We start from the raw sequence: 71716 nt of genomic DNA on the forward strand, positions 1-71716 counted from the left end.
TCAAAACCACTTTTAGGGTAATTAACCTGTTATGGCTAGGGGGCAGTATTTTCACGGCTGGATAAAAAACGTACCCGATTTAATCTGGTTACCACTCCTACCCAGTAACTAGAATATGCATATACTTATTACATATGGATAGAAAACACCCTAAAGTTTCTAAAACTGTTTGAATGGTGTCTGTGAGTATAACAGAACTCATTTGGCAGGCAAAAACCTGACAAGGTTTCAGGCAGGAAGTGGCCTGTCTGACAAGGTGTCGTTCTTCTTGTCTCTGTTTACTGAAGAGTGAGGATCTTAGCTGTCCCGTGACACTTCCTACGGCTGCCATAGGGTCTCAGAAGGCGGTAAAAAGCTGAATCGTGGCTTTGCAGGCTCTGGCTGAAAAAAAGTAGCGCGTTTGGGTAGTGGCTGGTTACAGTACTGTGAGACTCAGGCTCGTGCCCGCGTCGACCGAAAGCTTTGTTTACTTTCCTCTATTTAGCTAAAAGGAGATTCCCGGTCGGAATATTATCGCTTTTTTACGAGAAAAATGGCATAAAAATGGATTTTAAACAGCGGTTGACATGCTTCGAAGTACGGTAATGGAATATTTAGATTTGTTTTGTCATGAATTGCACCATGCGCGCGACCCTGATTTACCATTTCAGATAGTGTCTGGGACGCACGAACAAAACGCCGCTATTCGGATATAACGATGGATTATTTTGGACCAAACCAACATTTGTTATTGAAGTAGCAGTCCTGGGAGTGCATTCTGACGAAGACAACAAAAGGTAATCAAACTTTTATAATAGTAAACCTGATATTGGTGAGTGCTAAACTTGCCGTGATGCCTGGGCTATGTACTTAGAATATTGCAAAATGTGCTTTCACCAAAAAGCTATTTTAAAATCGGACATATCGAGTGCATAGAGGAGTTCTGTATCTATAATTCTTAAAATAATTGTTATCCTTTTTGTGAAGTTTATCGTGAGTAATTTAGTAAATTCTTAGTGAATTCGCCGGAAGTTTGCGGGGGGTATGCTAGTTCTGAACGTCACATGCTAATGTAAAAAGCTGGTTTTTGATATAAATATGAACTTGATTGAACAAAACATGCATGTATTGTATAACATAATGTCCTAGGGTTGTCATTTGATGAAGATCATCAAAGGTTAGTGCTGCATTTAGCTGTCTTCTGGGTTTTTGTGACATTATATGCTAGCTTGAAAAATGGGTGTCTGATTATTTCTGGCTTGGTACTCTGCTGACATAATCTAATGTTTTGCTTTCGTTGTAAAGCCTTTTTGAAATCGGACAGTGTGGTTAGATAAAGGAGAGTCTTATCTTTAAAATGCTGTGAAATAGTCATATGTTTGAAAAATTGAAGTTTTTGTATTTTTGAGGAATTTGTAATTCGCGCCACGCCTATCATTGGATGTTGGAGCAGGTGTTCCGCTAGCGGAACGTCTAGATGTAAGAGGTTTTAACCTCTTGCGGGTCTTTGGGACGCTAGTTTCCCAACTGGCCAACATCCGGTGAAATTGCAGAGCGTGAAATTCAAAATACAAAATTCGTAACATTAAACATTCATGAAAATATAAGTGTTATACATCAGTTAACCTCTTACATCTAATTATATGCATATTCTAGTTTCTGGGCAGGAGTAATAATCAGATTAATTGGGTACGTTTTTTATCCGGCTGTGAAAATACTGCCCCCTAGCCATAACAGGTTAAAAGCTTAACCTCTACTCAACAGCCAGTGGAATCCCGTGGCGCGATATTCAAATACCTTAGAAATGCTATTACTTCATATTCTCAAACATATGACTATTTTACACCATTTTAAAGACAAGACTCTTGTTAATCTAACCACACTGTCCGATTTCAAAAAGGCTTTACAACGAAAGCAAAACATTAGATTATGTCAGCAGAGTACCCAGCCAGAAATAATCAGACACCCATTTTTCAAGCTAGCATATAATGTTACAAAAACCCAAACCACAGCTAAATGCAGCACTAACCTTTGATGATCTTCATCAGATAACACACCTAGGACATTCCGTTATACAATACATGCATGTTTTGTTCAATCAAGTTCATATTTATATCAAAAACCAGCTTTTTACATTAGCATGTGACGTTCAGAACTAGCATACCCCCCGCAAACTTCAAGGGGAATTTACTAAAAATGTACTAAATTACTCACGATAAACGTTCACAAAAAGCATAACAATTATTTTAAGAATTATAGATACAGAACTCCTCTATGCACTCGATATGTCCGATTTTAAAATAGCTTTTCGGTGAAAGCACATTTTGCAATATTCTCAGTAGATAGCCTGGCATCACAGGGCTAGCTATTTAGACACCCAGCAAGTTTAGCACTCACCAAAGTCAGATTTACTATAAGAAAAATGTTGAAATGTTCTTCGTCAGAATGCACTCCCAGGACTTCTACTTCAATAACAAATGTTGGTTTGGTCCCAAATAATCCATAGTTATATCCAAATAGCGGCGTTTTGTTCGTGCGTTCAAGACACTATCCAAATGGTAAAGAAGGGTGACGAGCACGACGCATTTCGTGACAAAACATTTCTAAATTTTCCATTACCGTACTTCGAAGCATGTCAACCGCTGTTTAAAATCAATTTTTATGCCATTTTTCTCGTAAAAAAGCGATAATATTCCGACCGGGAATCTGTGTTTAGGTTCAAAGACGATAGAAAATAAAAACATGGGGTCGACTCGTGCACGCGCCTCAGCCCATTGTCCTCTGATAGAGCACTTGCCAAAAGCGCTAATGTGTTTCAGCCTGGGGCTGGAATTACATCATTCAGCTTTTTCCCGCCTTCTGAGAGCCTATGGGAGCCGTAGGAAGTGTCACGTTACAGCAAAGATCCTCAGTCTTCAATAAACAGAGTCAAGAAGCTCAAGGAATGGTCAGACAGGCCACTTCCTGTAAGGAATCTTCTCAGGTTTTTGCCTGCCATATGAGTTCTGTTATACTCACAGACACAATTCAAACAGTTTTAGAAACTTTAGGGTGTTTTCTATCCAAAGCCAATAATTACATGCATATTCTAGTTACTGGGCAGGAGTAATAACCAGATTAAATCGGGTCCGTTTTTTATCTGGCCGTGAAAATACTGCCCCCTATCCTAAACCGGTTAAATGATGTTTATTTTGTCTGTAATTATTTTTATTTTGTCTGTGAACATAAGACGTGTGGGGTTGTGAAGGGGAGATGCTTCACTTGCACAAGAAAGTTGTAGTTTTGTGTGTGTTCAATCAGTAACACACATAATCCAAATGTCTCGTGTGTGTGTGTGTGCCTTTGTGGTTTTTGTGGTGTGTAACTAAGACAATCTTTGTACCCTGGTGGTATACAGCTATCATGGAAATATGAACAAAGGCGATGTTTCACTTTTTCAAATGTTGGGGTCACCCTAGGAAAAGTAATACAATTTCAAGTTGAAATGGTTTTCTCTGCTGTTAAACATAGTGGCGGGTAATTTTTGACCCTTAAATAGGGGGCAGCAATTGGGAAGTTTGGATGAAAAGCGTGCCCAGAGAAAACTGCCTGTTACTCAGGCCCAGACGCTAGAATATGCATATAATTAGTAGATTTGGATAGAAAACACTCTAACGTTTCCAAAGCTGTTAAAATAATGTCTGTGAGTATAACATAACTCATATGGCAGGCGAAAACCTGAGATAAATCCAACCAGGAAGTGGGAATTCGGAGGTTTGTAGTTTTCAAATGAATGCCTATCGAATATCCAGTGTCTGTGGGGTCAGATTGCACTTCCCAATGCTTCCACTAGATGTCAACAGTCTTTAGAAAGTTGTTTCAGGCTTCTATTGTGAAAGGGGAGCGAATAAGACTACTCAAAGCAGGTTGCTCAGCTGAAAGCCTTCAGTTTAGTCTCGTGCGTGGCCTTGAGCACGAGCTCCGTTCCCTTTCCTTTCTAATGAAAACAGTATTGTCCGGTTGGAATATTATTGAAGATTTATGATAAAAACACCCTAAAGATTGATTAGAAACTCTAATGGAACTTTTTTGACTTTTCGTCTAGACTTTGTGCCCGCGCTTTGTGCATTTGGATTACTGGACTAAACGCGCGAACAAAACAAAGGTATTTTGACATAAAGATGAACTTTATCGACCAAAACGAACATTTATTGTCTAACATGGAGACCTGGGAGTGCCATCAAATGAAGATCATCAAAGGTAAGTGATTCATTTTAACACTATTTCTGACTTTTGTGACACCTCTCCTTGGCTGGAAAATGGCTGTATGGTTTTCTGTGGCTAGACGCTGACCTAACATAATTGCATGTTGTGCTTTCGCCGTAAAGCCTTTTTGAAATCGGACACAGCGGCTGGATTAACAAGAAGTGTATCTTTAATCGTATGTGTAAGACTTGTATCTTTCATCAATGTTTATGATGGGTATTTCTGTAATTTGATGTGGCTCTGCATTTTCACCGGATGTTTGTTTGAGACAATGCATTTCTGAACATAACGCGCCAATTTCAAATGAGGTTTTTGGACATAAAGATTAACTTTATCGAGCAAAACAAACATTTCTTGTTTAACATGGAGTCCTGGGAGTGCCACCAGATGGAGATCATCAAAGGTTAGTGATTCATTTTAACGCTATTTCTGACTTTTGTGACACCTCTCCTTTTTTTGTGGCTAGGCACTGTCCTAACATAATCGCATTTGTGCTTTCGCCGTAAAGACTTTTTGAAATCAGACACTGTGGTTGGATTAACATGAAGTGGATCTTTAAAATGGTGTATAATACTTGTATGTTTGAGGAATGTTAATTATGAGATTTCTGTTGTTTGAATTTGGCGCCCTGCAATTTCACTGGCTGTAGGCCAGGTGTTCCGCTAGGTGTTCCCTTCCCAGAAAGGTTAAGACAACACAAGGGCTAGATGTTAAACTGGGGTAGAGGAGAACTCAGCCAAATCAATGGTGGTACACTCTTAAAAAAAAGGTGCTAAGTAGAACCACAGGGAGCCCTATTTGATGCTGGGTAGAACCCTTTGCAGAGGGTTCTATCTAGAACCCTCTACATAGGGTTCTTCAAATAACCCCCTGTATATGGTTCTACCTAAAAGCCTCTATGAAGGGTTCTGCCTAGAACCCTCTATGAAGGGTTACATCAAGAACCATTTTATCATCTAAAGGTTCTTCCTAGAATGGTCTATGAAGGGATCTAAGAATAACCCTTTAATCTTTGGAGGGTTCCTAGAACTGTCTTTTTACAGTTCCACCAACCTTTGTAACCTTTAAAAATGTGTGATTTATGACACTAGATTACCTATATAAGGCCTTTCTTTGGGGGCCTAGTTATACCCTAACACATGGGTGTTACAAATCTCCTGGTTAACAGGCCACATCAGGCCTGCAAGTCACATTATGCTGGCTTGCAAAGTGATTTGTAATTCCTATTGGAATGCAGCCAGAGTTCGGATATCCAACAAGTGGACTTGATAATCACCTGCAACCTGCATTCAGAATGACTGCCAGGGTAGGGAAGATTGAATACGGACACTATCTCCATCTGCTAAACTGGAACAACCATCTCAGTAATGAGTGCAATGAATCCAATTACTAACAGATTGGATAAGTTCAGACATAGAAAATGAGTTAAGTTCAGGACTAAGGTACAGGGTGGGGTGGGCGGCCGGGGCCTGGGGGGTCATGTTGATGTTCACAGGGTTTTTCTCTACGCATGTTAGCCCTAAAGTTAACCCCTAACGCTACACCCATCCCCCTAACCCTGACCTTAACCCCTAACCTTAGTCCTTAACTCATTTTCTATGTCTTATCATCTGCCTGGATCTGCCTGGTGGAATATGCACTTCCTAAACTAATGCCAGGGTTGTGGGTTAGATTCCCACGGGGGACAAATACGAAAAATGGATGCACTCACTACGGTAATCTGTCTGGATAAGAGTGTCTGCTAAATGATGAAAATGTTAACCATATCTGTTTTTTTGTTGCGTTATTTACGGCCACGTTCACATGATTAGGAAGTCTTCTGTCCCTAGCTTCTGCATAGATGCTGTCACTCAAGCCTTGTTTACCTTTGGCAGTTTGAAGTGACTCAAATCCAATTTTACGGGGTAGATCAGCTTTAATATTGCGGAAAGATTGTCGTTTCCATCAATGTAATTGTCTGCATAACTTACAATCCCCCATATATTTTTTTGCAAATATATATATATATATATATATATATATATATATATATATATATATATATATATATATATATATATATATATATATCTGTACATATAGAGGATAAGTGCAGCTTCTAGGCCTTGACTCATTACGGTGCCATTGTTGTAGGTGTTAATGGTGAAGAGTCGATTATCAAGCTCCTGTTTTTCAAATACCAGGATCTGTCGACCATTACCAAGCAGCTGTATGCTCTGTAAAGAAGAGCAGGTCAGAGATTGGATTCTTGTCTCCAATTACGGGTATAATCAGAAAGCAATGTCTCTGGATTGTCCCTCAGCAGTGGACCCTAAATGGAATAAGCTGTCCAGGGTCCAGGGTTGTAAAACAGGGGAAGGCTGTCCATCCACATATCCCACAAAGACTCCATTGCAGCTAGCTTGTCTCTCTGCCAACGAGCTGGTCTGTTGGATGACCAGCTCGGTTATCGAAGCGGATAATCCTGGAAATAATGTGAAAGTTTTGCAGAGACATTGTTGCACAGAAAGGTTCTTTGACAGTTTCTGCATCCCACAGGAATTATTTGAATTCCCCATTGGATCTGAAAACAACAGCAAGGATAATAACCCCAAAGTATGCATGTAAATGAGTTTGTTCCATCTCCTTCCATCTCTCTCCAAAAACACGTCTTCCCTACAAATTAGTGCAGTCCAGAATTATTTTCTGGATAGTGTTTGGGATGAATATTTCAAAAGAAGACTTTATGTCCTGCACACGAGTAACCGCCATCCGCGTCGGCCCTGGTTGCATCCTTATCACATTGACAGCCATGCGGAGTGGCTCATTCCTTGGGCAAGAAGACCATTCAATTTTTTGACATCCATATTTATCCTCCTGCAGGCTGCTGATGAGCTGGTTGCTGACGTGCTGGTCCTCGGGCTGACTGAGTGTCAATCTCATCCTTTTCTTCCAACTCACTGTCAGACTCCGAATTGACAGAAACATGATCTTCATATTCTGAAAATTCTTCGTCTTCCAAAGTGAGAGACGCTCCTCCACACTAGCTTCTCTTTCTGCAAAAAGTATTTTTAAGGCCCTCTGAGCAGAGATTATTTTTGCCATACTGATTGATTGTGGTAAGGAGCCACACATGCAAAGCTATTTATTTGTTGGGTCCCTCTCCCAATTTACACCAGGCTCGGGTAGTGTGGGAAAATACTCGATTTTTTACAATGTATCAAAATAATGTATCGAAATAATGCATTGTAATAACATTGTGCAGGTTCCTGCAAGACATTGTGTAGTTTCGCACCCTACAAAGGGTAAATAGTGTGAGAAAAGTGAGAGACAGGCAGAGAGACAGACAGGTTCTTGGTGCTATGTTGAAACAGCAGGCCCAGGGAGGAGGAAGACAGAGTTAAGGCACACAGCAAACCTTTTTGTTTAATTTTGACTTGTTTTCACCTAAACACATACTTTTCCACACTTTTAATACACTCGTGTCCATTAGACCAGAACACCACATATGTAATATAAATGTGTAGGACGGTGCACAGTGTGCACTCAATGAAAATTTGTTATTTTACATGTTCTTCGCCGAAAAGGACAATGGGTCTCAGGTTGAAAAAATTATTAATTGTAGAATTTTTATTTTAGTAAACATTGAAAATGGGTCCCACAGACCCAAACACCACACAAGGGTTAAATTGTCTTCATACTTCAGAGAAGGAAAAGGGGACATTTTCTTTCACCAATAAACAATGTCAGTGATATAAATTCACAATAGGAGATTGTCATTACGTTGGCCTCTCCCTTTTGCACACAATCCACCCTGTGTGTAAAGGGTAGAAAAAACTCTAAAATTCCAGTAGAGTCTCTGGCCACATGGCCCATAGAGAGACAAAGGAAATTCTTCCAACTCATAGAATTGAAGAATCCAGCTACGAACTGATCCGCTGGTACCATTTTGTGATACTCAGAAGAGACAATATAGCCATATTACCATAAAACTGTTTATATAATAGACTCAGTTTAAGACTTGCCTCATATGGGTGTATGGAATGTATTAATAAGGATAAAGCTTTTGTAAGACATTGAGATGCTATGTACTGATGTAATGTGATAGAATTGTATTTCTGTAACCAAATCTAACTCAGTCATAGGCACGCCCCAGGGACATATACAGGACCAGGCGTCATTTGACCAGCCTGTTTGATGGGCACTATAAAACACTCCCTGATTTACATTTCCTCAGACCAGGCCTACACTCATGGCTAATAGGTTTTACCTTCCAATTCCTCTACTGAAAGTGAACCATACCACGTGGTTAACTTTTAGACTATCGATACTGACAGAATAAGAACAAGTTTTTGATATTAATTATTAGTCTGCAGCTAAGTAAATTATATCATTGAACGCGAAGACCAACGAAGCAACCATTCGATGACGACATTAATGAATGTCGCTTTGAAAGATCCATTCTAACCGAGAGAGAGACTCTCCATCAGAACTACTCTCCAACAAGAATCAGAACGACACACTGAGCGTAAATATATATTGATTGCAATTGTTCCCGAATGAGTGAGCCTTCAATTGTCAATTGTTAATATTAATGAACTCTGTGTAACTTCTCAGCTGACCGTTTATGACCCATTGTCTAACAGACCAGCCATGCTTGTTAGCCAGATAAATACACCATTTAAACTAGGAGATAATCGGCCTATACTATAATAGAATAGAATATTATAGTATAGGAAAGTTATATTAGGAAAATTATAGCTTTGTAATCTGAATATTCTCCTTGGTGCCCCGACCTCCTAGTTAATTACAATTAAACGATTAATCAGTTTAATCGCGTGATAATAATTACAGGGGGCTAATTGATAAACATATCTTCAGTTTAATGGTACCCCCAAAGACACGACAAGATCATGGAAAAGACTTCTCACTTGCTATCTCTCTCCATCTTCATCCCTGATCCATCCATGACTTCTGAACTTTATTGATTAGCTAACTGCTTACCTTTCTTGATTTATTTAGTTTTCTTAGATTTCCTGATGTAAACATATTCAGCACTTAGCTGCCATGCATTCTGAAACTAAACTAAACTAATATTTTGTTCTCTCCAGTCCTACCTCTGAAGATATTAATACCCAAGTGGAAATGCTTCCCCCTATTCCTCAGGATACTGCTGCGATTTCCGTGCCAGTAACCTTCCCGTCTATGTATCCATCAGCATGGTCTACTTTGTGCTCGGAGTACCCATCTTCGCATACGTCATGGGGCTGACCGCTACTGGCAACTCCTTGTTCCTGAGATCTTCATATTAAACATGGCCGCTGCCGAGCTCATCTTCTTCCTGTGAGTTCTGGTTGTAACCACTGTCCACTTCTCATCTCGAACCTTCTACACTAGGTGGAAACCATCGTCTTCCATTATGCCGTCGTCTACTGTAGCCGCCCCCTGTTCTACTGTTTATATGTTTTTAGAGCTTCCTGGCGGTTGTCCACCCTGTTGTCTTCCAGAAGTTCAAATCCATGAGGTACACGGTGGGGTCGGTGACAATGGTCCAAAGAGATGTAGCAGCGTTCACCTGTTTTTTTACGCTTACCTCCAGAAACAGTTTCCAAGAGGATACAACATCCTCTTGGTGATAGTTGATCTGTTCTGCAGCCTTTCCATCCTCCCCATCTTGAAGCGCCCTTCAGTCGGGGCAGGGAGAGATGGAGAGAAGACGAGGCAGAATGGGAGGAGGAGAGTGGACTCAGTGGAAGAATGTGCCAGCTCCCATTCATCATCATGTACTTCCTGTTTGGAAACGTGAAGGATTATGTGTACTCTGTCATTGACAGTGTTACCATGTTCTTCACTTGTGCCTATGGGTTGGTGCAGCCCCTCCTCTACCCTCACAGGCCTGGGAAACTGCCCTGTATCATAGGTCTCTGAGGAAAAGGTGACACCAGACCTCCTGTTCATTATAAACTTAGATCAGGAAAATGTTGTTAATCTGTCAAATACTGTTTTAAATGATCTCAAATATTTTGTCTTTCCTGGCAAGTGGTACTAGTAGAAAAGTTCCAAAACTACTAACCCTGCCCATCTGGCACCCCAGGGCTCCGGGGTGACGTTTCCATCTCGCACTACGTGAAGTTTCCTCTAGGTACAGATCTAGGATCAGCTTCCACTCCCCCAATCATAGCCTTAACCGTTATTGGGGATCTGCCACCCCAGTCTAGATCAGAGCTGTTCAATGTCTGTCCTGGAAGGACTAAACACTTCTGGATTTCATCCTCTCCTTCTAATAAGGGACTATTTGAGACCTGGGACACCAGTTGAGTGCAATTAACTTTCAGTCTTCCAGGACCAGAATTGAACAGCCCTGGTCTAGAGCAAAGTACAAAGCATTTAAAATAGTTCAAATAGTATTTGAAACCAGGTCTGTTGAGATGCTGTGTCTAATCTCTCATCGGGGACTCTTCTAGAGCAGATAGAAACTGAAGATGTTCATCTTTAATCTTTGATTGTAAATAATTTCTGATCTGATTTTTATCATCTTGTTTTGTCCTCCTTATAAGAAAACAACCCCAATTTTTAATTTTGTTTCACAGTAGTTTGTTACCCAAAGTATTTCCCCTGATTACTCATCTATAAACAATACTTTTCTAACTGTTAATTTGTTAATTGGAGTGAAATGTGTTTTTAGCTTATAATTATTTGTAGGTTTTTAAGAGGGTCTTGGCTGAGTAAGTTGTCATATCACTGCTTTAAACCAAGAGTGAATCTTATTTGCCTACAAACTGACACTCCTCTTGTTGGTGCTCTGGTCGACGTCTGAAATGACACCTTATACCCTATATAGTGCACTTCTTTTGACCAGGGCCCATAGTGAATAGGGTGACATTTTGGATGCACTGTGGTCTAAATCACCACGTTCACGTGTCTCTCAGGTGTGGCAGAGCAGGACAGGGTTGGCAGAGATTTGTATATGCAGTATTAGCACCACAGACACAACCACACCACACACCAGGAGAGAGGGATGCTGCGGCAAAACAGGTTAGCAAAACCTTTGTTTTTTTATCAGTTTATGTAGCTTATGGCCAAATACATTAGATGTGAAACAAATATATATTTTTATTTCAATATTGGCAATTTATGCAGATTTATTGACACATTTTGATATTTCGTCAAGTTTACAAAGTGATCATCTCTATTGCATATATAACCTACAAAGGATTGTAAGAGAGTATCTTTCTTAATTAAGCTCCATCAGGTTTTTAGCTGCCTATGGTACTCAGCATTTTATATTTATTTTTCAACCAGCAGAGTGACTTAACACCCTATTGGTCTAAAAAGCTTCTGAACAGCTTCTACCCCCAAGCCATAAGACTGCTAATCAAATGGCTACCCAGACTCACTGCAGTTATTTTATTGTTGCTCTTTAATTATTTGGTTTTTTTTCTATTTTCTTCATTTTTTTTATATATTTAGTAAATACTTTTTTAGCACTTATTCTTTCTTAAAACTGCATTGTTGGTTATTAATGACTAGTAAGGCTTGCTTTCTTGTAAGTAAGCATTTCAATGTAAGCTCTACACCTGTTGTATTCGGCGCTTGTGATAAATATCATTTGATTTGATTATATACTGCAATGGTTATAGAATGATTATATGTGCATATAAAAGATGAATAAAGACTGATATTATAGTGAAAATAAATACTTTGCATGATACTGTTTCTTGAACCTGTTGCTTCTCTCTCTCCCCCTCTCTCTCTCTCTCTCTCTCTCTCCCTGTTTCTGTCTCAGTCTCTCTCTCTCTCTGTCTCACTCTCTCTCTCTCTCTCTCTTTGGCTCTTTCCCTTACACATCCCAAGAATTTTCACACATTACAGTTACATGCATCATTGAGATGAATGTATCTGAAGTCAATGACACGTCCAACCCTCCTCCGATCGCCCTCATTGATCCGGGTGTACAGGGTGTTAATGTGGCACATTATATCCACATGTTAACAGCTTCCTATGCAATCAACATCATCCTGGGTCTCCCCACCAATGTCTACATCCTGTGGCTGATACTGACTGGAGCTGGAGTCACAACAGCCTCAGAGTTCTTCTTTCTCAACCTGACCGTGTCTAGATCCTCTTCTGCTTCTTTAATGCCATCAGCATGGCTGGTCTCTACATCCAGTCTGGTTTGGTCCGCAAAGCTTCTCATTTTTCTTTTGGGTTCGTTTTCTCTGGTCGTCCCCTGTTCCAGTGCTGTATCTGTTTAGAGCGCTACCTGGCGTGGTCCACCCTGTGGTCTTCCTGAAGTACACACCCCTGAGATACAGGGTGGGGTGTTGTAGTGTTGTCTGGCTGATGGTTCTTGGGTCCTGCTGTCTATGTTTGTTTGAGTTGTTTTCACCACCTTTTGTTTACTGTCTTTTGTCCAGACAATGACCTACTTTTTGCTTATGTCATTCTGCTGCCTCTCAGTTCTCTGGGCTCTGAAACGTCCAGGGCCAGGGGATAGGGACAGGGAGGGGACAAACAGCATTAAGATGAAGGCCTTTAAAATAATTTTGATTATCCTGGTGTATGCTGTGGTGTCTCAACTTCCAGTGGCATTGATGGCTCAGGCTCAAAGTTACATTCCACGTATGGACTTTTCTTCAGGCTTGTCCATTTGTTTCTGCCTCCATGTCATCTCTGGGTTTGTGCAGCCCCTCTACCTCCACAGGGTTGGAAAGCTGCCCTGTATCAGAGGACTCTAAGATAAAAAGTTAAATCTCTTCACCCCATTAGTGCCTTAAAAAATGTATGATGTCATTATATTTATGTTTTATGTTTTTCCACAATCAATTGTGAATTGAAATGTATGATTTTTTCCTAAATGGATTTTGTTGTTTTCCAATGCCTGATGTTTGAACGCATTCCCAATGTAATCAGTGGCCTAAAAAGCAGGGGCTGGAACAAGTTCATAGAACAGAACAGAAAAATTATAAATTTTTCGAGGAACAGAGTCCAAACCGGGAACGAAACTGATCTATATTGTTCTAGAACAGAAACGTTATTTTAAAAAGCATGACAACTGATTAGCAACGCTCTTTTACATTCCGGGATTCTTTTTTTATGTCTGCAAAAACGCTCTCAAAGCGCTTTTACAAAGCCCTCACTTTGTCACTCAGAAACATATTACAGTGTTTACCTGACTTCAATCTGAAAATACTTGCCAGTGAGTGTGTAGGCAAGCTGCCCTTCCCCTTCTGAAGCATAGTTTAGTAGCTTCCTGAAGATACAAACGTGATTTGGAAATTAGGAAGAGAGATTTTAAATTAGAGAAGAAATGGATTAACATTTTCAATGCTAGTTAAGAATACTGTAGTTATCACGTTTCACATTGGATTCATTAACTACCAAAAGGTATGTAGTGTTTTATAATCAATTCGGTTGCTGCTTTGCACCCACAAGTTTGTTAGCTAGCTGGTCCAACGTTAATCTAACTCTCGGAAGTTCAAAGACATTCACAGTTCTTTCATAGAAGCCTCTCCTCCCTAGGTATAATTCTGTGAGCCTATTTCAGATAATGCATGTCTTAACAAAAAGAAGCACAGGGCTTCAAGCCAAGCTTCCTCCTGCTCACCCTTTCTCGCTCTCTCCACACCTGCAAAATTTCAGACGCATCTCGCGCCTTGCACACACCTTTGTCCAATGCATGAAAAAGTTTTCCCGCTCCATAGCAAGCTGCTCTATCCTCACTGATTGGTTAAGTAATTTAATGTCGATCTAAAAAAATAAATACAAATCAGAGGTTTTGAAAAAATAAATAACTTTTTTTTTATTTCAACCGGTTCAGAACTTTATTTTGTTGGTCGGAACAGTGGAACAGGAACAAAAACAATGTATGATTCTATTCAGAACGAAACAATTGGAAAATGATTTTGGTACCAACCCCTGCTAGAAAATGATGGTTGGATTCCTCCCGCTGTAGATTTTGTTTGGAAAATATTGGGTCCGCAGTTTATGTATTCACACAGTGTAAACCAGTCCATAATTAGATATATAGGCCGAGTTTCAAACCGATTTGGCAGGTAGACAAAGCTGCTTTTAAAGGCAACGGAAGAGCGTTCACGGAGATGGTATTCAAGGTAAACACTGCACATGTCGGCTCAATTGGAAATTACCTTTAAATGTTAATAGCGCTACAGCATAGTTTCACATTCAGCTGGCGAATGCAGAAACAGACTTGCACCAAACATTTACATGTGTTTTCTTGAAATGATGGATAATGATTGTGCTTGAAAGTTAAAAATGTAGGTATTGTTGGGTTGATGGGATTACATACATTATTAATATGGATCTCCCTGTCTCTGTGTCTTCTTTAAAAAAGGAAAAATAAAGGATATGTATGTATATTTATAATAAATCATTACAATAACAAATAAAATAATAATATTTCAACATACTTACTCTTAAAGTCAATGATCAGGTCCCACTATTATGGTATCAGAAAATTGCATTACATAACGTTGAATACTTCTGCATTGACTGCCATATTGTGTAACTAGGGACTGGAGTTTTTCATGAACTTTTACCCTGCCCTGGTTTGGGAAAACTCAGGCCCCTATCCATCCATAACACATTCTACACAGCACAACATATTATCTACAACCATACTAAACATCACTTAGTGATGTCATAACCAGTGGAAAACATTTGCATGTCAGGTGTGATCCAATAGATGATAGGCAGCATTAGTTTACAGACGGGAGAAATACTGATGTCTTGGTGGGGGTGTAAACCTGATCCTAAGCTTGATCTTAAGACTGATACACCTAAAGTCAACATCTCCTCTGCCGGCTCTACGACAACAACTGGTGGCAAGGACAGACTGTGGTAACTACAATCTCCGGTTGACAGGACTCACTGTCTCAGTCAGTATTAAAGGTGGAGACAGGGACAGGGGTTGATACTAAACAGGAGGACACATTGTCTCAGTCAGTATTAAAGGTGGAGACAGGGACAGGGGTCGATACAAAACAGGAGGACACACTGTCTCAGTCAGTATTAAAGGTGGAGACAGGGACAGGGGTCGATACTAAACAGGATGACTTACTGTCTCAGTCAGTATTAAGGGTGGAGACAGGGACAGGGGTTGATACTAAACAGGATGACTTACTGTCTCAGTCAGTATTAAAGGTGGAGACAGGGACAGGGGTCGATACTAAACAGGAGGACTCAGTGTGTCAGTCAGTATTAAAGGTGGAGACAGGGACAGGGGTCGATACTAAACAGGAGGACACACTGTCTCAGTCAGTATTAAAGATGGAGACAGGGACAGGGGTCGATACTAAACAGGAGAGGACACTGTCTGTCAGTATTAAAGGTGGAGACAGGGACAGGGGTCGATACTAAACAGGAGGACACATTGTCTCAGTCAGTATTAAAGGTGGAGACAGGGACAGGGGTTGATACTAAACAGGAGAGGACACATTGTCTCAGTCAGTATTAAAGGTGGAGACAGGGACAGGGGTTGATACTAAACAGGAGAGGACACATTGTCTCAGTCAGTATTAAAGGTGGAGACAGGGACAGGGGTTGATACTAAACAGGAGAGGACACTGTCTGTCAGTATTAAAGGTGGAGACAGGGACAGGGGTCGATACTAAACAGGATGACTTACTGTCTCAGTCAGTATTAAAGGTGGAGACAGGGACAGGGGTCGATACTAAACAGGATGACTTACTGTCTCAGTCAGTATTAAAGGTGGAGACAGGGACAGGGGTCGATACTAAATAGGAGGACACACTGTCTCAGTCAGTATTAAAGGTGGAGACAGGGACAGGGGTTGATACTAAACAGGAGGACTCAGTGTGTCAGTCAGTATTAAAGGTGGAGACAGGGACAGGGGTCGATACTAAACAGGATGACTTACTGTCTCAGTCAGTATTAAAGGTGGAGACAGGGACAGGGGTTGATACTAAACAGGATGACTTACTGTCTCAGTCAGTATTAAAGGTGGAGACAGGGACAGGGGTCGATACTAAACAGGATGACTTACTGTCTCAGTCAGTATTAAAGGTGGAGACAGGGACAGGGGTTGATACTAAACAGGATGACTTACTGTCTCAGTCAGTATTAAAGGTGGAGACAGGGACAGGGGTTGATACTAAACAGGAGGACTCAGTGTGTCAGTCAGTATTAAAGGTGGAGACAGGGACAGGGGTCGATACTAAACAGGAGAGGACACATTGTCTCAGTCAGTATTAAAGGTGGAGACAGGGACAGGGGTTGATACTAAATAGGAGGACTCACTGTCTCAGGCAGGATTGTTACTTATAGGACCAGGTAGTCCCTCCCTTATTCAGTCAATTCACTTCCAATTGGTGCCTATTGAACATGACCCTGATCTGCCCTTTATTCTGAGGTAACTTGCCCATGCCTTGCCAGAGAAGTAAAAAGACAACAGGCAAGCCAGCTCTTAGGTAGAATAGTGCTTGAGATATGGTAGCCATGTAGTGGTTGATAAGTGGTCAATGATTGGTAACCTGGTTTACATAGATTAGTGGTTGTGGTCATTGAAGGTGAGTGGTTGTGGTGAGGTTAGATAACCAATTCTATCTAGATAAGTTGTAGATATGGTAAAAACTATATGACTAGATGTTAAACTGTGGTAGGTATGGTAACCACTAAATGGCTAGATGTTAAACTGTGGTAGAGGAGAACTCAGACAAATCAAATGGTGGTACATTCTTAGAAAAAAAAGGTAGAACCTTGAATCTCCGCGAACGTAGAAAAATAGGGGAACCCTTTTTGGTGCTGGGTAGAACCCTTTGCAGAGGGTTCTATCTAGAATCCTCTATGTAGGGTTCTTCAAATAACCCCCCTTCAAAAAACAGGTTTTGATTTGTCATTATTTTATGTAGATTGATGAGAAGAAGAAAAAAATCATGATTTTTAGAATAACGTAACAAAATGTAGAAAAAGTGAATGGGTCTGAATACTTTCCGAATGCACTGTATAAGAAAGATCAGGAAAGTATTTTTATCATAGTGTAAGAAAAATGTTTCAACCCCCTTGAGTCGATTTCCGCGGCCCCATGAAAATCTAATAAGCATAATACTTTTAAAAATCCCTTTCAAAATGTTAAACTAGAGTGGTTCTTTTTTTGACTATCTGTTGAATTGCTTTAAGAAGGCCATACCAAGGATCATTTAGCTATTTGATTTGGAATTTTAAGAAGTATCCAAAAAAATCTAAACAATAATTTGATGAAACATTGAATTTGGCCTTACTGCCATTAACTGGCACAGAGGGACCTTCAGAGGAGTCTAATGAGGCTTGTGGGTGTCCTAGAGCAAAACAACCGACATGTACATGTTCTTGAGAGACTTACCTTTCCACATATTAGTGTGTAGCCCAAACTGTTCGGACGCTACAGACAGATATTGGCAGATCGGATGTACCGACTTCAGACGAGTCCCGCTTGTGTGGGGGTCGTAAAGCAAAACAGAGAACAACATTGTGTTCATGAGAGTCCCATCTTTTCATAGAGGGGTCAATATTTTTTAGGCCAAACCGCTCTGACGCTATAGATTCTATTTTCTCATGGTCCGACAAACACAGCTCTAGCTCTACCACCTTTCAGCGCAGATGCAGAAGTACGACATCGATGGATTGAGAGCCAACAACAAAAAAACAGATTTCTCTATTTTAAACTGATGGATTGTGTTGGGGATTGTTTTATTATGCTAATTCGATTTCCACGGGCCACAGGGAATTGACTCTAGGGGGTAAAATCTTGCACTATGATTTTTTACATTCAAAGCAACTGGGAAAAATACATGGCAGGCATTAATGTCACCTTAGCTTGCAACATAACTTCTGAGTGATAGGAAGCACAAGCACCAGTCAGCCTACACCCATCATCACTATGACAACTAGAGTAGACATGTCAACACATGATTGCTGTCTGACCGCACACAAATCTGATTTGGTCACTAGTAACTTGCTGTTTGGACAGTCATTATTCCAAAACTGATTTGAAAATCAAAACTGATTTGAGAATTAAGGCCTGAAGTGTGAAAAGGATTCACAAAACCTCCTCAATCAATCATAGACTGTTTATGGCCATTAGGTCATGTCAAACACAAACATTTGCATAGGTGTAATGACCTGCTGCACCTGTTGTGACTCACAGGTGTTCAAGCTGGGACTAATAGACTTGACTTGTGTTCAGGACACACCACATGGAAAAAGGATTAAAAAACTAACATGATCATTGTTATTGGATAAGGATAGGAAGTACCTCCTCCATTTTCATTTGTTTTGTCCCTGTTATGTTGTGCCTGTCGTGTATGAACCAGCATTCAGTTCTTGATGGACACAGACCTTCCAGGAGAGAGAAGAGCTCTATCAGTTAAAGTTTGAAATTGTTCTTTTTCCTCTTCAAAATCAGAATTGTTTCTGAAGAAGAAGTATTCAGTTCACTTCTGATGTGTTCCCTTTAGTTTTCAGTACAAGTTCTGGAATTAAAAAATGTTTCATAGCAGAAAAAAAGAATGTATGGCATAATTTATCAATTTTTGTTATGAAAATCTTACAGGAATTTGTATTTTCAGTTTGTATTGAGGAAACACCTTAAAATGCTATTTAAATGTGTTGTATATTGTATGATCTGGTGTTGATAGTTAATTTAATGCATTGATCCCTCTCTCTCTCTCTCTCTCTCTCTCTCTCTGCCTGTCTGTCTGTCTGTCTTTCTGTCTGTCTGTCTGTCTGTCTGTCTGTCTGTCTGTCTGTCTGTCTGTCTGTCTGTCTGTCTGTCTGTCTGTCTGTCTGTCTGTCTGTCTGTCTGTCTGTCTGTCTGTCTGTCTGTCTGTCTGTCTGTCTGTCTGTCTGTCTCTCTCTCTTTCTCTCTCTCTCTCTCTCTCTCTTTCTCTCTGTCTCTCTCTCTCTCTCTCTCTCTCATTCTCTCTCTTTCTTCCTTCCACAGTGATCCTTGGGACATCAAAGCTGGTACTTACAAACTGAGCTTGGTAAAAATAAAAAGAAGAACTCTTCCAACCATTCCTCTGTCCTCTATGTGGCTGTGTGGAGTACGTTTCCTCTATCAGCACTACTATGCAGTCAACCTCATCCTCAATCTTCCCACGTCCTGTGGCTGAAGCGAGTGGACGATGGCCTAAGAGATCTTCTCTCTCAACCTGGCTGTATCTGAGAACATCTACTGCCTGTGTTCTGTCTTCTTCTTTGTCTACATACACCTCCCTATTCCCCCTCTCCTAGTCTCTCCTCTGGTTGGACCCTGTTCCAGTGCTGTATATGTTTTGAACACTACCTGGCGGTGGTCCACCCTGTGGTCTTCCTGAAGTACAAACTCCTCAGATACAAGGTGGCTTGTTCTGGGTTAGTCTGGTTGGTTCTGGGTTAGTCTGGTTGGTTGTAATCAGGTTCTGTCAAAGAGCCTAAATGGTATATATTATGCGCCTGTGGGTGAAATTCTGGTCTTATTTTAATTTATGTTATTCTGCTGCCTCTGTTTTCAGGGCCGCCCATGGCACAACAAATCAGGTGAGAAGCACTTTCTTTTAGAACAGTTCAATGCACAATGAACCATTGGACACGAGGAGGAGAAGAGACAACAGAGAATTGTACAACACCAGACACAAACAACAAGTAAAATAGTCAGCCATTCCCAAAAACCATCTTGAACCATCAGAAGTCTCCCTCCTGAATCGTGGTCTGTCTTTTGTTCCTATTAATGACTTTAAGAAACGTTTCAGAAATATCAGATTACGGGAGTGATGGTTTGACTTCCCCTCCTGTAGATTTTGTTTTGTTCATTTTTATTAACTTTTATTTAACCAGGGAAAACACATTGAGACCTAGGTCTCATTTGCAAATGTGCCCTGGGAATAATACAGAAATTTAAACACAAAACAAATATTATATAAACAATCAAATAAAACAAACACATGTATCAATATAAAAATCCCTTGACTTTCTCCTAAACTGACCCAGAGACAACAACACATTGGAGATTATTCCACATGACACGGGCCTGGTAGGAAAAGGCAGATTTACACAACTCTGTGGGTACACGTGGAGTCTCCATCATTAACCAACCCTGTCATTGTTGTAATCAGAGTTTCTATATTTCAACAATGATGTTGTCACGCCCTGACCGTAGAGAGCCCTTTTATTTCTCTATTTTGGTTAGGTCAGGGTGTGATTTGGGTGGGCATTCTAGATTATGTATTTCTATGATTTTGTATTTCTATGTTGGCCTGATATGGTTCCCAATCAGAGGCAGCTGTCTTTCGTTGTCTCTGATTGGGGATCATATTTAGGCAGCCTTTTCCCACTGGGGTTTTGTGGGATCTTGTTTTTGTATAGCTGTTAGAAGCCTGCAATACTTTAAATATGATGAACCCAACACACGCTGCGCCTTGGTCTACCCTTAACAACGAACGTTACAGATGTTAAGTAAATTGGTAGTTTAATGAGTAAGGCTTTATAAACAAAAACAGAATAATGAAGTGACCTACAGTTGAAGTCGGAAGTTTACATACACCTTAGCCAAATACATTTAAACTCAGTTTTTCACAATTCCTGACATTTAATCCTAGTCCTAAAAATGCCCTGTCTTAGGTCAGTTAGTATCACCACTTTATTTTAAGAATGTGAAATGTCAGAATAATAGTAGAAAGAATGAATTATTTCAGCTTTTATTTCTTTCATCACATTCCCAGTGGGTCAGAAGTTTACATACACTCAATTACTATTTGGTAGCATTGCCTTTAAATTGTTTAACTTGGGTCAAACGTTTCGGGTAGCCTTCCACAAGCTTCCCACAATAAGTTGGGTGAATTTGGCCCATTCCTCCTGACAGAGCTGGTGTAAATGAGTCAGGTTTGTAGTCTTCTTCACAAGGTCCTTTGCTGTTGTTCTGGGATTGATTTGTACTTTTCGCACCAAAGTACGTTCATCTCTAGGAGACAGAATGAGTCTGTCGGTATGACGGCTGCGTGGTCCCATGGTGTTTATACTTGCGTACTATTGTTTGTACAGATGAACGTGGTACCTTCAGGCATTTGTAAATTGCTCCTAAGAATGAACCACACTTGTGGAGGTGTACTTTTTTTTCTGATGTCTTGGCTGATTTCTTTTGATTTTTCCATGATGTCAAGCAAAGAGGCACTGAGTTTGAAGGTAGGCCTTGAAATACAGCCACAGATACACCTCCAATTGACTCAAAGTGTGTCAATTAGCCTATCAGAAGCTTCTAAAGCCATGACATAATTTTCTGGAATTTTCCAAGCTATTTAAAGGCACAGTCAACTTAGTGTATGTAAACTTCTGACCCACTGGAATTGTGTTACAGTGAATTATAAGTGAAATAATCTGTCTGTAAACAATTGTTGGGAAATTTACTTGTGTCATGCACAAAGTACATGTCCTAAACGACTTGCCAAAACTATAGTTTGTTAACAAGAAATTTGTGGAGTGGTTGAAAAATGAGTTTTAATGACTTCAACCTAAGAGTATGTAAACTTCCGACTTCAACCGTATGTGTTTATAGCGAGGTCCAACCAACTTTATGATAAAGGATGCAGTGGTGAGTGTCTGTCAGATGTTATACAATGAAGTGCACTATCATAAATTGTGTCCAAGGGCTTCATAACACTGTTAGCTGCATTCATGTTTATAATATCACCATCATCTATAACAGGAATGAATGTAGACTGAATGATCTGTTTTCTACTATTTAATGAAAGGCAAGCCCTATTCCTACAGAAGAAGCCCAACTTAATTCATAATTTCTTGACTAACTCGTCAACATGCTTTTTAAAAGATACCTTTTCATTAATCCAGATGACCAGATATTTATAGGCGGGGACACGATCAATAAGGGCACCATCTGACGTACTTATGCACAAATCATCAGTTACATTATTACGTGATTAGGAAAACAACATGTACTTGGATTTACCAGCATTTAGTACCAACTTCAGGTCAACTAAGGCTTTCTGCAAGGTAGTAAAAGCAGACTGAAGAGTCAGAGCCTGAGCTGCCGTAGGGGCAGTAGCATATACAACAGTGTCAACAGTGTTAATATTGGGTCTGCAGTTTATGTACACACATAGAGTGTAAACCAGCCAAATAGCTTCTCAAATTGTCCATATTTTGCAAGAAACTTGTGATATAGGCCGGGACTCAAACCAGTCGCGCTTCTAGACAATGCAGCTTTTAAAGGTAATGGTACCACGTTCGCGGAGATGGTATTCAAGGTAAATGCTGCACATGTCAGCGCAATTGGAAATTACCTTTAAATGTCAAGCGTGGTAAAGCATATAATGTATTGGATCCCGGCCATAATGTACTTGTTTGTAAATAGACCTAGTGTCATTCTGTTTAAACTTTAGCGTGATATTTTATTGGCAGAGAGACCGACAATTTAGCTGGTTAATGAAGAAACGTTTGCATGTGTTTCTCTTGAAATTATTATTTTGCTTGAAAGTTACTATTAAGATATCGTTGGGTTGATGAGATTAAATACATACTTAATAATGATCTTCCTGTCTCTCTGTCTTCTTTAAAGAGGATAATTAAAGGATATGTCTGTATATTTGTAATAAATAATAACAATAATTATAATAACAAATACAAGTATGTATATATTATATTTTCCCATGAAATCAATGGTCAGTTCCAGCTATAATGGTGTCATGAAATTTACATTGAATACTTTTGCACTGACCACCATGTTGTGTAACTAGGGCCTGGAGTTTATCCTGACTTTTTGACCTGACCTGGTTTGGACAAACTCAGGGCCTATCCATCCATAACACATTCTTTACAGCACTGCATATTCTCTTCAACCGTATTAAACATCCCTTAGTGTTGTCATAACCAATGGAAAACATTAGCATATCAGGTGTGGTCCATTAAGTGGGGTGATGTGCAGCATCAGTGTACAGACGGGAGCAACATAAGTGACTTGGTGGGGGTGGCTGAGGGTGTGGTTGTAGGGGAGGGAGGGAGGGAGGGAGGGAGAGAGAGAGAGAAGGAGAGAGAGAGGGAGGGAGGGAGGTAGGAAGGAAGGGTCGGACATGTGTCCTCTCTGTTGGGCCAAAAACATGACCTTACTGGATGCAAGATTTTCACCTTTACCTCCATGTTTTTATCATCCACAGAGTCAGTCATTCCAATCCAGTACTCATCATCATAGCTGCAAACTAGAACACATTAAATCTGCCAGGAACCAGCAGCTTCCATCACTTTGTTACACTCTTCAAAAGCCTCATAGGTGCAAAGAGAGTTTGCAGTGGCACAGATTATGCCATTAAGTTTGACATGGTCCTTGGGAAACCCATCTGATTTTCTAGTTTGCCGCTATGATGATGAGTGCTGGATTGGAATTGCCGATGCTGTGGATTATATTAAACATGGACGTAAAGTTGAAATTCATTCTTCCCAATTTATCCAGCAAGATCCTATTTTTGGTCAAAAAGATTGACACATGTTGTGTACCAAAAACAAGCATCATCTGCACCATCAAGGAACCAACCACTGCAACTGGTCGCCAATATGATTCGGGATGTAGCGACATCACCACAACAGAAGATGCAATGAAGAAAGAAAGTGAAAGAATGAAATGAAGAATGAGTAGCCCTCAAAGCAGTTTTTAGTTTTCTTTGGGCAAATACATTGTTCTAATTTTAACTATTCACTCTGCATTTATAATTATTATCATTTGAAGGTTCAGCCTTGAATTAACATTGAGTGGGGGTTCTTCACACTTTTTTCAACTAATAGTAGGAACAGCACCAGAACATGGTAATATTAGGTTGTATGATGGTACATAAACTTAGAAACTTCAATCACTGATTTCTCTGAATCAGGGGAAAATAACCATCACCAAATTCACAGAGGATGCATAAAATAGTATGAAGAAACAATACTACTAGCCACAGCTTTGTACTACTTGTCAGACATAAAGAATGAATCAGGTATACTGGCCATTGGGGTGGGCTTGGTGTGGGGTTTGGGGGTTTCCGTGGGTGGATTTTTACCATTAATTTGGATTCCTCACATTTTAATCATTGTTAAGAAGAGGTTTGGTCCAAATCTGATGTAGGGTACTATGTTTATTGCATATTATAGGAATCCTATAAATTGAAATGGCCAATTTGGGTGCAATCAATCCACTTCATTTGTCTTTCAACAAAACAATGTTGCAGGAATGCTTAGCTTATCTGTTTATAACTACAGCAACTACAGTGCTGTGAAAAACTATTTGCCACCTTTCTGATTTCTTTTTTTTTTCTCACATTTGTCACACTTAAATGTTTCAGATCATCAAACACATTTTTATATTACACAAAGATAACCCAAGTAAACACAAAATGCAGTTTTTAAGTGGTAATTTTATTTATTAAGGGAAAAAAGCTATCTGAACCTTCATGGCCCTATGTGACAAAGTAATTGCTCCCCCCCTTGTTAAATCATGAATTTACTGTGGTTAATCAAAATTTTTTGGGAAAACTGAGTTCAATTACACTAGCCACACCCAGGCCTGATTACTGCCAGACCTGTTGAATCAAGAAATCACTTAAATAGAACCTGTCTGACAAAGTGAAGTAGGCCAAAAGATCTCAAAAAGCAAGACATAATGCCGCGATCCAAAGAAATTCAGGAACAGATGAGAAACAAAGTAATTGACATCTATCAGTCTGGAACGGGTTACAAAGACATTTCTAAATCTTTGGGACTCCAGCGAACCACGGTGAGAACCATTATCCTAAATGAGAAAATTTTGAACAGTGGTGAACCTTCCCAGGAGTGGCCAGCCTACCAAAATTACCCCGAGCGCAGCGACGACTCATCCAAGAGGTCACAAAAGAACCCACAACAACATCTAAAGAACTGCAGGCCTCACTTGCCTCAGTTAAGGTCAGTGTTCATGACTCAACCATAAGAAAGAGACTGGGCAAAAATGGCATCCATGGCAGGGTTTCAAGGCGAAAACCACTGCTGACCAAAAAGAACATAAAGGCTCGTCTCACTTTTGGCAAAAAACATCTTGATGATCCCCAAGACTTTTGGGGAAGTATCCTGTGGACTGACGAGACAAAAGTTGAACTTTTTGCAAGGTGTGCGTCCCGTTACATCTGGCGTGAAAGTAACACAGCATTTCAGAAAAAGAACATCATACCAACAGTCAAATATGGTGGTGGTAGTGTGATGGTCTGGGGCTGCTTTGCTGCTTCAGGACCTGGATGACTTGCTGTGATTGCTTGAACCATGAATTCTGCTCTCTACCAAAAAATCCTGAAGGAGAATGTCCGGCTATCAGCTTGTGACATCAAGCTGAAGCGCACTTGGGTTCTGCAGCAGGACAATGACCCAAAACACACCACCAAGTCCACCTCTGAATGGCTTAAAAAAACAAAATGAAGGTTTTGGAGTGGCATAGTCAAAGTCCGGACTTGAATCCAATTGAGATGCTGTGGCGTGACCTTAAAAAGGCAGTTCATGCTGAAAAACCCTTGAATGTGGCTGAATGAAAACAATTCTGCTTAGAAGAGTGGGCCACAATTCCTCCACAGCAACGTGAAAGACTCATTGCCAGTTATCGCAAACACTTGATTGCAGATGTTGCTGCTAAGGGTGGCACAACCAGTTATTAGGTTTAGGGGGTAATTACTTTTTCACATAGGGCCATGAAGGTTCAAGATAGCTTTTTTTCCTTTAATGAATAAAATTATCACTTAACGGCATTTTGTGTTTACTTGGGTTATCTTTCTGTAATATTTACATTTGTTTGATGATCTGAAACATTTAAGTGTGACAAATGTGCAAAAAAATAAGAAATCAGGAAGGGGTCAAATACTTTTTCACAGCACTATATTTCTTTCTTGTGCTTTTTGAGGTGGAACCCCCTCTATAGGGCAGAAGGTAGCCCAGCGGTTAAGAGCGCTAGGCCAATAACTAAAAGGTTGCTGGTTTGAATCCCCAAGCTGAATAAGTAAAACATTTGTTGTGCCCTTGAGCAAGGCACTTAACCATAGTTGCTTCTTTTTGTCAACTAAAATGTTGTAATTGTTAAAGTATTGGGCTAATCCAGATGATTAGTCTAATTACACTGATAAACAGGCAGCTCAGTTTGTAAGTGGCAGATGACAAAGAACCTTTGCCATGAACCATTGCATGTTTGCGCTAACAGCACCTGTTTTGCATTTCCATAGCCTTGTCAATAGACCGGGTGAGGTGACACTTGAAGAGCCAGGGACAGAGAGGGGACGCAGTAGGCAAATGCAGGTAGTTGCAAATGCTCAGCGGCAGGTAACCATCGGTTGGAAGACGGACAGCAATCAGAGGCTCATTGGTTCAAATCCCAATCTATTCCTGCTGTTATGCCCGGGAAAAAGGCAATTAATGCCTAAATTGCTTCAGTGTGTGTCACAGCCAGGTCTGTGTGTTTGTCAGGGGGCTGGGTTAAAAGAAAAATACATTCCTGTGACCTTAAAAGAAAATACACATGATGTGAATCTTTGTCAATGTTTTCCTAGATTTCTGAAAATTATACATACAGTGTATGAAGTAACCACAATCTCCAACCTTTTTAACCCGTCTCTCCTTTCTGGGGAGGATCCCATTGCTTGGAAGGCAGCCACAGCTCATCCATTATTTAAAGGGGGAGATCAAGCTGATACTAACCGTTATAGGCCTATTTCTATTTTGCCCTATTTATCAAAAGTGTTGGAAAAACTTGTCAATATCAACTGACTGGCTTTTTTGATGTCTATAGTATTCTCTTGGGTATGTAATCTGGTTTCTGCTCAGGTTATGGATATGTCACTGCAACCTTAATTAAAGGTCCTCAATGATGTCACCATTGCCCTTGATTCTAAGCAATATTGTGCTGCTATTTTTATTGACTTGGCCAAAGCTTTTGATATAGTAGACCATTCAATTCTTGTGGGCCAGCTAAGGAGTATTGGTGTCTCTGAGGGGTCTTTGGCTTGGTTTGCTAACTACCTCTCTCAAAGAGTGCAGTGTATAAAGACAGAAAATCTGCTGTCTCAGCCACTGCCTGTCACCAAGGGAGTACCCCAAGGCTCAATCCTAGGGCCCACGCTCTTCTCAATTTACATCAACAACATAGCGCAGGCAGTAGGAAGCTCTCTCGTCCATTTAAATGCAGATGATACAGTCTTATACTCAGCTGGCCCCTCCCCCGATTTTGTGTTAAATGCTCTACAACAACGCTTTCTTAGTGTCCAACAAGGTTTCTCTACCCTTAACCTTGTTCTGAACACCTTCAAATCAAAGGTCATGTGGATTCGTAAGAAGAATGCCCCTCTTCCCACAGGTGTTATTACTACCTCTGAGGGTTTAGAGCTTGGGAGTATGGCTAGATGGTGTCCTTCTCTCAGCACATATCAAAGCTGCAGGCTAAAGTTAAATCTAGACTTGATTTCCTCTACCGTAATCACTCCTCTTTCACCCCAGCTGCCAAACTAACCCTGATTCAGATGACCATCCTACCCATGTGTAACAGATGTGAAATGGCTAGCTAGTTAGCGGGGTGCACGCTAATAGCGTTTCAATCGGTGACGTCACTCGCTCTGAGACCTTGAAGTAGTTGTTCCCCTTGCTCTGCAAGGGCCGCGGCTTTTGTGGAGCGATGGGTAACGATGCTTCGTGGGAGGCAGTTGTAGATGTGTGCAGAGGGTCCCTGGTTCGGGGCGAGGAGAGGGATGGAAGCTATACTGTTACACATGCTAGATTACGGAGACATAATTTATAGATCAGCAGGTAAGGGTGCTCTTGAGCGGCTAGATGTTCTTTACCATTCGGCTATCAGATTTGCCACCAATGCTCTTAAGGCTAGGCGTCCCACCTGTTGACATCTTCCGGTGAAATTGGAGGACGCGCAATTCAAATAAATAATCCGAAAAATGATGGATATTAAACATTTATGAACATACAAGTATCTTATATCGGTTAAAAGCTTAAATTATTGTTAATCTAACTGCATTGTCCGATTTACAATAGGCTTTACAGCGAAAGCATACCATGCGATTGTTTGAGGATGGCGCCCCATATCAACATAATTTTCAACCAGCACAGGCTTCATAAAATCACAAATAGCGATTAAATAATCACTTACTTTTTGAAAATCTTGCGTTTTGTTAGATAAAATCCTTCTTTATATCCCAAAAAAGTCTGTTTAGTTGGCGCCATCAATTTGAGTAATCCACTCGTTCAACATGCAAAGGAATCCAAAAAACTACTGCTAAACTTTGTTAAAACAAGTCAAACTACATTTCTCTTAAATCCTCAGGTACCCAAAAAATGTAATTAAACTATAATATTTAATACGGAAAGATGTATGTTCAATAGAAAAGTAGAATTAGCAAGTGCGCGTCCTCTTCCTCACGCGCCCATAGACTGATTTCCAACTGTGACTCCCAGTACCAAAACTCAAAATTCTTCCTCGTTTGGGAAGAAACAAGCCTGAAACCTTGAACAAAGCCTGTTAACTTCTCTAGGGCCAGTGGGACGAAATCGTCCCACCTACGTAACAGCCAGTGGAATCCTGTGGCGCGTTATTCAAATACCTTAGAAATGCTATTACTTCAATTTCTCAAACATATGACTATTTTACAGCATTTTAAAGACAAGACTCTCGTTAATCTAACCACACTGTCCGATTTCAAAAAGGCTTTACAACGAAAGCAAAACATTAGATTATGTCAGCAGAGTACCCAGCCAGAAATAATCAGACACCCATTTTTCAAGTTAGCATATAATGTCACAAAAACCCAGAAGACAGCTAAATGCAGCATTAACCTTTGATGATCATCAGATGACACACCTAGGACATTATGTTATACAATCCATGCATGTTTTGTTCAATCAAGTTCATATTTATATCAAAAACCAGCTTTTTACATTAGCATGTGACGTTCAGAACTAGCAAACTTCCGGTGAATTTACTAAAAATTTACTAAATTACTCACGATAAACGTTCACAAAAAGCATAACAATTATTTTAAGAATTATAGATACAGAACTCCTCTATGCACTCGATATGTCGGATTTTAAAATAGCTTTTCGGCGAAACAACATTTTGCAATATTCTAAGTAGATAGCCCGGCATCACAGGGCTAGCTATTTAGACACCCAGCAAGTTTAGCACTCACCAAAGTCAGATTTACTATAAGAAAAATGTTATTACCTTTGGTGTTCTTCGTCAGAATGCACTCCCAGGACTTCTACTTCAATAACAAATGTTGGTTTGGTCCCAAATAATCCATTGTTATATCCAAACAGCGGCGTTTTGTTCGTGCGTTCAAGACACTATCCGAAAGGGTAAAGAAGGGTGACGAGCATGGCGCATTTCGTGACAAAAGATTTCTAAATATTCCATTACCGTACTTCGAAGCATGTCAACCGCTGTTTAAAATAAATTTTTATGCCATTTTTCTCGTAAAAAAGCGATAATATTCCGACCGGGAATCTGCGTTTAGGTAAAAAGAGGAAAGAAAATAAAGCACGGGGTCGACTCGTGCACGCGCCTAAGCCCATTGTCCTCTGATCGGCCACTTGCCAAAAGCGTAAATGTGTTTCAGCCTGGGGCTGCCTCGATATCATTCAGCTTTTTCCCGGGCTCTGAGAGCCTATGGGAGCCATAGGAAGTGTCACGTTACAGCAAAGATCCTCAGTCTTCAATAAACAGAGACAAGAACAAGATCTTGTCAGAGAGGGCACTTCCTGTAAGGAATCTTCTCAGGTTTTTGCCTGCCATATGAGTTCTGTTATACTCACAGACACCATTCAAACAGTTTTAGAAACTTTAGGGTGTTTTCTATCCAAAGCCAATAATTATATGCATATTCTAGTTACTGGGCAGGAGATTAAATCAGGTACGTTTTTTATCCGGCCGTGTCAATACTGCCCCCTACCCCCAACAGGTTAACATCTAGTGGAAGCCATAGGAATTGCAATCTGGGAGCTGGAAGTTGGAAGAGCGCGGGATCTCAAAAACAAAAAGTATTTGGTTGGTTTTTCTCCAACCTTATCAATTATGTTGTAGTATCATACATTATTTTAACATTTCTACAAACTGCACAGTGTTTTCTATCCAATGGTACCTATTATATGCATATCCTGGCTTCTGGGCCTGAGTAACAGGCAGTTTACTTTGGGCATGTCAGTCAGGCGGAAATTCAGAAAAAAAGACCCTAGCCTTAAGAGCTAGCTAGCTAGCGGGACACCTGTCGACATCTTTCTGTGAAGTTGGAGATCTATAGGACACATCACTGCACTCTATACTCCTCTGTAAACTGGTCATCTCTGTATACCCGTCACAAGACCTACTGGTTGATACTTATTTATAAAACTCTCTTATGCCTCACTCCCCCCTATCTGAGATATCTACTGCATCCTTCATCTTCCACATACAACACCTGTTCTGCATGTCACATTCTGTTAAAGATCCCCAAAGCACACACATCCCTGGGTTGCTCCTCTTTTCAGTTCGCTGCAGCTAGCGACTGAAACGAGCTGCAACAAACACTCAAACTGGACAGTTTAATCTCAATCTCTTCATTCAAAGACTCAATCATGGACACTCTTACTGACAGTTGTGGCTGCTTTGTGTGATGTATTGTTGTCTCCACCTGCTTGACCTTTGTGCTGTTGACTGTGCCCAATAATGTTTGTACCATGTTTTGTGCTACCATGTTGTGTTGCTACCATTTTGTTGTTATGTTGTGTTGCTACCATGTTGTGTCATGTGTTGCTGCCTTATATGTTGTTTTAGGTCTCTGTTTGTGTAGTGTTGTCTCTCTTGTTGTGATGTGTGGTTTGACCTATATTAATATTGTATTTATTATTATAATTTTTTAATCCCAGGCCCCGTCCCCGCAGGGGCCTTTTGTTAGGCCGTCATTGTAAATAAGAATTTGTTCTTAACTGACTTGCCTAGTTAAATAAAGGTTAAAGAAGAAGAAAAAAATCGCATGCCCATGACATCAACCTCTCAGTTGATGCGCTGAGGTAGGTATATGCCGTCTGATATAGCGGGCTGGGGGAACTCAACGACGAAACGGAAGTCCCCCGTGAGCGTCTTGATGGAATGTAGTGAGTTGGCTAGCTTGATAGCAAATTAGCTGTAAAGTCGACGAATTGCCCTGTCAAACATTGAAGATATATCGGGTGGTCTTTAAATATTTATCCAACGATGCCAGGTAGCTACGTTTTTGTTGCGCTACTGGCTGCTGTGCATTCCAGATACAATTTGACCTGAATCGTGTGTGCATGTCACGCAGTTAGCCTTCGAGCTAAGTTTGGTTTAGCTTGTTTCTACCACTACCAACCTGCTAACAGTTTCATAGCTAGCTATAAAGACAATCCAAGGTAGTAAGAAGGCTTTGCGAGTTACAGATGACGTAACATTCACTCTGTACATCAAAAACACCTTGCTAGTCAAGTTTTTCCATGTGTGATCTAATATGCGTGTTTTTATGTATTTCAAGTTAGCAAGCTCGCTAGCCAAGTACCTTTCTTGCTCGCTAGTAGTATGCCAAAGCCTTTTTCGTAGGGTGATTGCATGATGTTAGTTATCTAGTGAATGCTAACTTAGATAACTCGTTTAATCAGTGACTTGATGGCTACAGTAAATTTACACGAACCTACAACCCTTTTTATCACAAATTATTTTCAGGCTGCTTAAGTTGGCTATCTAGTTAGCTAGTCCGTGCTAGTTTTCTGAGTTCGCTAGCTATCACACTAGCTAGCTACGTAGTTAGCTAACGTTGTCTACTAACTAGCAAACTAACGTTGTTTACCAACTAGTACGCTAGCTACTGTAACTAGCTCACTAGCAAACTGACAATACTCAGAATAGGATTTGTGCTGCGATGAACAGTAATGTTAGCTGTAACTAACGTTACTCCAGTTAGCTAATTGTCTGGCTGGCTTGTTGCAGCTGTGACACGCAGGTAGGCCTCGCTCCATGTGGGGTTTGTCATCACTTTTTTTTTATCATGACATGTGCGTCCTTCAATGCTGACGATACAGGTAACGCGTTAACTAGGTATTGTTGAGTTCTGCCGTTATAACGGTATCAACTGGCTAGTTAGTAGTTGTAGCCACGTCAGCTGTAAGCGCAGCCACTGACTCGCTACTCTTGGTCTATAACTAGTTTGATACTAGTAAATATTATGATAACTAGCCTAGCACTTTCATCTACTAGCTAAGTAGTAAGTCAAATAATGACATCTGCACTTTATTTGCGTTTTGGCAATATCTACTTTTTCATGTGTGGGTAGATAACGGTTTAACGTTCTACTCTTATGTTTTAGGTACGTTTTGTGACATTAATGTTTATTAAACACGTCATTTATTCAGTTTACCCAAACTGAGCTTTACTGTCAATTTGAAAACCATTTGCTTCATTTTAAAGTGGGTTGCCATTTATGTGTGTGTGAAACCGTTAACCCTACAGAGCCTGCGGAGATGAACAGTCCTGAGATGGCGAAAACACCAGGCGGCAGCAGTGCCCCCGGGAAAGAGAATGTGGCCAATGGGCACAAGGAGGGAGAGGTGGGCAACAACAACCCCTTCGCTGACTACATGTGGATGGAGAACGAGGAGGATTACAACAGACAGGTCTGTGATTTAGGACCACTCTTTATGTACATACACACAGAGACACATGGACACAGTGATAAACAGATGGACACCCACACAGATGTACAGACCACACACACACTAAAAGGTGAGGAATGTTGCCCTGGATAGATATTTCCTGGACTTGTACACAGATCTAGAATCAGGTTACCCTACTGTCAGGATCAAGGGGCATGTTCATTCTTCGTTGCAGATTTTTCTCAAGCTCTGTTAAATTAGATGGGGAGTGACAGTCGTGCTTTAAAGCAAAGAAAATAGAACCCATATTACATTGGAGCATTGTGGTTCGCATGGTCCAGCATCCCTGTGGAACGCTTTGGCCACCTTGTAGAGTCCATGCTCTGATGAATTGAGGCTATTCTGAGGGCAAAAGGAGGGGTGCACCTCGATATTAGAAAGGTGTTCGTAATGTTTTGTACACTCCCCTCGAACCTGGGCTGCCCTCCAGTGCTCTTTGAGAAGGAGGCGAGGATCGAGGGATGAGGAAAGGCATATTAAGAAATAATCACCATCTACTGCTGATTGTAATCCAGCCCTATTCTTCTCCTATTGTGTGGTCATCCCAGGTGGAGGAGGAGCTTCTGGAACAGGAGTTCTTAGAACGCTGTTTCCAGGAAATGCTGGAAGAGGAGGATCAGGATTGGTTCATCCCCGCCAGAGACCTCGCCCCGGGGGTGGGGCAGATTCAGCAACAGCTCAACGGGCTATCTGTCTCCAACGGCAACGCAGATGAACTCGCGGTAAGTCCTGTCAGAATGTTTGTCCGTTAGAATGTGTCACAGTCTGTTTACTCTCTACACGAGCAGCATGTCTGATGAGCGTCGTCGACCAAAACGTCACTATATTTATTGGGCCAGTTTCCCAGACACAAATTAAGTCGAATCCTGGACTAAAAAGCATGTTCAATGGAGATTCTTTATTCAGTCCAGGACAAGGATTCATATTTTGTCCTGGAAACCGGCCCTTAGAGTTCACCTGAGAGTTAAAAGGCTGAAAAGTTCAGTATTTGCTGTGGAGTGTCATCCACATTCAGTACCTAGATGCCTTAGGTAGCCCATCTTCTCCAGTTGTTTGATCAGACACCATAACTCTTCTACTCTTAGGGACGGTCTCTCTTCTCCAGTTTTTTGAGCACAGACACGATACCACTCCAACTCTTGGGCCCGGTTTCCTGGAAAAAGATTAAGCCTAGTCCTAGACTGAAGACCATGCTGAAAGGAAATTCTCCATTGAAATAGGTTTTTAGTCTAGGGTTAGGCTTAATCTGTCAGGGAACCGACCATCAGCTGGAGACACTATCCTGTGGTGCGTGTTACAATCCGAACCATCTGTTCGGTGTCTGCTCTTGTCAGTTTTTAATGTTGAGGCCCTGTTATTTTTACCTGTTCTTTCAGGTCTGGGTCCTTTTTATTTGCTCCTATACTAAATCTCTCCTCTCTTTTTACAGCGCAAGAGCAGCTTGAACCCAGAGGCGAAGGAGTTTGTTCCGGGAATGAAATACTAGGGTCCTCCCGCCAGTAGGGGGAACCCTCATAAAGACTCTTTGTGACTGCTGGCTTCCCAGCAGACACCCTTGCACTCGCCTGCTTTTGGGCTGTGTGGGGTACATGGGGTGGGGTTGGAGGGTGGGCTGGGGTATACTCTTCAATAAGCTTTTGGTCGCATTCCCCTGCTCAGACGTTGCATGCATCAACCTATGGTTACGTGCCAAGTCATCTACTGTGCCGTCGGGCACCAGATTGCTATGACGTGGTTAGCTGATAAATAAAATGTCTATCCAGGAGTTGTAAGATCTGGAATGCGTCAGCACCGTCTTAGTAGGGGAACGCAGCCTTTTATTTCCGTTTTGTTCCTATGTGGTTAACTAGGCAAGGGGCAGTGATGGGAGAAGGGTGGGCAGGGGCCATATCAGTATAAAATAATCCTATTGGACAGAAAGGGGGGGGCCATCAGTATAAGATTTTCTTATTGGACAGACGGCAGAACTGGAGGTCAGATCTGCATAGAAAGTTTGGTGTTTATTTTTGTTCTTTCTCCTCGATCTCAAGTGCAGCCGTGTGAGTCTGTCGTTGTGGTGATCGTGGCTGGAGATTTGTCTCTCCCCTGATCATTGTTGCAGTTTCTTTTTTTCCTTTTTTTCTCTTTTCTAGATGTTTTTCTTTTCCTCAGAGGCTGGTTTTAGGGTAGGTAGTGTGTAGGGGCGAAGTAGGCTTGGCGAAAGATGGACAGACTGCAGTGTACAGAAGGATTGGATGGAATCTGGCTGTGGGGGTGGAGCTGACTGAAGGCAACTTGAAACCTGCGAGGGATTTCCGTGGCAACAATTTCGTTTTTTTGTTTGGTTGATATGTAAAAACTTGAGTTGAAATCCTGTCACAGTGTGCGACTTGCATTAACAAATGAGGACAAAGTATGATGGAATAAAGATCAGGTACCCTCTGGGACTTTGGTGTCTTGTTTATTGTTTTATATACAGGTTTGATTCTGTTATTACATGTTCAGTAACCTGTTATTACCTTAGCTAAAAGTCCACTCAAAAGACTACGCTGTGGGTTTTGATAAAAAATGTTCACACAAACAAGTACCTCTGAATTGTCAAAATACCTTTTTTTCTATATTAACCTTTGTCAGGTTGAACATCGAATAGAGACCATGCAGGTCTAATCCTGCAAGATGGTTCAGGTCAGTTGTCTCTGTTCTGTCTGTACGCAGGGCTGGTCTTGGGTCTGGACCGGCCAGGAAAGTTCTGCAGCAAAATCAGAGGAATAACAATGAATTGTATTGTCTTTCCTCCTTTTGCTCAACTGTCTCTTAAATTATTGAAGTTGTAAATTGTTTGGCTGGGTTTATACTGCAAGTGTAACCTGATCCCAGACCTGTTCTCTTGTCAACACCATTGCTGTCATTGTGAACCCAAGCATGGTATGACAGTGAGGTTGCATGATGGTACAAGAAAACTCGCACTACACCAAACCCCTATTCACATCGACGGGAACGCAGTGGAGAAGCTGAAAAGCTTAAAGTTCACTGACAATCTGAAATGGTCCAACCAGTGTGGTGAAGGCGCAACAGTGCCTCTTCAAACTCAGGAGGCTGAAGAAATTTGGCTTGGCCCCTAAGACCATCACAAACTTTTGCAGATGCACAATTGAGAGCATCCTGTTGGGCTGTATCACCGTCTGGTACAGCAACTGCATCGCCCACAACCGCAGGGCTCTCCAGAGGGGGGGTGGTCTGCCCAACGCATCACCGGCGTACACTGCCTGCCCTCCAGGACACCTACAGCACCCAATGTCACAGGAAGGCCAAAAAAATCAAGGACATCAACCACCTGAGCCACAGCTGGGTGAACGGGTAGATAACCTAGCTATCAGTACAGGTGCATCAAAGCTGGGACCGAGAGACTGAAAAACAACTTCTATCTCAAGGCCGTCAGACTGTTAAACAGCCATCACTAACTGGCTACACCCCGGTTACTCAACCCTGCACCTGCTGCCCTATAGACATGGAATTACTGGTCACTTTAACAATGTTTACATACTGTTTTACTCATTTCATATGCATATAATGTATTTTAGTCAATGCCACTCCAACATTGCTCATCCTAATATTTCTTAGTTTCATTATTTTACTTTAAGATGTGTGTGTATTGTGAATTGCAAGATACTACTGCGCTGTTTGAGCTATGAATGCAAGCGTTTCACTACACCCGCGATAACGCCTGCTAAATATGTGTATGTGACCAATATGATTTGAAATGTAAACGTTAATGGGGTAGGGTCGTCCCTTGGATTCCGGATAGCAAGGGCCTATGTAAATGTACAACCTATAGCATGTAAATCTCAATCTCTGCAGAGCCCTCTGTGCACCACGAGGTGAAAGTCACAGCCTCTACAGAGTGTCTAGTGTAGTGGTGTGTAAGTGCAGCCATATGTTTACTCTAATAGGGAGCCTTAACTGGGTCTTCGTCCCCAAATAATTTTCAAAGTGCACCATAAGGCTCTGGTCAAAACTAGTGCACTATGAAGAGAAAATGGTTCCGTTTGGGATATTACCTTCTTGGTGAAGTGGCTCTGATACTCTGAGTGGATCTGTCCTCGGGTCTGGTCTGCGGTGTGGGCACCAGGCTGGTACTCAGCGGTGCAGGGCTCCTTCTCCAGGCCACTAGGGGGCTTCCTCTGCCCAGGGACATAGCGATCAGGGCCCTGGTACTCTGACACCCAGGCCCTCCTGGATGGATGGAGAGGATAGGATGGTGAAGCATATTAAAGTCTGTCATAATTCGGTCCTTCCCCTTGTCCCTAACCTAGCTATGTTGTTTTAGAATTTTTTTAAGGGGGTAGATAATTTAGCTATGTTTTTTATATTTTCTTTAGGGGGTAGACAACCTAGCTATGTTTTTTTTGTTTTTTTTAGGGGGTAGATAACCTAGCTATGTTTTTTATATTTTTTTAAGGGGGTAGATAACATAGCTATGTTTTTATATTTTTTTTAGGGAGTAGATAACCTAGCTATGTTTGCAGATCTGAAGGTCTGGAGGACAGGTATAAGCAGTAGCGGTGGAGCTGCTAAAATTCCACAAAACTCCCCAACTGGGTATATTGTGACATCTCTTTTACCTCTGGCTATAACAGACGCCAGACTATATGATGGACATAACCTCTGCAGCACCACTTGACTGTTAATGGGTTGCTGGGTGAAGGGGATTGCTATGAATCACTGTATGTGTGAATCACTATGTAATCTGCTCTGTTGTAGTCTGCACTTATCTTTTGCAGTGAACAGATTGCAGGAGCTTGAGACAGATGCAAAGAAAACTGGCATGGGGTGGAACGAGCTGGAGGAGACTGTCCAGAACAGAGTGCGAATGAGAGGAGCCGCCCATGGCCTGTGCACCATGGCGTTAGGTAAGTAATTATGAACAGAATCCTCCTTTCAATCCGTGTCAGTATGTGAATGTGATCTACTGTACCAGTTGAGTGTGGCTTCAGGCAGGATGCGCTGCGGGCCTCTCAGTGTGGAGGGGTTGTCCCAGTGTGTGTAACTCTGGCTGTAGGTGGTCACACTGTCAAACGGCAGCCCTACACACACACGTGGATGAGAGTTATCATGAATAATCCCATATACAGCTTCATACTGCACCTACGTCACAAGTTTAACATGTTATTGCCAATGAGGTTTGGCCAGCAGGCTCTCAACAATGTAGGTGGCTCGGCCCGTATTAAAGCGTCTCAGAGTAGGGAGTGCTGATCTAGGATCAGGGTGGATGGTGGTGGCTCGGCCCGTATTAAAGCCTCTCAGAGTAGGGAGTGCTGATCTAGGATCAGAGTGGATGGTGGTGGCTCGGCCCGTATTAAAGTGTCTCAGAGTAGGGAGTGCTGATCTAAGATCATGGTGGACGGTGTTGAGTACTATGTTCCTCCCTACTGGGTGGCTATGGGACCTACCAGGGTACATGAAGGTTGTACATCCCAAATGGCACCCTATTCGCAATATAGTGCACTACTTTTGACCAAAGCCCTATTCCCTATATAGTGCCTATACGGTTCTGGTAAAAAGTAGTGCACTATATATATATATATATATACACACACACTAGTGTCCTATTTGGGACATAAGGCTGGTGGTAGAAAGCCTACCTAGGTGCATGAGGTTAGACTGGGTGGCTATGGGTATAGAACAGTGTTTAAGATATTGTTATGTCTCTATAGGACCTACCTAGGTGCATGAGGTTAGACTGGGTGGCTATGGGTATAGAACAGTGTTTAATATATTGTTTTGTCTCTATAGGACCTACCTAGGTGCATGAGGTTAGACTGGGTGGCTATGGGTATAGAACAGTGTTTAATATATTGTTTTGTCTCTATAGGACCTACCTAGGTGCATGAGGTTAGACTGGGTGGCTATGGGTATAGAACAGTGTTTAATATATTGTTTTGTCTCTATAGGACCTACCTAGGTGCATGAGGTTAGACTGGGTGGCTATGGGTGTAGAACAGTGTTTAATATATTGTTTTGTCTCTATAGGACCTACCTAGGTGCATGAGGTTAGACTGGGTGGCTATGGGTGTAGAACAGTGTTTAATATATTGTTTTGTCTCTATAGGACCTACCTAGGTGCATGAGGTTAGACTGGGTGGCTATGGGTATAGAACAGTGTTTAATATATTGTTTTGTCTCTATAGGACCTACCTAGGTGCATGAGGTTAGACTGGGTGGCTATGGGTGTAGAACAGTGTTTAATATATTGTTTTGTCTCTATAGGACCTACCTAGGTGCATGAGGTTAGACTGGGTGGCTATGCGCTGGTTGATCTGGCCTTCCAGCCTAGATGAGTGGGTCATGTCCCGACGGAACTGCTCCTCCCTTAACCGCTCCACCTGCAGCGGGTGCTCCCCATCACTTCCTGTGACAACAGGAACAGGTAGTACACACACATATGTTATTGGTGCTAGTCTATCATCTTGCACAAAAGGAAACAAAAGCGGATAAAATGTGGAGTTATAAGGCCATTAAAAGCCTCAAATAAAAACATGTTGTCAATACAAAATTAACAGGGTATTCCCTCTCTCACCTTCTCCACTGCCGATGTGAGGCAGCTCCACCATGTCCTTGGGTGTCGTTGTGACCCCTGTTGGGTCCCCTGTTGCCTGCGTCCATGCCTCTTTCCGGGCAGGGCGGGACGGGACGGAGTTACGGACTGAGGTCGAGGGGAGAGACTGACCTTCGTTCCCCAGAGTCGGAGCTCAAACGCTGTGGTGGTATCTGGCTCTGCCCCTTCTCTGGAGGAGCTGTCCTTTCCACTTGGATCATACTGAAATTCTCACTCTCCAATGTAGCTGCCCTCACTGTTCTCCCCTTCTGTAGAGAGACACAGAGAGACAGAGAGAGAGGGAAGAGAGACAGAGAGAGGGTGAGAGGTGGAGAGAGGAGGGGAGAGAGAGGTGGAGAGAAAGAGAGGGGAGAGAGAGAGAGAGGTTTGAGACTGACTAAGATGAGATAATATCAATGCATCTACCATGAAATGCCCCTAAGGTATGCCAGTCAAGGGACAGGTAAGACAAGTAAGTTAGTTCTTGTGGCTGAGGGACTCACCTGAGTGAAGGCAAAGGCGGGGTTCTGTGGGCCGTTGGTAATGGTCTGGAAACACTGTTTGTAGCACTGAGCCCACATATCCGCCAACACGCAGGCAGAAAGACAGACAGACAGACAGATAGGAAGACAGATAGGAAGACAGATAGACAGATAGACAGACAGGTAGGCCAAATCAGGGCAGTGTGAATGTGTACACTGTGTACACTCTAAAAATTAAGAGTTCAACAAAGGTTCTTCTACGATCCTCAAAGTTCTTCGAAGAACCGTAGGGTTCTTGGCACTGAAAATTGCCCCCAAAAGGTTCTTAGAAGAACCCCATAGCAGGTGGGGTTCATCGAGGAACCACCTTAGTTCTTTGGGGTTCTTGCAGGAACCTAACTGCCCAACTGAAAAATTAGGATTTGAATTTGAAAGGACAGCAGGTGCAGGCACTTAACTGAAAAATGTAAAGATCTCCTCAATTTAAGTAAGGTTTGTCCCTTGTATCATCTAAATGTATATTATTTTATGATGATACCATCTATCTTTTCATATTTGTGCAAATCTTTCTAAAACAGAAAATTGACAATTTAATGGATATAAAACCAACAAAGAGGTAAGAGTATGTAGGCTATAAGAATATGTTGAAGGCTAGATGTATTGGGTGCAGATGACTGAACTGATCACCTTTGTGTCTGTCTTCAGGTATACAGAGGAGGAGGCATACAAAGGTATGTCAATTAGTATTGGTATGTTATGCAGATCACATTTACCATCCTCCTTCCTAACCTCTTAAATGAATATCCCATAGGCCTCTACATTATGGACAAGGTATGTGTATGAAAACCATTATCAAAACATTTTTTTTTCATTCACATTCACCACAAAAACCAAGGTATGAATACTGTTGTGTGCATGTTTTGTTAATCATCTGTATAATTACTATTTTTTGGATTCACAGACTTCACCCTCCCTACACCTCTGATGAATGTAACAGGAAACCTGTTCGATCACCATGCACTGCAAAATAACTCTGGCTGTGGATACGGAGAACCTTAACACAGTAATTTAACATCAACAGGCCAGAGGATATACCCATGTGACTTGGAGCTCTGCTGGGAGGTTACCTCATATTGAGGTGAGTTAATTCTGCTTTGCCACTAAAATTATAATAAACACTGACAAGTAAAATATTGTGTTATTGTTATGCTGATTGTTTTTTTTTTGTTTTTTTCTTCTTTAGGGGTGTTATGCTGATTGTTAATAATACATTTAAAAAAAGAGGGGGGGTTATTTTAAAAGGTGTTATTTGAGGATACTTTAAAAGGTGTTATTTGAAGAACCCTTAAAGGTTTCTTCAAAGAACTTGGGTTCCCCCACAGTTTCAGTTTGAAGAATCCCTAAAGGATACTCCAGGAACCTTTTCCTTTTAGAGTGTATGGCATTAGTATACAAGTGGAAAAGTGTTGGTGTGTGTGTGAGAGGGAGAGACAGAGCGAGTTAGTTGTACCTTCTGGTGTGTGGTGCAAGATGGCTCTGCATGGAGGCTGAACAGACTGAGGTGCCGATCACTGGGGGGCTTGTAGTCAGCCCCATAGGTGCTTTGCTGCCCCTCTCTGGCCTGAGGGCCCCGAGACTGGAGGAGAGAAGAGTGGAGAGAGATGGATGAACCCTCACATTTAACCAACCAAGAGCATCAGTGAAAAGTCTTAATTCTCGGTAGCATTATTGTCACGTCCTGACCAGTAATAGGGGTTATTTGTTATTTTAGTTTGGTCAGGACGTGGCAGGGGGTATTTGTTTTATGTGGTTCAGGTTGTGTTTGTGTATGTGTTCATGTAGAGGGGGTATTTGGTTTATATGGTTCGGGGTGGTTGTTTATGTAGAGGGGTATTTGATTTAAGTATTCCGGGGTTTTTGGGTTATCGTTCTATGTTATTTTATTTCTATGTTCTGTCTAGGTGTTTGTATTTCTATGTTTTGGTAATGGGGATTGCGGCCTTCAATTGGAGGCAGCTGTCTATTGTTGCCTGTGATTGAAGGTCCTATATTTAGGAGTGTGTTTTGTCATGGGATTTGTGCCTTACCGGCCTGTTCTTTGTCGTCGTGTTTTTTGTATACGTGTTTGTTTTGGTTTTCCTTCTTTGTCCTTAAATAAAAGAAGATGAGTATACATTTTCCCGCTGTGTTTTGGTCTAAACCCTACGACACCCGTGACAATTATGAGACAATCTCATTGATTACCTATTCTTACAAGTTGAATAGCCTAGTGTTTATGTTATGAAAGTGATCAAATATGGCAATGATAAACCCGTACTAGACATACCTGATTTTGCCTTAAAGAGTGCATTAAATTGCTCTTGTTCCCTGATATTTAAGATGGTCATTCGTCAAGGATAAATCGGGGTCAACGCTAGCGAAACTAAAACAGGCTACATGAGACAGTGGTTAAATGTGTGTTGGAAAACCCATAATAGTCTATGTTCCATAGAACGTTGGAACGTTTGAGTCAAAATAATATACTTTTTATCGATTCCTTTGTTACGCAGCGATATCATGTATGTATATATATATATATATAAATAGGGTGATGTCACAGCATTCCAAAATAATCTGAGTCTTCGTAGCCGTTCTAAAAACAATGGTCATAAATGAAAGAAAAGTGAACAATACAAATATTGTAATAAAATCAACCATGAGTGGGCGGTTTCACTTCCTTCATTCTTCACAATACATGTCTTATTCACTGTATGGTTCTCTGTGTAGGCTATTACTCATTGTATGACATCACAAGGGTTGGTCTTTGTAGGTTCAGGTAGTAAGAGGAATGTGCATTAACGCCCTGGACCAAACGTAGTAGCCTGGGGGCGTGAGAAAGGTGTGGACCAGTCATAATTTCACAGTAGTATTTGCCCCTGACGTAACGAAAGAAAAGCACACCTACATTTGTTAGGGGGAGAGTTTTGCCGTACAAAAATCACAAGTGTAGGATTAGGACACCGTAAACTAACATATATCAAAGTCAAATCCAAGTTATTGGTTAAAGTTCAGTTGTATGCCGAGAGTCTCTTTGAACATAATGGACACTCATGTGAAAGCAGGACAAGTATACCTTCAACACCGAAATGTAGAAAAGGTAAGCACGTAACTATTTAGCTCACTTAATTGTACACATCCTGGTACCTTATCTATCTTGTTTTTGTGGAATGACAATAATAGTCAATAGGAAAATATTGTATTTATTTAGATTTTCAATGCAGCTTTATAACAGTCTTGTAATGTAAGTTTTTATTTTGTTAATTTCGAGTGTTTTGATATTGGCTATTGCTGTTATCATGTAAACTGCCATCCCCTTGTTTATTACATGTACTGTGTATGACAGCAATCTAACCCCTATACCATTCCACTTTACATTTGAATGTATATGATTTCAGTATACGAGGACATTTACTGTAGCCTACATGTTGAAGTCTTACTTGCAGAGACAGGCTAAATTGGTAATGGTGCGTGTGTAAAGGTATGAGGGGAGAACGGATCCTCATATGCGTGCCCAGACACAGTACTGCTCCCAGTTTCCTCATGGCACATTCCAACAAACATGTGTCCCAAATGGCACCCTATTCCCTTTTCAGTGCACTACTTTTGACCAGGACTCACAGGATCTCTGGTCAAAACTAGTGTACTATGTAGGGGATAGGATGCCATTTGGGATGTAAACTGAAACACTGCCAGGCACAAGTAAAACAGAGGGAGGGGCCAAGGCACCTACTGTACCTGAGCACACATACCTCATCTACCACTGCACCTTTATTTAAAAATAGGCAGATGTGCTGGAGAAGGGGGGAAGGGGGGGGGGGGGTGATATTCTGAGTCTGTCATATGACTAATGTGTTGTCAGGGAAATGGGAAAACTAGATACTCACTTTTTTTTCATTCTCTTTCTCCCCACTAATTTTCCTCCCCTTCTCTTGGCCTTTCTCTTTTTCTCCCCATTATTTCTGTCTTCCCTGTCTTCCCTCTCTGCCCTCATCCCCTTTCTTCCCTCCCTCCGCCCTCCCTCCAGAAGTGGAAGCAGCATTGGCTGGCTCTCTACCCCTCCAGCCGCTGCGGTGTAGCCAGGCTAGAGCGAAAGGAGGTGGGGGGAGGAGAGCGGGCCGGTCCCTCTGGGGTCTGGAAGCACCAGGACAAAGTTAAGGAGAAGAGGGTGATCCGCCTGTCAGAGGTAAATCTTACTGCTGTACTTGTCTTTTTTACTAGCACTGACTTTGCTTATAGCTGCTTTATTGAGGATTTTTTTTTTACTGGCACTGACGGTGATACAGTATGTGGTTGTCTTACCTAACTTAGTTGAATGCACTATGATTGGCTCTGGATATGGATAAGGCTAAGGCCCTCCGATAGACTAGCGTCCTGTCTAGAGGACGTACTTGTACATCAAACTGGCTCATGCTACAGAAACAGGAGATAGGCCCCTGCTCCTATGAGCTGTTTGAGCTTGCACAAGCCTTACCCCCAATCTATCTCCTTAATGCTGAGTGCCAAGCAGAGACGCACCAAGTCACATTTTTTACAGTCTCTGGATAAGAGTATCTGCTAATGGAGTAAAATGTAGGTGATCAGGGTCCTGAGGCTGCCCCCGCACGCTGAGGCCTGCCCCAAAGACAACATGGCCGCCTTCTGTGTGGAGACAGACGGCAGGAGGTACGTCTTCGCGGCGGACAAGGACGACTGCGTGGAGTGGGTGGAGAGGATGTGTGACATCGCCTTCCAGGTGAGAAGAGCGGCTTCAGTTACAGATAGAAGTAGAATCAGACTTTATTAGCGTTCAACAGCGCTGATAGGAATTTGTCTCGGTGTTGGTACAAGGCTAACAGCAAACGCCATTGTTCACTGGTCTCTCTATCATTAAACTATTTTCCTCACCAAACAGTTATTATATAGAGGATGTGCACACTCTTAGAAAATAGGTTGTAAAAGGGTTCTTCTGCTGACCCCATAGGAGAACCTTTTTTTGTTCCCTGTATAAACCTCTGTAGAAAGGGTTCTACATGGAAGCCAAAAGGGGTTCTCCTATGGGGACAGCCGAAGAACCCTTTTAAGGTTCTAGATAGCACCTTTTTTTCTAAGAGTGTAGGTATCTGTGAGGATAGTTCTCACGGTCTAATCTAAATACATGTCTTCTCTCCCAGGGAGGCTCCACTGGTCAGCAGCCCCAGATTCAGATGGAGGACAACCAGATCTACGTCTCCAGGGAGGAAGGTGAGAAGCACATCAGATATCCTAGTGGCCACACAAACTATAATGAACAACCATTCTTCTGTCTGTTTATGTCTAATGGGCGTATGATTACTGCTGTCTTGGAACAGGTTCTTCTTTTCAAAGATATTACTACGAATAAAGGAAAGATATACACAAAATAGAAAACTAAAAATAGAAATGAACACCATCCATAGTGCTTCGGTCATGACCACCACTCTCCCTCCTCTCTCCCCTCAGTGAGTGAGTTCAGGGTGGGTGTGAAGCAGACGCATGTAGCAATGCGCTGCGGCCTCCAGGGGGAGTACTATTGGCTGCAAGTGGCCCAGGAGGGGCTGGTCCTTAAGGAGGCGGAGACCAGGAAGAGTTTGCAGGACTGGCCCTATCGGCTGATACGACGCTATGGCAGAGACAAGGTCAGTAGAACCATGGAATTTAGAATCTCATTAAGCCATAGAATTAGATTCCTAATCTGTTATTAGTTTTAATCTAATGCTATTCTCTAGTGTCTAATTTCAAGGCCATCACAGTACGGTACTATGCTGCGCTACAAAGGCAAAACGCAGTAACTACGTAATTTTTTTTACTGCAAATTCTGACTTCAAAGTATTTTTCTGTCTAGACAGACAGCAATTTCTGGTACTTCATGGTATGTTCTAATCAACTGGCTTGTTCTTGTGTCTGGAAACAAATTCCCACATTAATCAGATAATATACCTGGTCATTACAACAGATCAAAGTTACTGTTTTGCCTTTTTAGGGCAGTATGGGTCCAAAACAGGATGTCGAAGGATCATTGTAGGGTCATCAGTGTCCATTCAAGAAGGTTGCAGGTTATAATACGTATGGTGCCCACATTAAATTATGCAATTTTCCAGTGAACACCTGTGGGAATTTTCACAAATCATTGTGTCCTCTTGGTTCTCCCACAGTTGACATTCTCCATCGAGGCGGGCCGGCGCTGTGACTCTGGACCCGGAACCTTCACCTTTGAGACGTGCCAAGCTGACGACATCTTCAGCCTCATCGAGACCGCCATACAGGAACAGAAGGCCGTCGCCGGGGACGAATTTGAGGGCGACACTGTGGTTGCTAACCGTAGCCCTAATATGCCTCGTGCTCGTTCACCACTGCCCAAACTACCAGATAGCGCAGCCATTTTGGAGGGCAGCTACAGTTTTAAGCCAGTATTTTCAAATGCTATTGGCTCAGAGCAGTGTGTGTACTCACAGCCGCCTAATTTGATTAGCTCTGAGGAGTGTCCGTACTCTGAGCCAGCAGACAGCATTAAACCCAAAGCCCCTGGCCTCAACTCCTATCTGACACCCCCAACGGCCACCACCCTCACCCCCTCTATCCCTCTATACCCCCGCAATCACCATGGCAACCGAACGGAACCAGTGTACGCCGACCCAGCAGACATCCTCTCACTCACACCCCCGAGATCTACACCACCACCACCACCGCCCACTTCCTCTTCCTGCTCTTGTCACCACGGCAACAAGCCAGAGCCGCTCTACTCCGAGGTGTACGACCGTGCGAGTCCTCTACCTGACAAGACTCAACAACAGAACCAGGACCAGCGGGGGCAGGAACCTGGCAAAGAGGAACCCATCTATAGTGAGCCTTGTGTGGGGACCTCAGCCAAGGGCCCCAACACTGACCCGTTCGCCCACCTTTACAGCCAGGTCTGCAAGCCAGGCTCTTCATCACCATCCTCATCATCATCATCCCCCTCTTCCTCACTGGCCTCCTCTTCCTCCTCATCATCATCGTTGACCATTACCAGGACCTTGGCCACCAGGAGGCCCACTGCTGGACGCCAGTCACCAGAGGTCATCTATGAAAACATGGGGTTCATTTAGGATACTCTGCTGTGTCTGAAATGGCACCCTATTGCCCTTTAAGGTGCACTACTACTGATCAGTGCCCATAGGGATATATTGAGACTTCCTACTCATTTCACAATGTTATTGTATACTTACTTTATTTATTGAACTTGTTTTCACATACAGAATCATAGTTTTTTCTTATGATGTAATAACTTTTGTATAACCTGTTATGAATATCAATATTGCACACCAGTGTAATGAACATGAGAGAGGGAGAGGGAGAAAAGAGCGACAGAGATCTTCCAGAAGTCTGCCAGTGTTCGATGAAAATATTACAAACAGTGTTAGCCTCCTCCTCTCCCCAACAGAAACAAATGACTTCCGCTCAGTCTCACATCCTTTTTCTAATTTACTTTGTTTTACTGATGTGATTCAATAAAACAATAATGGGTGTGTATACAGTAACTCTCCTTCCACTATTTGTTTTGTGCATTGATTGTTTAAAAAAAATATTGTGCCCCTCAATAAATTAGACTACTGTTCAGTCCAATGCTGTTTACATGGGAATATGTGAATGTTAATAGGCCTACTACTGTATATTTCAGGTTCCTCTGTGGTTGTGGGCGTGTATTGACGTTTGATTTAGTGAGATTTGAACGCTTCCTGGATTATAGTTCTATCACATACTGTACTGTACCTGACCTGTAGGCTAAGTGCCTATTATACCGTGTTAGAAATAGCACCACATCGGACACCGAATAGGTAGGTGAGAATAAAAAATACGCCGTATTTTGATACACTTGAACCGTACTTTTTAGTTTTCTTGGTTTCTGTAAACGTTTCGTTCCCCCCTGTGCATCCTGTATTGACAGAACGCCCCGAGCGCACTTTTAATGATGAGTAACTGACGCTCGGTCATCAACGGACATTCTTCCTGATGTCACTTCTCAACATGCCGACCACCTGTTTTATGGCCGTGATTTTGTGGCTCACAACTGGTTCAACTCGTTGTCAAACTGCAATTCCCAATGTTCACGGAGGTGAGTACAGTACAGTTGGACAAACGGTCTCTCACTACATACAAATGGTATCGCAATTTTAAAATGTATCGCAATTCCTAATGGATACGGTAACGTTAGGTAGGCTACAATCTAATTAGTCATAGCAATGCAAATGATGTTGCCTAGCAAACAAGTACATTTGTAAGAAGTCTATTATCAGCAACCAGTGTGGTTTTGGTAGGCTAATTTATTCATCTGGAAATGGAGATGGTTAATTACTTAATCCAACATTTAACCAGATGGAAAGGACAGAGGCATGGTGGAGAAATGCCCATTAAACAACACTTTTAAAATGACTGAAGACAGGTGTGTCATTTCACTGCTGTTTTCACGAAGAACCCGGAATATAGCAGAGTGAGTATAGACTGGGGTTACAGTGTTATCCTAATTTTGCCTGCTTTCATGGATAGATAGGCCTAGGCTATAGGCTATAGGTCTTAGATTGTAATACAGAGAATGTGGAGGTTTGAGATGCCCCACTCTTTATGGTGTGTGTGTGTTAACACACAAATGCAACAAGGAGCAGTTTACTGGACACATATTAAGCCTATGTCACGGACTAAATAGCAAACGCAAAGGAGAGTTTAGCCCCAAAATTGTCTACCTAAATCAGCATTGAGTAACTGGTGAGTAGGGGTTTATTTATTAGCTGATTCTGTTGCAAAACATTTCTTAAACGGAATGGGGAGGGACCTAACTGAATTTGTCCAATAGAAACCATTTTTTGTTGTTTGGACTAATTATTGCACCCCAGTTACAGCCGACCACAAGAATGTTTCTCAGTAGAGGAAGTGACACAATTACTGATAGAAATGACTTAGAAATGGTTCCGTAAAAGTCCCTGTAAGTCAGTCTCATCCTTCATACATTCATTCAAAGGTCAAAGGCAAATAAATGGGGCAGAGAAGGGGAGTCTATATATTACGGAGCCCTGGTCCAAGGTAGTGCACTGTAGGAAATAGCCATTTGGGGCACAACCCTAATGTTATGTCCTGTTCTCCTCAGGGGTAGGTGCAGTTCTGGGGGTGTCCAACGCCAGCGTCCTCCTGCAAGACCCCAGCTCTGAGACACTCTACGTGGGAGCCAGAGGCTCCATCCTGGCCCTGCACACCTCCAACCTCACCTGGAAACACCCATCAGTGAGAGAGAAAGGGAGGGAGAGACAGAGATAGGGGGGAGGGAGAGACAGAGATAGGGGGGGAGAGAGAGAGAGGGAGGGGGAGGGACAGGGACATAAGAGGACGGAGGGAGGGACAGGGAGATAAGAGGGCGGAGGGAGGGAGGGACAAGGAGATAAGAGGGCGAAGGGATGGACAGGGAGATAAGAGGGCGGAGGGAGGGAGGGACAAGGAGATAAGAGGGCGAAGGGAGGGACAGGGAGATAAGAGAGCGGAGGGAGGGAGGGACGGGAAGATAAGAGGGCGGAGGGAGGGACAGGGAGATAGGAGGGGGAGGGACAGGGAAATGGGAGGGAGGGAAGGAGGGACAGAGAGATAAGAGGGCGGAGGGAGGGACAGGGAGTTAAGAGGGGGGAGGGAGGGACAGGGAGATAAGAGGGGGATGGACAGAGAGATGGGAGGGACAGAGAGATGGGAGGGGGGAGACTTCTTCACTTGACTGTCTGTGTGTGCACGCTTATCTGTGAAACGAGTGTGTATTTGTTTCGGTGTTTTCATGATGGGTGTATTCATGAACACAAAACCATAGAAAAACCTACGTCTTACCTGGGACAAACACACTATGCCAGACATAGGTTAAACCTAGTCCTGGACAACTTTCTCAATAGAGATTCTCCACTGACACTGCTTTTTAGTCCAATACTCGGCTTAACCTGATGTTTAACTGTGTGATGTAACTGTATGCGTTTGTGTGTTCTCTCTTTGACTTCCGTCTCTGTCTCTGCAGATTAAGTGGGAGGCAACAGAAAAGGAGAGGAAGTCCTGTATGGGTAAAGGCAAGAGGGAGGTGAGCAACGTGTGGTGCTCATTGTAATGGCTGGAATGGAATGGATGGAACGGAGTCAAACATGGGATTTCCATATGTTTGATACCTCTCATTAATTCCATTCCAGCCATTACAATGAGCCTGTCCTCCTATAGCTCCTCCCACCGTCCTCCGCTGCTCTGTAGTGTATGTATGTGGTTAAAGGTGTCGGTGAGATGCTATGTTTCACACCCAAAATGTAACACCATGTCATGATGTATGATACTGTTACCATAACAGCTGCTTTACTGACTCTTCAGCTTCCTGTCAACAACACATCACATCCTGTATGTTTGGCTTTCAGATGACTTTTCACTTTTATCTCGTCATCTTCAAAGACTGATAAACAGGCATGACCTACCTTAAATAGTCAGGGAGTTAGAGTTATTGTTATCGCTACCGTTTATTCAATGGGAGTAATATGAAAACCTAGGCCTGTTCACATTGGGTTCCTGGCACCTGAGTTGAGAAACCCTGCATTATACTACTGATTCTAACCATATTTTATTGATCTGTGTAGAGCTAGGTTCTCCTGATCTAGGATCATGTTATCTACCCCAAATCCTAACCTTAGCCATTATGGTGAGGAATGTAAACTGACCTGAGATCTGTCTAGAGGCAACTTTATCCTGCTCTGTTATGGCCCTGTGCTAAGAAGGAGTTGCCAAACGCGCTTCAGCCTAGCTTAAATTAAAAGGCATTCAGGGACTTGAAAATCCCCCAAATATTCCATATCCCAGGGCACTTGAACTGTTTCCGCATAGATCGTAAAGATGTATTTACGAGATACAAACAGGCTTACGTTTTCCCCCTCTGCTAATCTCGAATGGCACCCTAGTCCCCTATTCAGTGCACCACTTTTGACCAGGGCCTACAGGGGAGAATAGGATGCTGTTTGAGACATGGCTCTTTGTCTCCCTCTACAGGATGACTGTTATAACTACATCTGTCTGCTGGAGGTTCTGAAGGATGGAAGGATCTACGTCTGTGGCTCCTACGCCTACGATCCCCAGTGTGCTTTCATAGTCAGTCACGTTCTCTCTCCTCTGTCTCTTCTCATACTCTACACCTATATTATCATTATTATTATTATTGTTATTATACTCTACACCTGTAATATTATTATTATTATTATTATACTCTACACCTACAATATTATTATTATAATTATTATTATTATACTCTACACCTATATTATTATTATTATTATACTCTACTCCTATATTATTATTATTATACTCTACTCTTATATTATTATAATTATTATACTCAACACCTATATTATTATTATTATACTTTACTCCTATATTATTATTATTATACTCTACTCCTATATTATTATTATACGCTCCACCTATATTATTATTATTATACTCTACACCTATATTATTATTATTATACTCTACTCCTATATTATTATTATACTCTACACCTATATTATTATTATTATTATTATACTCTACTCCTATATTATTATAATAATAATTATTATTATACTCTACACCTATATTATTATTATTATACTTTACTCCTATATTATTATTATACGCTACACCTATATTATTATTATTATTATACTCTACACCTATATTATTAATATTATACTCTACTCCTATATTATTATTATTAATATACTCTACTCTTATATTATTATTATTGTTATTATTATACTCTACACCTATATTATTATTATTATTATACTCTACTCCTATATTATTATTATTATTGTACTCTACACCTATATTATTGTTATTATTATTATTATACTCTACTCCTATATTATTATAACAATAATAATTATTATACTCTACACCTATATTATTATTATTATTATTATACTTTACTCCTATATTATTATTATTATACGCTACACCTATATTATTATTATTATTATTATACTCTACACCTATATTATTAATATTATACTCTACTCCTATATTATTATTATTAATATACTCTACTCTTATATTATTATTATTGTTATTATTATACTCTACACCTATATTATTATTATTATTATACTCTACTCCTATATTATTATTATTATTGTACTCTACACCTATATTATTGTTATTATTATTATACTCTACTCCTATATTATTATTATTTTACTCTCCACCTATATTATTATTATTATACTCTACTCCTATATTATTATTATTATACTCTACACCATTATTATTGTTATTATTATACTCTACTCCTATATTCTTCTTCTTCTTATTATTATACTCTACTCCTATATTATTATTATTATACTCTACACCTATATTATTATTATTAATTGTATTATTATTACACTCTACACCTATATTATTAATATTATTTTGAATACTTAACTCTACTCCTATATTCTTCTTCTTATTATTATAGTCTACTTCTATATTATTATTATTATACTCTACACTTATATTATTATTATTAATTTTATTATTATACTCTACACCTATATTATTATTATACTCTACACCTATAATATTATTATTATTTTTATTATTATACTCTACACCTATATTATTATTATTAATTGTATTATTATTATACTCTACACCTATATTATTATTATTATACTCTACACCTATATTATTATTATTATTATGATACACCTGCTAGATGCTCTTTTACTGTTGTGGTCAAATACATGTTATTCTTTCAATTAATGTATTTAGTTGATAGGCTTACACACATGATGTTCACGTCACAGGAGGTGGGACCTTAATTGGGGAGAACAGGCTCATGGTAATGGCTGGAGCGGAATCAGTGGAACCATATCAAATACGTCAAACTTATGGTTTCCATGTGTTTGATGCCGTTCCATTCGCGCCGTTCCAGCCATTATTATGAGCCATCCTACTGGGGCGGCAGGCAGCCTAGTGGTTTGAGTGTTGGGTCAGTAACCGAAATCCCCGAGCTGACAAGGTAAAACTCTGTTGTTCTGCCCATGAACAAGGCACCACTGTTCCCCGGTAGGCCGTCATTGTAAATAAGAATTTGTTCTTAACTGACTTGCCTGGTTAAATGCAAATATATATATTACATTTAAAATACCCTCAACAGCCTCCACTGGTTCACATACTAAATATAGACTGTGTGTGTGTTCAGGACCCAGTGACGTTTGCCCTAGTGAAGGAAGAAGGTGACGAAGTGAAGATGGAGAATGGGAAGGGGAAATGTCCTTATGATCCCAGACAACCTCACACTGCTGTTACTGCAGGTTAGACACACACACATGCTCACACTCTCTCACACTCACACACACACACACACACACACACACACACACACACACACACACACACACACACACACACACACACACACACACACACACACACACACACACACACACTCTATCACATCCTGTCTATATGTGTACTGTAGATGGAGTGCTGTACACCGCCTCCCCTTCTATCTTCCTGGGCACGGAGTTTGACATCACCAGGGCAACAGGTCAACAGGTGCGCGTGCATCAGTCCATCAACTGGCTCAGTGGTGAGACCCATCTGTCAATCACATACACTCCCAATGCATGATGGGAAAGATTATAAAATACTTCTACTGTCCAAACTTCTGTAACACCAAACAACAACAGAATGTGTCCAATGAAGAGTTTAACTCAGGATGTGGTTTAGCAGTGTTGTGTTACTTACCTAATGAGTTTGTTCTTTGATGATGGTCTATATCTATAACCATCCACATGTTTTATGCCAGTAAAGTTATACTGTATAAAATAAAAATCACGACAGCTCTGATGGAAACAGGATGTTTTGGTACAATTTTATAAATGCCAACAGATAACGTGTCCGTTCGACATGGTGGGATCTTTTTGTGGCGGTAGAATGAATTATGTGAGAAGTGGCAATGGAAACGTCTTTATGTGTTAGTATTAATATGGAAGTAAACTTGGAGTCATGTGATGGCATGTTGTGTGGTCCTCCCACTATGACTCGGGAAATCATGCAGTTTATTAGGCTACAGATGAAATAACTGAAAGTGCAAGGTGATTTTGACGCTCTTTTCCAATGAATATCGAGGGTCTTATTCTGGTGACATGATGATCGATGCTTGACTGCAGTTTGACAAATACAAATATTCTTGCTCTTATCCATAGTAATCTCATCATGTAGACTAGCCTTCCCACACTGTATCTGTGAGCTGTTGGCTAGAGCGCTCGTGCCAAGACCAGAATATGCACATTTGCTATTTAACCTAACAGTTTTTAGGACATAACTATCGGTACAGTTGAAAATGGAAAAACAATGAATTTTACATTTTTATTCGGTACATGAAAACTTAAGCGAAAAATGTTTTGTGTGTCTACGTCATCACACATTGATTTTTATCCACAAAAAGACAGTTTAGTGGAAACACCACTGATGAGAAAATGTGCAAGTTTGTCTGGGGCTACAACGAAAATGTGAACCGTCGGGGGTGTTGAGGACTGGAGATGGGAAGCACTACATACAATATGTCATTCATATGTAATTCTCTGATGAGTCCAGATCCAGAGTTTGTGAGTTCGGCCCTGGTCAGGGAGAGTCCTGGAGACGATGATAAAATCTACTTCTTCTTCACGGAGAACGCCATAGAGTACAACCTTTATACCAAGGTCAGGGTCACACGGGTGGCCAGAGTCTGCAAGGTGAGATACATCTCTCTCTCTCTTTTTTCTCTCTCTCTCCCTCTATTTTGCTCATGTGTGCTTTGTCTTGTGCTCTCTCTCTATACTTCTCATCCCCCTCTCCCCCATCCCTCTCTCCCTATCTGCCAGGGAGACGTGGGTGGCTCTAAGACCCTGCAGAAGCGCTGGACCAGTTTCCTGAAGGCTCAGCTGGTGTGTCGGGACCGGGACAGTGGCCAGCACTACACCGTCCTGACCCATGTCTACCCCCTGGAACACCGCCTGGGAGACCCCAGCAGCACACACTTCTACACGCTCTTCACCTCCCAGTGGTATGGGGGTGGAGGGGGGGACAGGGGAAGAGAGAGAGGGGGGGATAGAGATGGGGAGAGGGAGGTAGAGGAGGAGTAGAGATGGGGAATGGGGTGGAGAGAGAATGAGAGAGAGGACAGATTGCGAGGGAAAGAGAGAGGAGAATCACTAAATATGATTATCATGTTACAATGACTCATACAGACGGCATTACTGTAATGAACATGGTAATGTGTGTGTGTGTGTGTGTGTGTGTGTGTGTGTGTGTGTGTGTGTGTGTGTGTGTGTGTGTGTGTGTGTGTGTGTGTGTGTGTGTGTGTGTGTGTGTGTGTTTAGGAAAGGAGAGCGTGTGTCAGCAGTGTGTGTGTACAGCCTGGCTGACATCACCAAGGTGTTTGCGACGGGAGGCTTCAGAGATATGAAGAGGAACTGTGTGAACAGTGGGAGCTCTGAGTCTGTACCCGACCCCCGTCCTGGACAGGTATTCACCAGACTCACCTGGGTTGTATTTATTAGGGCATGCAATGGAAAGCATTTTAAAAACGTTTTGCAGCGGATAGCGAAAGTTAGTGCTTCTTTCGAAAATGAGTGTTTCTTTGTTATTGGACGAATCCAGGTAGTCATTTTCCATTTAAGGGTTATTATCATATAGTGTCCTAGTATGTCCATCATCGTCATAACATGCTGAATTGTTCTCTGTCCCCCTCAGTGTATCAACGATGACCTGAGAGCCCAGGGTTATAACTCCTCCTTCGATATGCCCGACCGCGTGCTGCAGTTTGCCAAGGAACATCCTCTGTTGACGGACACTGTGGACGCAGCGCCCCTTCTGGTGAGGAGGGGAACCACATACACCAGGATCACAGCCACCAACATCTCCAACAGTGATGCTGCCCTACTACATCTGGGAACAGGTGAGAGAGAGAAACATCAAGTAATCAATAGACCAGGCAGTTAATTGACTATGCTGAACATATCAGAAAATATTCTCATTTTGTGGTTGATTATGTTCTGTGGTGTGAATTGATGTGTGTTTTCACACAGATCAGGGGGAGTTACACAGTGTGTGTATCGTTGGTCGTACTGCTACTCTGCTGCAGGAGATCCCTCTGACAACCTCAGTAGAGCCCGTCAACAACATCCTCATACACCAGGTATCAGACACGCACTCACACACACACACACGCACGCACGCACGTACACACGCACGCACGCACGCATGTACACACACACACACACACACACACACACACACACACACACACACACACACACACACACACACACACACACACACACACAATACACAGACAGACACACTCAGACAGACACACAGACATCTTTAACCCTTTGCTCCCTCCCAGGGCCATGTGGTGGTAGGCTCCCCCTCCTCTCTGTCCCGTGTGCCAGTAGAGGAGTGCAGGGTGTACTCCAGCTGTCAGGTGTGTGCCCGGGCAGCAGGACTAGGTTGTGTGTGGGACGTCAACAAGAGAGCCTGTGTTGCGGAGTGAGTCTACATAGCATTCTCTTTGTGAGGGTTTGAGTCCCTCTCTTTCTCTCTCTCTCTCTCTGAATTCAATTCAAGGGCTTTATTGGCATGGGAAACATATGTTAAGGCCCTCCTTGGTAGACCTCTCTCTCGGTCTCTATTTCTGTCTCTGTCGCTGACTCTCTATGTCTGTCTCTGTCTCCCACTCTCTGTCTCTGTCAATTCAATTTCAATTTAAGGGGCTTTATTGGCATGGGAAACATATGTTTACATGGCCAAAGGAAGTCAAATAGATAATAAACAAAAGTGAAATAAACAATAAAAAGTTTACATTTAACAGTACACTCCAAAAGAAAAAAGACATTTTAAGTGTCATATTATGTCTAAATATACAGTGTTGTAATGATATGCATAAAGGAAAATAAATCAACATAAATATTGGTTGTATCTCTCTCTGTCTCTCTCTTTCTCCTGCTGTCCAAAACATTGCTTTATCTTCCTTCCTTTCAAACTAGTTGTTTCACTCTCACCATCTCTCTTTCTTCTCTCTCTGTTCTCAGCTCTCCAGTGCAGAGGGAGTCAGAGGACCCTTTGAAGGTGTGTGGCACTGGAGAGGGTGAGTATGAACAATATTCCACTATTAAACAGGTTGATTTTAATTGTAGTGCTAGAGGCGTACTACAGACCCTTGTTTGATTCCAGGCTGTATCACAACCGGCCGTGATTGGGAGTCCCATAGGGCGACGCACATTTAGCCCAGTGTCGTCCGGTTTAGGGTTTGGCCGGGGTAGGCTGTTATTGTCAATAAGAATTTGTTCTTAACTGACTTGTCTAGTTGAATAAAGGTTTAAAAAAAGATATATAATAATTGTATTTTATAATTATATCAATTATATTCCACTATTACCCATGCATAAGGTTCTTATATCACATCTAGTCCACTATTAAACATGAATAAGGTTATTATATCACATCTATTCCACTCTTAAAAACATATAAAGCCCTTATCACATTTTCCACTATTAAACATGCATACAGCCCTCATACCACATCTATTCCACTATTAAGCACATCCACCAAATCTACTACATTTCCAAACAGAATTAGGACGATCTCTCTCTCTCTCTCTTCCTCTCATCTTGTAACTCCCTAACTCCCTACCTCTTCTGTCTCTCCCTTTCTATCTCTTTTATTCTCCATCCTTCCTTCTCACTCCTCCTCTTTCTATCTCTGCTTCTGCCTCTCTCTGTCCTCCCTCCCACCCCCTTCGCATCTCAGGTCGTTGTTCCCCTGTGGTGAAGGAGCTGCGTGTGAAGAAGGGCCTGGTGGTCCTCCTCCCCTGTGACCACCCCCATCTATCCCCTCTCCCCTGCGTCTGGGAGCACCCCCAGGGCCGCCACACCCAGCAGCACCACTCCCACCTGGAGGTCACCATCTCCGGATCCAGCCTGGGCCTCTACTCCTGCCGCTGCTCAGCCCAGGATGATTATTCCTGGGGTAGCGAACCCTGCCTCACAGCCTCCTACCAGCTCACCATGGAGGACCTCAGTGTCGAAGGCAGGGTGGACCCGGGGCTGCGGAGGTCACCGGTATGGGTGTACATCTCCTGTGTCCTGCTGGGGGTGCTGGTTGGAGCTTTAGGAGCCACTGTGTTCCTGAAGAGGATGTGCTGGAGAGCAGCCCAGCACACCCCATTAGAGGACAGAAATGGGAGGGGAGCCAATCAAGGACAGCAGGGGCGGGGCCCCACCTGCTATGAGAATAAGCTGGTGATGAGTGACACGCCAGTCGGCCAATTGGGAGAGGGCGTTTTATGACGAGATGTCCAGAATTGACTTAATTGAAGGGAGTGTTTTGCCAGGTACCGCTTACAGACTACTCTCTCTGACGCGTTCTTTCTTTCTGTGTGTCTGTCTCTCTCTTTGTGTGTCTCTCTCTGTCTCTCTCTCTCTCTCTGTCTCTCTGTGTCGCTCTCTCTGTCTCTCTCTGTGTCTCTCTCTCTTTCTCTGTGTCTCTTTCTTGTCTCTCGCTCTGTGTCTCTCTGCTTCTCTGTAACCAGGTTTCCATCCAACCTATTTATGCGAGTAAAACATGTCACGACAGGCCTGATGGAAACAGCATATTTTTGGGTAAACTTTCCAAATGTCGACAAAACAAAATACACTAGACAAGGTGAGATCGTTTTGTGTTGGTAAAATTAATTATGTGAGAAATGGAGGTGGAAACACCTCCTTTATAGGCAAGTATTGATATGATAACCATCATATCGATGCGATGACATGTTGTGTGGTCCTCACACTACGACTCGGGAAAGCATGCAGTTTATTAGGCTATAGATGAAATAAGTTATGATGAACGTCACAGGGAGGTGAAAGTGCACAGTGATGAGCTTGATGCTCCTTTCCAATAAATATCAGGGGTCTTATTCTGGTGACATGATCGATGCTTGGCTGCCGTTTGACAAATAAAAAGAATCTTGCTCTTATCCATAATATTGTCATGTAGGCAAGCCTACCCGCACTGTATCTGCCAGCTGCTGGCTAGAGCGTACATGCAAAGACCACATTTGCTATTTATCGCAACACAGTTGAAAATGCGATGGAAACCCGTCCTCACCCACTGTTTCCGCCAAGTCAGTTTGGCGGAAACACAGCACTGGTGGGAAAATGTGCATATTTTCCTTATTAATATTTTAGAATATTCACATGAAAATCTGTCGCCAATTGGATTGAAACCAAGCTAGTGACATCACAGGGTAGGATTAAAATAAAAAATGATAGTGATTTCCAAACCTGGAACCAGTTTCTAGCCAGCGGTAGGGTATATACTTGCTCCCCACGTCACTGCAAATCTCAGTGTTTGATGAAAATCCCTGATTTTACTTTTAATGTCATTGGCTAGAACGTTTTCACATGTTTAGACACTGGCATTGTGCTGGCGATAATGAACATGAGGATGAGAAGTGGTAGGATTTCCCTTTAAGTTGTCTTTTGTGCATGTACATTTGACTTGCTTTTTTTTAACATGATTTTGCATCTTTTTGTAATATTTGAGAATGTTTTGTAGTTGTTGTTATCCATTGTTTGCCATTTCTGAACAAAGCGTATTTTAGTAAATATTCCTACAGTACCAATTGGATGTTTTCCTGTATAATTTTATTGAACCATTTAACTGTGTTAATTCAGTATGTCATATAATATGAAATCTTAACTATAATCAGTGGGCCATGTAATATTATAATTCAGAAGAGGGAGGTGAACACATGTTCTACTTAACTATGTAATATTAGATTTTGAAGATATAGGTCATTCAAAAGGTTAGTACAACAGAAGTTCAAAAAATGCATGAGACTTTTACTAAATCAGGGATGGACCACAAAAAAATCTGAACTCAACATGACGGGCTGCAGTTACCCCCTCCCCACACCTATTGCAAGTAAAACATTTAGTGGTGTCACGGTTGTCGAAAGGAGCGGACCAAAGTGCAGCGTGTGTTTCGTTCCACATATGTATTTACTCTGTGAAACTATGCAATACATCAAATAACTGAAATAGACAAAACAACAAACCGTGATGCAGAGGAGAAACAAACACTACTCACAAATAATCACCCACAAAAACCAGGAAGAAAAACCTACTTAAGTATGATCTCCAATTAGAGACAATGAGGACCAGCTGCCTCTAATTGGAGATCATCCCAAACAAACCAACAAAGAAATACAAAAACTAGAACCTAAGAACATAGATAGAACACATAGAATAAACCCCCCCTGTCACGCCCTGACCTACTCTACCATAGAAAATAACATTTTACCATGGTCAGGATGTGACAAGTGGCCCCACTCTTGACAGCAGATATGTTTTTTATGTTTTAGCGTTAATTTTGTGCAATTCTACACATTTTGCCTTGGGATGTAGAGAACATTTTGCAGTTTTCTAACTAACTAATGCAATTCTACTCATTTTGCCATGGGGCGGAGAGGAAAATTTGCTGTTTTACAGGTCATTTCCTGTAATTCTACACATTTTGCCATGGGACGGAGAATAAAATGTGCTGTTTTACAGCTCACTTCCTGTAATTCTGCACATTTTGCCATGGGGTGTAGAGAAGGAATTGCCCGTGGGCCGCCCGTTGCCCATCCCTGTACTAAATATTCCCACGTCTCCGGCTTCCTTGCAACACTTCATGACACAACACCACCAGACCACTTTTTTTTTTTTTTTATAAATGTTTACGTTACACCCAATTTTGTTACAGCTTGGCCATAGTGGGAAACAACAACTTGCCATAGACATTTAGGGGTGTTTTCCCAGACACAGATTAAGACTAGTCCTGGACTAAAAAGCAAACTTATTGAAGACTCTCTGTGTCTGGGAAACCGCTCCCCATATACTTACAAATTAATTTAAGGATGCTGCTACTGGGTTTTCTCAAGACTATGACCACTTCCTTCATCACAAGGCACACCAATCTTCACACAGCGTGGGGAGCACAAGACTGACCCAAAATCCTGGTACTTAGCAGCCATGTCCAGCCCTTGATCGCAATAAGCTGCACCTGGAAACACACATGAACCTGGGAAAAAGATGGGTGGTGTTCCTGCCTGACTACATTGCAGACGCCTGCCAGATCTCACAACGATTGGGTAGGTGTTGAACGTATCAGCTAAGCAGATTATATGTTATAGCAATCGGATGCCCGACTGTGCAGTCGATGAAGTGGGACCAACCATTGGTTGATGAAATGCAACGTCTGCAAGGAAGTGGGCCTGGAACTCGACCAAGACATTCAACATGTCACGTGTTACATGGTGTTACAGGTTTTGTTATTTTTTGTCATTATCGACAATATGGCAATTCAAGTCACTTTTGGTTGTTTTTGTGCTCTCTAGTTCATAGACAATCTCACATTCACTCGTATCATCTTTGTCCTTATCTTCCAATACTTTATTCTTGGATACCTCAGCAATTTTGCAAACCTCATATGGGGAAATCAACACCTCTTCTTCATTGTTCAATTGAGAGAAACCTGCCAGGGACGCACCACAACAGACAGTGATCTTAAAACATGTCTTCCAATCTGCAAACATTTTAGCCACATGCTCGTAGGTAGATGATGAAGCAAATTGGCCAAATCGCATTGTCATCTTTTTTTCCTTCGTAAGCTAACCGGGTTCCACGGAAGGTTTCTTCATACTGTTTTTCCGGGTCTTTATTAAGAATACGTAAGGCATCAGACAACAGGAAAAGCAAGGAGTGATACTTATAAACGGTCTTGTAGCGCTTCCCTATGGTAGTGGCCTCATTGAATGGCTCGAAAATCATCTCTGTTGGATTCACATATACATGAATTGCCCTTAAATGGTAATTAGACAGTTCAATGTTATGTTTATGGGTGTCATAAAATTCCATAGCTTCCCACCAAGCGCATTGACATTTTCTGTACTTTTTTTTCTCCTTTGGTAGGATACTGTTTGTCACCTCACAGAGCATATTCTCCCTGCAGCCCTCATAGGAGTCATCAATAGAGTCAGGGGCCATGTCAAGGGGTGTTGTGTTGGGATTGCGACGATTCAGTCGGGGATGAATCTTCAGAATAGGGAAGAGACAATGGTAACACTTTAATGACAGTGGTGAAATGTATTATTCATATAGCCTTTATATGCATGACATAAAGAGTCATGAAGCCTTTATATGCATGACATTGTCATAAATCCCTATTATCACACACTCTTTATAAGCTTACATAGTTTTAAGTAGTCTTATGCAGTAATGAGATAAACATTATAACACCCACTCCGCATGAACTGTTATAAGCAAGCTACATTGTCTCTGCCAAATGTCTCTGTTACACATATATGTATGTTATGAAGCCTTTATGTGTACACAAATTTATACATGTGTTGGGTACAATCAGGGAAGACATTAGCGTTTACAAGCCCTAGTAAATGATTCATAAATTATTTTCCACCACGATTGGTAAAGTGGCACACTCTTTGGATGTTATAACACATTCATAGGAATTTAAACTTATTCATGAATACTTTTTCATGACTTACTGAAAATTATTAAGTTGCATAGTGACATTTTAGCCTTACTCAGTCCTCTTTAAAGACTACAGTCTGCAGGTGCTACAAAGTAATAATTGGTGTAATTTGAAGCTTTAATAGCGTGCTCTGTAAAATGAGTAGTATTTCGATAACAGTTTTCTTGCGTTAGTTAATGAACCATGGAGGTACCCTGCTCTACGGGTGGTAACTCATTGGATCTGATTCATTTGATTAAATGCAATTACATGTTTTAGAGTTGCAACCATAGAAATACAATGTATTTATTCTACTAAAAAGCTATTGTCAACTTAATGTCTATGGTTATTTTGTTCACTGCTCACTGTGAGCCTATTTGTGCAACTATTATTGAATTTGCATAGAAAAGTAATTTGGTTGCAAATGCAACTGTGGCCATGCAAATCCTTTTTAGGCTACTGATTCCACCAGTGGCACCTTGTATGACCATACAAGTCTATTATGCGACCGAGCACAGTAAAATAATTTGGTTGCAAAGTCACTGCCCTGCCCTACCTCTGCCCCACAAGGAACATTAACACAAGGCTTATAGTCCTGCCTGGACAGGAACATTAACACAAGGCTTATAGTTCTGCCTGGACAGGAGCATTAACACAAGGCTTATAGTTCTGCCTGGACATGACCCTTAACACAAGGCTTATAGTTCTGCCTGGACAGGAACATTAACACAAGGCTTATAGTTCTGCCTGGACAGGAGCATTAACACAAGGCTTATAGTTCTGCCTGGACAGGACCACTAACACAAGGCTTATAGTTCTGCCTGGACAGGAACATTAACACAAGGCTTATAGTTCTGCCTGGACAGGAACATTAACACAAGGCTTATAGTTCTGCCTGGACAGGACCCTTAACACAAGGCTTATAGTTCTGCCTGGACAGGACCATTAACACAAGGCTTATAGTTCTGCCTGGACAGGACCATTAACACAAGGCTTATAGTTCTGCCTGGACAGGAGCATTAACACAAGGCTTATAGTTCTGCCTGGACAGGACCATTAACACAAGGCTTATAGTTCTGCCTGGACAGGAACATTAACACAAGGCTTATAGTTCTGCCTGGACAGGAGCATTAACACAAGGCTTATAGTTCTGCCTGGACAGGACCATTAACACAAGGCTTATAGTTCTGCCTGGACAGGACCATTAACACAAGGCTTATTGTTCTGCCTGGACAGGACCATTAACACAAGGCTAGTTCTGTATCTTTACCTGATAACGTACTGCAGGATAGAGCCATTCCCATACAGCACTGTGAATTAGTAACATGCTGTTGAGTTGTTCTAAATATTCAGAAGTCTGGACATGTCTACTGTCCCTCTTACTGAACATCCCCATCCTCCCAAGTCAATACCACCCTCATCCACCCTCTGTTCTTAAATGCCAAAGACAATAAGTCATGTTGAGACAGTGGCTTCAACAAATGTAAAAAGTCTACTTAATGAATGTCCCTAGCCAGTGGGTTTGAGTAGAGTGTCTCCTTTCTCACTATTGGCTATTATATCATTCAGTGTTGTTTTAAATGTCAGAGCCTTGTCTGCTACACGTTCCTGCACCATTACACTGTTTTCTGTCTGCTTGGCCTTTATAACAATCAATCTGACAATAGCTACAGCTAACCAGTCAGTTGCTGAAAATATCCTATAACATGTAAATATACCTGGCTCTGTCCATACTGGTCTTTATTCTGTCCCTTTGAATAAACCTCAAGCACAACATTACATAATACTGTCATGTGTTCAATAGTGCCTCTAACAATTTCTGCCTTGAGATCATGTAAATTCTGCCATAAGATAATGTAAATTATACCTTGAGATCATTTGAATTATACCTTGAGGTTTTAGGCTATTGTTCCAGCACTAAAATACCTCATACAACTAGTTAAAGCCACTGTCTGCAAGGTGTCCAGTAATTTCACAAAAAATCTCTCTCTGTTTGTAAATGCTACAGTTAATATAGTTACAGTAAATGCTAAAGTACATATAGTTACTGTACATGCTACAGTACATGTAGTTACAGTAAACGCTACAGTTCATATAGTTACAGTAAATGCTACAGTAAATATAGTTACAGTAAATTTAGTTATAGTAAATGCTACAGTACATATAGTTACAGTACGTGCTACAGTACATGTAGTTACAGTAAATGCTACAGTTCATATAGTTACAGTAAATGCTACAGTAAATATAGTTACAGTAAATTTAACTATAGTAAATGCTACAGTACATACAGTTACAGTAAATGCTATATATGACCAGGCCTGGGTTCAAATACTATTTGAAATCTTTCAAATACTTTCAGTGTTTTCTTTAATCTGCCTGGAGTGCCAGGTGGGCAGGATTTGCACTTTTGGGACTTTTCTTTTTATTCCATTGCAACAAGCATGCTCAATCAAGCACAGCTAAGGTATTTGAACCCAGGTCTGTATGCAATCTATGGTGAAGTTGTTGGTACTGTAGCAGTTGTTTCGCATTGGGTTTCTCCCAGTGTGGGCATTACAGTATGGAGCCTCCATCATATTTGTAGAAACAAAAGAAAGAAAGGTGGGGAACTTCCAGTGATGTGTTCCTATGGGAATACTGGAAAACAAATTGGAACATGAATTGCTTCATTCAAGTCACGAGAGTATCCCAAAGTTGAAGGGTTTATTGTTCCCGTCGCCACTCTCTAGAAGTAACCCTCTGAGTTTCGTCAGCAACACGTGACAACAGAGGGCTCACCGAGCGAATTGGTAGGGGCAAGGGGTGGTTTGGGATTCACAATCTCTCTCTGTCTGTTTGTCTTTCTGTCTCTGTCTGTCTCTCAGATTCTCTCTTTGTCTGTCGATCTCTCTCTCTCTATTTCTATCTCTCTCGGTCAGTAACTCTAGCCAGTGTTCCAGGCATCTGATTTGAACGGTTAATCTGATTTAAGATGTAACGTAGTTTGCGCACTGTGGAGCAAGACAGTCCTTATTTGGCCAATGGTGAAAGGTCATGTGACACCCAAAAGTATTTATATTACATTATTATTATTATTATTATTATTATTATGTCATGTTGCCTTATGTTGCATGTTTACCTATTTGTTTACATGATTCTAAACGTTTTTACATGACTTTGAATGTTTGAAAAAAGTTATTTTGTATTTTCCATTTCTACACAAAGCAGGAAAAACAGTAAAAGTTCCTTCAGTGCCAACTGGTAGTTTCCAGTATCGCTTAACTGAACAACTAATTCATTAATTGAGTCATTCATTCGTTAATCGTGTGTCATGGCCTAAGTCACTCAAAAGTGGAGAAGGCTTCAGTGGAAGTTTAACAAAGACATGAGAATGTAATAATGCTGAATGTTTTTCTTTATTAATGTTGGCAGAAGCTGCAAGCATCTCCTATGGAGTCCGTTACACAGGGTAGTGCAAGTCTAGTGACTGTAACATCTTAGTGTCTGTGTCCTGATGACAGAATGTAACAATAACAGTGGACCACTAACTCATTAAAATATAACTAACAGACATTGAAAATATATTTGTATCACAAAATATATTTGTATTTTTTTTTTTTTTAAGAAAGCGGAAATAGACTTGTTTGATTAAAACATCTTGACGGAAAATGAAAATGAATGTATGTCTCAAAAAGATATTGTAACGGTCGTCGTATATAGTGGACCAAGGCGCAGCGGGTTGAGTGCTCATTATAATGTTTATTAGAACACTTACAAAACAAAACATGAAAACGAACGACCGCACAGTATTACAGGCTAAACACAGCAGTTCAAAAACAACTTCCCACAAAGGACAGGTGAAAACAGGGCTACCTAAGTATGACTCCCAATCAGCAACAACGATGTACAGCTGTTCCTGATTGAGAGCCATACCAGGCCAACACAAAGAAATACACAACATAGACAGAGCATAGAAATACAAAACATAGAACATAACCAAAAACCCCGGAATACTCTAAACAAACACCCCTCTACATAAACACATATCCCAACAAACCCCGAACCACATAAAACAAACACCCCCCTGCCACATCCTGACCAAACTACAATAACAAATAACCCCTTTACTGGTCAGGACGTGACAGATATGGACCACGAAATTGACTCAATAGTTTGCTGTATTCACAAAATATAAGTTTACCCTGGATGTACAATTTAGAGTTGAATTAACTTGTATACTAATATGAGGTTATGTTAACAAAATGTCCCGTGTTGACATAACTTACAATTTTAAGGCAGTGGGTTATAACACTTTACAGTGTTGGTATTGATAGAAGCTGTAGACAGAGGCACCATCTAGATGACAGATTTCAGTAAATGCAAGATGTCATATTAAGAACTTAAATCTCAATGCAAATAGGTACGGATATTGCTCATATGTTTCTCCACATATGGCAAAGTAGTAGAATCATTATCTGATTCCTACTCGGCTTGATCTGTATTTACACTAAAGCACAGTTCAGATCACTTAAATATGTTGCACTTTTCAGTTTGAAAACAACTTTGCACCACAGGTCTTTGACTGTTTCTCTCTTTTTCACTTCCTCAATTTTTAATTTCTCATAAGGGGGATCAAAACCTCTGCCTCAAGTGGCCCCACGATCGTATATTTTTCCACAGAGGCACCATAGCATGTTTCAATTTCAAAACAATTTTCAGTTCCAAATTCTGCAGCAAGAGTCTGAGAAGTAGAGGTTGAGAGGAATTTGCCAAATCTAATTTCTTGATTTAACTGACCCTTGTAAACACATTTGGTTCCACGGTATACGGTTTTCAAACATTCATTGGGATTCTTTTTTTCTTTCAGAATACGTATGGCATCAGACAGCAGAAAAAGCCATGCATAGAACTCAAATGTTTTTGCTTTATATTTATCTTTTCCCACACGAACTGCATCATTGAGGGTTTTGTACAAAACACCAGAGTACAACTTGATTGCAAGAATATGTTCAACTGTAAATTCCCCATCAGACTCTTTGTTGTCAAGAGCATCATAATGGTCTGTCCAACGAGTTCCGAAGTCGTTCGTATTGGCTGTAATCTCTTCTTTCAGGTACACTTTCACCTGGTCAACATAGCTGGAACACAGCCCTTGTATGCATCGTCGACAGATGAAAGTGCCATGTCCAGAACTGTGTCATGCCTCACCTTGGAGAGGAGAAAAAGGATTTAGCTATTTCACCTTTTTAGGATTTAAAATTCATTTTAAACATTCAGTTAGGGTATGTGACACATGCACACACACAAACATACCATTCCATTCACCATGCTGAAGGTCAATGAGAAAACAGCCAACACTGCAAACTTCACCATCTTCACTGCAATCTAGAGTATACTCAAAGATGATCCTAGTTATTATCAGGTTACAGCTCTCTGGTGCTTGTGGCTGTGATGTTACCAAGTTGCCTTCACTTTGGTGCGCCTCCCTACATCCGGACAGTAATTTATCCTGTATCTGCAATTTGCATAGCTAAAATGCCACTTCAGTACAGGTCTCATTCATACAATACAAACTCGCGTGCCAGTCTCCCATTGGCAGTTTTGAATCTATGTTGGTCTTATTCCTCTACCCTTTTTTGGAAATTGAGCATTGCCCAAGGAAGATGAAAACGGACATTTACATGTCACTTGACATCATGTTTACTCCATAACTCTGTACTGAGTAGGACCAGTTTGATACTGTATTTTAGCTGAGCTTCTACTGTTGTCAGTACTCAATGTTTGTTTTAGCTCGTTGCCTCTAAATGAATAAAACAGCATAACATATCTTTTAAATCTAGCTTTTGAATGCTGACACAAATTAATCTGATGTTTTAACTTACATTGCTTCTAGACGCCCGCCTATGCCCAATTACAAAAAGTAATGTATGAACCGCTAATTGTAACTCTAATGTCCCTAGGCGTTGTTTAACTGGGCTATCTTCTCTCTATCTCACTCGTGACCATGATCCCCTTCACACCACTTGAACAATTTCAGGCTTATTCACTGTTTGTTCAGAGCTTAATCAGGTGCAGTCCAGGACCAGGGTTGTGGACCAATGACCTGCCGGCCAATTTGCATTTACAACTAACGGGCCACTTCAGTTTAAGTCTCGTTCATACCCACAAACTCTTGTGCCTGTCTAGTTACTAGTTTGTTTTAGAATAATGTAATACGTTGGGCTCATTCCTCTCTCCTTTTCTGGACATCAGAGGCTGACTTCTCCTTCTGCCTGGACAGGTGTATTGACACAAGGCGTATGGCTCATCTTGATAACGTACTATAGGATAGAGTCATTACCATATTGCTCTTCACATGAGCCATTGCTGTTGAGTGGTTGTAAGTCTACCCTGGCCAACGCTTCTAGGCTCCCCCTTACATCCTCCCAATACAATACCACAAACAGCAGGCCTTGGGTCTATTTAAGACACTCCTGATGTAATGGAATGTCATTCCTTGAGCACTACAGATACTGTCATGTCCCTAGTGCTATTTACATCTTTAAATCTCATATGTATTTACTCTATTGTAACTGGTATACACATTTAAAGAAGACTGTGGCTTTAAGGCCTTTGATGATGAGTTGATGAAATGTTGAATTGAGTGTTTTTATTGCTGGGCTTGAATAATTGCCTGCATCTGTAGCTCTCCAGGACTAGAGGTGGTTACCACTGATGTAGAGAAGAGAGGTAGCTGAAAATAGTCGGTCTGTTTTATGCATGAAATGCTGCTCCCCTCTGGTAGTTGTGGAGAATGCACAATGTAATCACTTGTTGCCGGTGGTCTTTGAATCCCATTGAACTGCTTTAATTGTGCTCAGTCATGCTTTATTGATGCTTCAGGGCAAGTGCTCAAAATATATGATAGAAACATAATTAAATATAAATTACACCACATTAGTGAATACATGTTTCTATATTGACACAGTTACAGTAAATGCTACAATACATATAGTTACAGTAAATGCTACAGTACATATAGTCACAGTAAATACTACAGTAAATATAGTTACATTAAATGCTACAGTAATTACAGTTACAGTAAAGTATACAGTAAATAGAGTTACAATAAATGCTACAGTACAAATTGTAGTATTTGAACCCAGGTGTGTAGATACTGTAACCTATGATGAAGTTGCTGGGAGCAGGATTTCTATATTAGATTTAACCCTGTGTGGGCATTACATTATGGAGCTAAGGACCTGGCAGAAGAAGAACAATGTGAATATACAGTATATAACACAGGTCTACAGTGATGGGGGAATCCACAGGGAACAACCATGCATAAGCAACCCAGCCTGTTTCGTTTCACTCTCTGAATGAGAGAGAGCTTCATTGACTAACATACAGTTCGACTGCTGTATTTTCCTAAACAGCTTTACAATTCAGATTGTACTGGAACCCTACACTCTCCAGTTTGAAGAGAGATTTACAGTTAAGAACATTCTGGCCTTTTTCCTTTTTGGTAATTTTGAACATCTCAAAAGGTGGTATCAACACCTCCTTCTCCTGTTCTCCCAACACTGGGTAGGACTTGAGATAAGCTCCTGCACATGTCTTTATCTCAAAGCAGGACTTCTCTCCAAATGATTGACTAATTCCCTTGTCAAGAGAGCTCGAGGCAAAGAAGCCGAATCTGATTAGTTGGTTAACTTTACCGCCAAACTCCATGTTGGTTCTCCGGTATGTGGTGTGACAGCCCTGTTGGTTTTCTTTCAGGAGGCGGAGAGCATCAGTCAGCAGGAAATGCAGGGAGTGGAACTGGAAGGAGGTTGTGTACTCTGTTCTATTGGTCCGGACTGCTTGGTTGAACACTGGGTATATCTTAGTTTGACCTCCTGAGTAAGCACAGATAGCCTTGATATGATCATGTGTAAGTTTGTCTTTAGAATTGTACTTGGATTTGTCCTTTTGGAATCGTTGCTTCACATTTTTTGCACATCCTTCTGCCTTCATCCAGGCTTGTTTGAAGAACCCTACATTTCTAATTTCATGTTCCAGATATTCCTTCTGCACCTTGTTGTGCATTTGTTCAGTGCAGCCATTATACATGTCGTCAACACAGTAAGGGACCATGTCTAAGGGTTTGAGGGAATTGAGACCAGGCTGACGGAGATGAACCTTCAGAGAATAAGGAGGGGAAAAACAGCCCAAAAACAAGAGGAATGGTTTATGAAAACGTTTAACTGTAGCGATCTTGTTCACAGATGAACTATAGCACGACCATATGCTGGTAATACCCTTTCATAACAAGGTTCTCATCTCAAAATCCTATAGTTCTACAGAACAAACAAACAGAACAATCAACTATCCAGTTGATGCTGGATAGTGAGCAATGCTGAAAAGGCCTATGTGCTAAAACACTTCCAGAAGTAATCTTCTATTTCTATGTTCCAGATTGAGAGATCATCTTACCATCTTGGAGTCCACACCCAGAGACCAAGCATGGAGGACACACAGCACAGCAAAGGTTAGGATGTTGTCTCTCCCCATGACTTTAACAGCACCTGTACTAAAACAACATGTATGGAGACCATACCAATCATCATAATAATACCAAACATGATACAACATAGCTTTGATATTATTCACTTTTAATAAATAGAAAAATGGGATTAATTGCAATAGCACCATATAGGAGCTGATAAACAAACATACTGGAAATCATTATATTCATTATACAAATAGCTTATAATGATCTGGTAGTTGAACTTACCAGACTGGAGCACGACAGAGGTAGTTTTGTATTGTTCAGCTTCAGGACTTGTGTTTTGCAGACTCTCTGATAAGATCTACTTATACCAGGTGAGAGAAATTACTTTGCAAGCAGACATAACCACAAACCCTATTCCCACACTGAAGCACCAAGATAATACGTGAACAAAGTCATGCAGACCCTGTGTGGTCAGTCAGTTGTCATCAGTCTCTCAGGTTGTGTGACTGGTTATGACCTCACTGGATGAGTTCCAGGATTTTTCAGTAGCATGTAGGAGTTGGCAAGACAGCATAAACATATCTGGAACTCATCCATTGATGTCATTACCAGCCACACAACCTGAGAGACTGTGACCATGACAACTGACTGACCACATGGTGCAGGGGTTGACTAGCTGTTTTCCTCTAACAGGTATCTTTTCTCAGAACCCACATTAAAGTTTGAGGACCTCTT

At 41.3% G+C, this 71716-nt stretch overlaps 4 protein-coding genes, 1 long non-coding RNA gene and 1 pseudogene across 8 annotated transcripts; 3 read left to right on the forward strand and 3 right to left on the reverse strand.

Annotated features, from left to right (window-relative positions):
- Window positions 1-31236: 31236 nt before the first annotated feature.
- LOC106610435 (polyadenylate-binding protein-interacting protein 2B) lies at window positions 31237-35321 on the forward strand. 3 transcript variants are annotated; one of them, XM_014209805.2, is made up of 4 exons: window positions 31237-31433; window positions 32693-32856; window positions 33444-33617; window positions 34325-35321. In XM_014209805.2, the coding sequence occupies exons 1-4, from the start codon at window positions 31427-31429 to the stop codon at window positions 34379-34381; spliced, it is 402 nt and encodes a 133-aa protein (XP_014065280.1). In that variant the 5' UTR covers window positions 31237-31426; the 3' UTR covers window positions 34382-35321. The 3 variants fall into 3 exon arrangements, with proteins under 3 accessions (XP_014065280.1, XP_014065279.1, XP_045578932.1); XM_014209804.2 differs by having other exon boundaries at window positions 31244-31326; XM_045722976.1 differs by lacking the exon at window positions 31237-31433 and adding an exon at window positions 32217-32265.
- Window positions 35322-42860: 7539 nt separating this feature from the next.
- On the forward strand, window positions 42861-47598 carry LOC123744213 (docking protein 1). Its single transcript, XM_045722979.1, has 6 exons — window positions 42861-43087; window positions 44015-44173; window positions 44564-44722; window positions 45141-45210; window positions 45448-45623; window positions 46140-47598. Exons 1-6 carry the CDS (start codon window positions 43007-43009, stop codon window positions 47070-47072), a joined length of 1578 nt encoding a protein of 525 aa, XP_045578935.1. The 5' UTR covers window positions 42861-43006; the 3' UTR covers window positions 47073-47598.
- A 49-nt stretch (window positions 47599-47647) lies between these two features.
- On the forward strand, window positions 47648-59638 carry LOC106610434 (semaphorin-4F). Of its 2 annotated transcripts, none has more exons than XM_045722977.1 (15): window positions 47648-47801; window positions 47912-48079; window positions 49106-49239; window positions 50006-50065; window positions 51010-51108; window positions 53186-53297; window positions 53465-53575; window positions 54586-54725; window positions 54855-55036; window positions 55353-55497; window positions 55726-55930; window positions 56061-56170; window positions 56381-56523; window positions 57066-57121; window positions 57784-59638. In XM_045722977.1, the coding sequence occupies exons 2-15, from the start codon at window positions 47977-47979 to the stop codon at window positions 58320-58322; spliced, it is 2139 nt and encodes a 712-aa protein (XP_045578933.1). In that variant the 5' UTR covers window positions 47648-47801; window positions 47912-47976; the 3' UTR covers window positions 58323-59638. The 2 variants fall into 2 exon arrangements, with proteins under 2 accessions (XP_045578933.1, XP_045578934.1); XM_045722978.1 differs by having other exon boundaries at window positions 47698-47805.
- A 1692-nt stretch (window positions 59639-61330) lies between these two features.
- On the reverse strand, window positions 61331-61829 carry LOC123744170 (T-cell ecto-ADP-ribosyltransferase 2-like; annotated as a pseudogene).
- Window positions 61830-66247: 4418 nt separating this feature from the next.
- On the reverse strand, window positions 66248-67980 carry LOC123744289 (uncharacterized). Its single transcript, XR_006770873.1, has 2 exons — window positions 67822-67980; window positions 66248-67716 (listed from the first exon to the last, which is right to left on the reverse strand). It is a non-coding gene; the product is annotated as an uncharacterized lncRNA (long non-coding RNA).
- A 1928-nt stretch (window positions 67981-69908) lies between these two features.
- On the reverse strand, window positions 69909-70661 carry LOC123744290 (erythroblast NAD(P)(+)--arginine ADP-ribosyltransferase-like). The gene has a single exon (XM_045723224.1). It carries the CDS (start codon window positions 70621-70623, stop codon window positions 69916-69918), a length of 708 nt encoding a protein of 235 aa, XP_045579180.1. The 5' UTR covers window positions 70624-70661; the 3' UTR covers window positions 69909-69915.
- Window positions 70662-71716: the final 1055 nt, after the last annotated feature.

The sequence above is a fragment of the Salmo salar genome, chromosome ssa08 (genome assembly GCF_905237065.1).
Source record: "Salmo salar chromosome ssa08, Ssal_v3.1, whole genome shotgun sequence".
In the NCBI taxonomy this organism is placed as follows: domain Eukaryota; kingdom Metazoa; phylum Chordata; class Actinopteri; order Salmoniformes; family Salmonidae; genus Salmo; species Salmo salar.

What these genes read in the sequence shown, in the direction of transcription:
- LOC106610435 (XM_014209804.2), top strand. Translation starts at nt 31,251, where the DNA reads ATGCCGTCTGATATAGCGGGCTGGGGGAACTCAACGACGAAACGGAAG. An exon ending in GAGCGTCTTGATGGAATGTA is followed by an intron (nt 31,327 to 32,692) that starts GTGAGTTGGCTA and finishes TTAACCCTACAG; the next exon opens with AGCCTGCGGAGATGAACAGT. An exon ending in AGGAGGATTACAACAGACAG is followed by an intron (nt 32,857 to 33,443) that starts GTCTGTGATTTA and finishes TGGTCATCCCAG; the next exon opens with GTGGAGGAGGAGCTTCTGGA.
- LOC123744213 (XM_045722979.1), top strand. Translation starts at nt 43,007, where the DNA reads ATGCCGAGAGTCTCTTTGAACATAATGGACACTCATGTGAAAGCAGGA. An exon ending in GGGTGATCCGCCTGTCAGAG is followed by an intron (nt 44,174 to 44,563) that starts GTAAATCTTACT and finishes AGTAAAATGTAG; the next exon opens with GTGATCAGGGTCCTGAGGCT. An exon ending in TGTGTGACATCGCCTTCCAG is followed by an intron (nt 44,723 to 45,140) that starts GTGAGAAGAGCG and finishes CTTCTCTCCCAG; the next exon opens with GGAGGCTCCACTGGTCAGCA.
- LOC106610434 (XM_045722977.1), top strand. Translation starts at nt 47,977, where the DNA reads ATGTCACTTCTCAACATGCCGACCACCTGTTTTATGGCCGTGATTTTG. An exon ending in ATCCCCAGTGTGCTTTCATA is followed by an intron (nt 51,109 to 53,185) that starts GTCAGTCACGTT and finishes GTGTGTGTTCAG; the next exon opens with GACCCAGTGACGTTTGCCCT. An exon ending in GGGTGGCCAGAGTCTGCAAG is followed by an intron (nt 54,726 to 54,854) that starts GTGAGATACATC and finishes CCTATCTGCCAG; the next exon opens with GGAGACGTGGGTGGCTCTAA.
- LOC123744290 (XM_045723224.1), bottom strand. Translation starts at nt 70,623, where the DNA reads ATGGTCCCTTACTGTGTTGACGACATGTATAATGGCTGCACTGAACAA.